At 42.9% G+C, this 72089-nt stretch overlaps 1 protein-coding gene across 3 annotated transcripts; it reads right to left on the bottom strand.

The window, feature by feature from the left end:
- Positions 1–17737: 17737 nt before the first annotated feature.
- Positions 17738–57603, bottom strand: LOC147461747 (uncharacterized). 3 transcript variants are annotated; one of them, XM_086509209.1, is made up of 11 exons: positions 57092–57603; positions 56152–56235; positions 55986–56062; positions 23556–23622; positions 23407–23475; positions 23078–23185; positions 22905–22967; positions 22627–22701; positions 21606–22548; positions 19321–21482; positions 17738–19231 (listed from the first exon to the last, which is right to left on the bottom strand). In XM_086509209.1, exons 1-11 carry the CDS (start codon positions 57206–57208, stop codon positions 19127–19129), a joined length of 3870 nt encoding a protein of 1289 aa, XP_086365335.1. In that variant the 5' UTR covers positions 57209–57603; the 3' UTR covers positions 17738–19126. The 3 variants fall into 3 exon arrangements, with proteins under 3 accessions (XP_086365335.1, XP_086365334.1, XP_086365333.1); XM_086509208.1 differs by lacking the exons at positions 23078–23185; positions 23407–23475; positions 23556–23622; ... (1 more) ...; positions 56152–56235; positions 57092–57603 and having other exon boundaries at positions 17738–18954; positions 19160–19231; positions 19321–22548; positions 22905–22959; XM_086509207.1 differs by lacking the exons at positions 23078–23185; positions 23407–23475; positions 23556–23622; ... (1 more) ...; positions 56152–56235; positions 57092–57603 and having other exon boundaries at positions 17738–18954; positions 19160–22548; positions 22905–22959.
- Positions 57604–72089: the final 14486 nt, after the last annotated feature.

Below are 72089 nucleotides of genomic sequence, written 5' to 3'. Positions count from 1 at the left end.
ATGTAGTTTTTAACGAACAAAATATGTACAAAGATTACTTGGAAAGAAAACAAACAAAAGAAACAGGTGATGAGTACATGGAGCTTGAGGACGGTGAAGACTCAAGGACTGCAAGCGGTGACAATGTACAACAATGTCAACCAAATGAGGAGCCTCAACCTATTCCCCAAAGATCTACAAGAGCAAGTAGACCTCCAGAAAGGTTTGTTCCTTCCTTCAACCATCTCTTGATCTCAGATTCTAGAGAGCCGGAATCATACGAAGAAGCTATGCAACATGAATCCAAAGAAGAATGGACGAAGAGCATGCAAGTGGAGATGGACTCACTACATCGCAACCAAACATGGGAATTGGTTGAGTTTCCTAAAGGTAAGCGGGCACTTCAAAACAAATGGGTGTACAAGCTGAAGGAAGAAGAAGGTGGGAAGAAAAGGTACAAGTCTAGGCTCGTGGTAAAAGGTTTTTCTCAAAAGAAAGGTATTGACTTCAATGAAATATTTTCTCTTGTTGTAAAAATGAACTCAATTAGGCTTGTCTTAAGCCTTGTGGCTGCTCATGATCTAAATCTCGAGCAAATGGATGTAAATACGGCATTCCCTCACGGTGACTTAGAGGAGGAAATCTACATGCTTCAACCAAAGGGGTATGAAGTAAAAGGTAAAGAGAAAATGGTTTGCAGATTAAAGAAGAGCTTGTATGGTTTAAAGCAAGCATCAAGACAATGGTACTTGAAGTTTGATCGATGGATGTTGGATCATGGATTCACAAGATGCAACTCGGATCACTGCGTCTACACGAAGAATTTGGGAGATGGGAAATTCATCATCCTAATGTTGTATGTTGATGACATGTTGATTGCAAGTGCTAACATGCAAGACATCAAAGATCTAAAAGAGGAGTTGTCTAAATCTTTTTCAATGAAATATTTAGGTGCTGCAAAGAGGATACTTGGTATGAAAATATCAAGGGGCAGGACAAAGAAGACAATAAAGCTATCTCAAGAAGATTACATCAAGAAGGTACTAGAAAGGTTTGCAATGCAAAATGCAAAACCAGTTTCTACACCTTTGGCTGGTCATTTTAAACTAACGAAGGATATGTGTCCAAAGACACAAGAGGAGATAGCCTATATGTCTAAAGTTCCATCTGCTGCAGTGGTAGGTTCTCTAATGTATGTTATGGTCTGGACAAGGCCAGACATTGCACATGCAGTGGGATTTGTGAGTAGGTTCATGGACAACCCATGTAAAGAGCATTGGAAAGCTGTGAAGTGGATACTTAGGTATCTAAAAGGGACAACAACAAATGCTTTGTATTTTAGAGGAACTGATATTTTTCTAGAAGGTTATGTTGATGCAGATATGGCAGGTGACAAAGATACTCCAAAGAGCACTACTGGCTATGTGTTCACGGTTGGAGGCACAGCAATAAGCTGGGCTTCAAAGCTGCAGAAAGTGGTTTCACTTTCTACCACGGAAGCAGAGTATGTAGCAATGACGGAGGCAAGCAAATAAATTCTGTGGCTTCACAAATTCTTAGAAGAGCTTGGATTCAAACAAGACAATTGTGTCTTGTACAGTGATAGCCAAAGCGCTATCCATCTTGCGAAGAACTCAGCCTTTCATTCAAGGACAAAGTACATTGAGGTGAGATATCACTTCATAAGCACTCTTTTGGAAGAGGGACAGCTAAAGCTAGGAAAGGTGCATACAAGTGAAAATCCTGCAGACATGTTTACAAAGGTGGTCAACAAGGAGAAGTTGAGCTTTTGCTCATCTTCAATCGGCATTCAAGGATAAGAAGCCAGAATGAAAAGCAGTCACAGGTTTGGTTTCGAGATCAGTCTCCAAGTGGGAGATTGTTAAGTATGGAGCCTGATTTACCCTTGTAATTTTTCTATGGTAAAAGCGCACATTTGTAAGGCCCCCATTATGAGGAGAAGCCATCATGCGTAAAGGAAAATCACTCACCGGAAACCAAAATTTTCAGTGTCAAGAATCAGGGGCAGGTTTAGGGGCCTCGGGGACGGAAGCCCCAGAGACTTTTTTTTTTCCCTCGCCGGAATATTCCTTTTCGTCGGAATATTATGGACGGACGGTGGCCGGAAAATGGTCAGAAAACAACCGTCGGTTGGCCGGTGGCCGGTGGTCGAAAGTCAATGGCCGGTGGCCGGTGGCCGAATTCAAAAGCGGACTTGTCTTCACAAGGGCGGCCACACATGGGCGGATTGGAGGGTCCGATTTGGACTTATTCGCACAAGGGCGGCTACACATGGCTGCCTCTCATAAGAGAGGGCAGCCCTTTTGGCCTATAAAAGGAGGCCATTTCTACACACATTTCATAGTGTGAAGTTGATGCAACAAGGTGAGTGTGAAGTGGTGAGAGTGAAGCAAGGCGGGTGCTCCATTAAGGGTATAATCCCTTTGTAAACTACTTCTTGTTTTGAAGTACTAAAGCCATTGAGTGGTTGCTTTCCCGTGGACGTAGCCCACATTGGGTGAACCACGTATATCGTGTGTACTCTCTCTCTCTCTCTCTCTCTCTCTCTCTCTCTCTCTCTCTCTCTCTCTCTCTCTCTCTCCTCTATAATCTCGTGTATGTAAATCTGTCTCTCTCCATTAAGTAATCTACTCAATTATCTATTTAGCTACGTCTTATTTCCTAACATAATACGTCCATGTAAAGTGTATTATACGTATACCGTATAACATACAATGCAACTTAGTTCAGTTACCCTTTTATATAGCATGCGTTCATGGGGTTTAAAAAACCCCCTCTTTTAACATTTCTGAATGAATAAAATGACCCCTTATTTTAGGAATTTTTTCAAAATTGAATATATAAACCACTTATTTTAATGTATCTCTCTTAAATTGCCTAAATTTTTTGCATTTTAAAACCCCTCCTTTTGAACTCATGTTACATATTAACATGATTACATAGTGCACCCCCTGAGGCCAGAACTTTCTTATCCACAACTCAAATGGCTAACAATAGAGAAAAAGAAAGAACTACTGCCGTCAATTCTGCCAGATGCCGAAGGTAGCTATAAAGATGCAGATCTTCCAGAATGGACCATTGAACAAATTAAAGAAGGAAGGCCCAAATGGAAGGAGAAGTTTATGGGGGAAAACAAGCAAGCAATTACAGTAAATTCATTTGCTCCCTTTCAAGGATTATGTTCCTGCCCATCCATTACATGCAGAACTTTGAAGAGACATTCTACGCGGGCTATTTCGAAATGGACTCCACAATATTCATGCCCATCCACAAGGACCTCAAATTACGGTTTGTGACTTACACCCTACATGAACGTGAAAACCCCTTGGCCAGAATCTACAAGCCACAAGAAGAAGACCAAGAGCAACAAATGATGTTGGAATTTCAATAGTATGTTGACGAGAAAATTGTTACCATATACATGTGGTAGTGATGTGTGTGAACACACTTAGGACCGTCAGGGTATTTTTTCCCTCCTTAGGAGGTTTTTTCCCCCTTGTATTGTATATAAGTCCATCACTCCTTATCTTTCCATTGCACACTATATAATACACTCTCTTCTTAATCTTCTCCAAGCTATGTGTGTTTTCTTGTAACCCTAATTCCAACAATTGTTATTAGAGGAGGTTGCGTCCTCTCGAGCTTAGTCGCCAGCAGCTCCAGCACATGCATGCTCACTTTCTCCAATTTATGTGAGATTTGGTGAGAGTTCCTAGGTCTGCTCAGATTTTTTATTCAAGCTCATTTCGGCCTTCGTTTCCACTACAAGCAGTGCTACGCAAGCTATTTCGTCATTCTGTGCAAAAATTTTGTTAGTGTTGTTTTTTGCATAACAGGTCCTTTACAGTTTTCTACGGTGTGTGCTATGTAGCACGTGTTGTTTTCACTTTCTTTCTCCTCTTTTTGAGCAGTTTTCACATCAGGTGTAGCATTTACCATGGCTGACAACAACACGAATGTGTTCAAGATGTTTGCTGCTGAGGACAAATTGGATGGGGACAATTACCCTATGTGGGCTTATATGATGCAACATGTTCTTGTGTCAAAGGGTGTTTGGAACATTGTGCAGGGCATTGATGTACGTCCTAGTTCTGAGGATACAGGCAATGTTGAGGATGTTGCAGGTCTTGCTGCAAGGATTGCTGTTGTTAGAGATGTTTTGTCTACGACTAAGCAAGCTCTCGTTGGGATATAAAAGATGTGCAAGCTCAAACATTGATTGTGTTGTCTGTAAAGTGTACTATTACTCTCCACATTTGTCCAGCAAAATCTATGAAATAAGCTTGGGATATTAGGGTTGGTCTTTATGCAAGTCGCAATAAGGCAAAAATTGCATTGTTGCATAAAGAGTTGGAGTCGAAGATTATGCATGAGGAAGACGACATGGACACTTTCCTTGCTAGTGTCAAGGATGTCAATGAGCAACTTATTTATGCAGGTGAAGTCATTTCTGACAATTTCCTTGTGTAGACTGTTCTTGATGCCTTCCCAGATTCTTACCAGACTTTTGTTAGTACTTGGAGACTTATGACCCAAGGAAATCCTGAAGTTGTCAAGTCTGATGCATTGTGCACATTGTTGTTGCAAGAGTCACTTTCAAGAAAAAATAGGACTAGATAGCGTGCAGTTGAAGAGGCTTTTATTGCTGCTCAAATAAAAGGTGGTAACATCAATGCAACCACTTCTCATGGTTTTTCTGCGAGTGGAAAATCACATGTTCCTAATGCTTCTGTTGGTAGCAAGTCGTCTGGAAATTCTGATGATAAGGACAAAAAGAAGATGCGTTGCCATTTACTATAAAGCTAATGATCACTTGATCAAGCAGTGTTCTAAGTTGAAGGCCAAAGAGGCTAAGAAGAAAGAGGCTAGTTCCACTACTAATGTTGGTTCAACTACAAATGCAACTGTTGTTGAGACTTCTGTGAAACAAGACTGTGATGCTAATGTTGATGCAAAATGGGCTTCTAGTGCAGAGTGCACTTATCATCCTTCTATCCATGATGCATGTTTGTCGATTGTTGCAGATGCTCAAGTGTGGTACTTTGATAGTGGTGCTACAAAGCACATCACCTCTCCTCGTGACTTGTTTACCTCTCTCGAGGATGTCTTTCATGGGAATTCAGTCACTTGTGTCAACAATGCCTCTTATCCGGTCAAGGGGTTGGAAAGATTGTGCTTACTGCTGCAGATGGTAGTTCTTTCCAACTTGTTGATGCATTGTATGTACATGGGATCAAGAAGAATCTTTTGTCTGTATCTGCACTTGCTAGACTTGGTCTTGTAGTCAAATTTATGCATGACAGATGTATAGTACATGATCTCAGTTTTCGTGATGAAATTATTGCATCTGGCATTTTATGATGTGGGTTGTATAAGCTCATTTTGTATGACAAGTGTGGGTAGAATTTTGCAAATTCAATTGTACATAATAAGGCTATTTGAGATGCGAAACTTTGGCATGCGCGTTTTGGACATTTGAATTTTGTCAGTTTGCTGCGTTCGCAGAAATTTGATATGGTTGCTTCTTTGTCGCCTCTTAAATCACTTGTCAAACATGTTTGTGAAGGCTATATTTTGGGTAAGATGCAACGTTTGAAATTTCCAAAGAATGGTTCAGTTAGGGCCACATGCAAGTTGCAGCTTGTGCATAGTGATGTTTTTGGACCCATGCAAACTCCGTCCTTGGGCAATTACCTTTACTTCATGACTTTTATTGATGATTTCTCCAGGTATACATGGGTGTATCTGCTTAAGGCAAAGTCCGAAGTATTTATGTGCTTCAAACAAATTTTGGCTATGACTGAAAGTGTCTCAAAATATACTATGGGCACTCTCCGTTTCATTCGAGGGGGAGAGTATATGTCTCATTAATTTAATGCATTTTTGGCTAGTCGTGGGATAAAACACCAATGTACAGTGCCTTATACGCCTCAGCAAAATGGTGTAGCTGAGAGGAAAAAGGGGTCGCTTATGGAAATGGCACGATATATGGTCAAAAATCAAGCTTTGCCGCATTCGTTTCTCTTGAGGCCATCACGTGTGCCACTTATGTATTGAACAAGTGTCCTACAGAATCTTTGCAGTCTATGACTCCATATGAAGCATGGCATGATAGAAAGCCTTCTATTGAGCACAGGCATGTTTTTGATTGTTTGGCATATTCTTTGGTGCCACGAACACAGCAAAAGAAATTGGATGATAAGGCTGTCAAATGCATTTTTGTTGATTATAGTGCTGAAAGAAAAGGTTACAGGTTGTATCATCCGGAAACAAAGTGTATCTTGGTCTCATGGAATGTTGTGTTTGTGGAAGATTGTGTTCAGCCCTTGTTGTCATGTACTAGAGACAGTAATGTAAGCTCGCAGGACATTTATGACACTTTGTTGCCTCTTTATATTGGTGGAAGTTCGAATGTAAATTCCAATGGCGCAAATGTACAGCCTATATGGGTTTTTGAAAATGTTACAAATCAGCCTATTAATGATGCAAATGTACATGATGTACTTGATGAGGAAAGGGCTGAGAATGAGAAGGCTATAGGTATGCCTAAATGGCTGGTGCATACTTTGCGTGACAGTAAATTGGATGCACCTTTATCTAGTCGTACTTATACAGCTTCTCGCCATGCATCTTATGCATCAAGTTGTTATGCTTTGGTTGTGTCTAGCTCACATGATGTTGAGGAACCTCTATCTTTTGATGAAGCACAGAATTCAAAAAATTGGATGGTTGCCATGCAATCAAATTATGATGCGCTTATAGAAAATGACACAAGGACTTTATGTGATTTGCCTCTGGCAAAAAGGCCATAAGTGGGTTTACAAGTTGAAACGCAAGCCGGATAGTTAGATTGATCACTATAAGGCTCGACTTGTTGCAAAAGGTTATGCATAACAAAAAGGCATAGATTATGAAGAGACTTTTGCTCCCACTTATTGTATGAATGCTGTACATTTTATATGTGCATTGGCATCTCATTTTGGTTGGGACATACATCAATCAGACATTGTTACTGCTTTCTTGGATGGTGGCATATTTGAGGAAGTTTATGTAACGCAGCCTCGCGATTATGTCAAGAAAGGACAAAAGAATAAAGTGTGCAGATGTAAGAAAGCTTTGTATGGGTTGAAGCAATCTCCTCGTGCTTGGTATAAGAAGGCTGACACTCATTTGGTCAAACGAGGCTTTCGTAACAGTCCAACAGAAATCACATTGTATGCAAAGCGTGAGGATGGTGTACTTCTCATTGTGGTTCACTATGTAGATGACTTGCTGATCTCTGGACCAAATGAGATACATATTGTTGAATTTAAGGTTGATTTGAATGCTACTTTCAAGATGAAATATTTGGAGTTGTTGCATCATTACTGGAGTATACAATTTAAGCACTGTGATGGTGGTATTGCCTTGTGTCAGAAAAGTTACATAGAGACAATGCTATGTAAGTTTGGACTTGAGGATTTCAAACCTATTGCCACTCCCATGGAAACAGGTTTAAAATTGAGTCTTCATGATGTTGGTGATCCTGCAAACGTCACTGTTTACCGAACTATTGTTGGATGCCTCATTTATGTTGCAACACGAGGCTAGATATTCAGTTTGCAGTCTCACAGGTCAGTAGATGCATGCATAGACCAAGGTCTAAGCATTGGCAGGCTGTCAAGAGTATTTTTCGCTAGTTGAGTGGCACTTTACATCTTGGTTTGTTTTATCCCAAGAGGGAATCATTGCCGCTAGATTTACATGCTTTTTCAGACTTAGATTGGGCTGGCTGTTTTAACCCGAGTTCTACCAAATATCGAGCAAACTTATCTGAGCAAGCTCAAAATCGAGCAAAGTTATTAAGTGATTTGAGAGAGAGAGAGAGAGAGAGAGAGAGAGAGAGAGAGAGAGAGATTTCTCTAAAACCAAACTGTAAATGTCAACACCATTGCTAGCAAAACATAGTTTTTGAAAACTTAGAAATACTTCATGTGGAAAGTTCCAGAAGTACATGGACCATGTTTTGAATTTAGGTCATCATTATACACATCTAGTGATCGACTTTACTATTAGTATGAGTACCAGCAAGTGCAAGGCGCCTTCACCAGTGTGCTATGTGTGAAAGAAGACACAAATTTACTAACGCATATATCATGTGACTAAGCATGAAGTCTCTCGGAGTTCTTTCACGTAAGGCACGTGAGGCTCTCCCCTTCCTTACCTTCCCTTTAGAGAAGTATCTCCCCTTCCCTTACCTTCTCTTTCGAGAAGCACTTCAAGACTCGTCGATAGAGATCTGAAGTATCTTGTGAAATGTTCTTATGATGTTAAAACGTCTCTTCCTCTTCATCTTCTGCCCCTCTCTCAGGCTTCTCTCTCTCTCTCTCTCTCTCTCTCTCTCTCTCTCTCTCTCTCTCTCTCTCTCTCTCTCTTTGAATCATTGCTTTTGAATAATCAATTGGTAGAAACACCAGTAGCAATATTTAAAGCCTACAAATCTTTACTATATATTACTTTCTTATTTCTTCATCAATAACAAAATAGTGTGGGCAACAATGCTATGGCTATTGACCTTTTCATGGGTTTTTGACCTTAACATTAACTACTAAAGGATCTATGCCAAGAAGCTTAGAGAGTTTTGACTTTATGGCCTCCTTATGGGGACTCCACTTTGGCCTTCGTAATATGAGGGTGACATCTAAATTGCCCATAGTATATCTCGCTTCATGCATCAAATATTGAATAGCTTCTTTCACAAAAATTGAAGATGCGGTTCATTTCCATTTTGAATCATTGTTTGGAAAAATATGGCAGATGTCAAAGGACATAACATCTACCACATAATGGACAAGCACATTACCGTTGGAATATGCTTCACATCCTTGGTCATGTTGAATATTCATGGCGTTGGCAATTATAAAAGGAAAATTTGGCCCCAATCTGTGAAGATCAAAACCAGGCCCCCTACTCTAAAAGGTAGTACAAGAGCCTTATTCACATCTGGAATGAAAGTTTCAACAAGATGGACTTTCCATACTTTTTCTTTTTTGCAGAAAAATTTAGTTTGTTTTGAGCTTGGGTCTGTGCAAGTTAAGGTGGTATGAAAATCTTGCTACCTGGACGATCATGTCTACCCACCAGGAAGAATGCTACTAAGTGGGAGAAGACTCTCTCTCTCTCTCTCTCTCTCTCTCTCTCTCTCTCTCTCTCTCTCTCTCTCTCTCTCTCTCTCTCTCTCTCTCTCTCTCTCTCTCTCTCTCTCTCTTCCTTCCCCCAAAAAAAATCGAGAAATAATATCACTATCATCGGGACAATAAGCGATCTGTTTTCAACAGATCAGTGTTTGGGAAAAATGTGCCTCAACTTGTCCTTGGGCCGGTTGAAAAATCAAAATAACCGGTTGATGGGTGAGGAAAGGAAAAAAATTCGCTTGAAAAATTTAATGAATTAAAGTAAAATACCAGTTATTTTAAAACAATCCTCTTTGAATCTATCCTGAAGGGAATTTTGTATGTTTGTGAATTTGTTTTTTCCCTAACACTACATTAGATACAAAAAATGTCTACAGCAAAATGTCGAGCATGGACAAAACATCGAGCCTTGAGAATCTCCATGAAAATTTGCAAGTATTCCAAAAAGTCTTTGCACTCCAAGAGACCACATCTAAATACTTCGATGTGTGCCCTCATATCTCTTTGCTTTCTAGTCTTCAGCCGCCATGTTTGCTTTTTCTTCCATTGAGCTCTCATGATAACGAAGCCAAAGCGTAAACACCAAGACACGTATTATGGAGGAACCTCTCTCTCTCTCTCTCTCTCTCTCTCTAAGATTTTATAGTCCTTCGTCCTCAATGCCGGCCTTGAACCACGATGGGTGGGAAGGCAATAATCCGAGAGCCACATGTCTAACCGTCAGGACGAGCTTGTTCACTTCATGACTACACCAAATCTAAAAATTTATCTGCCCTACTGGCCTTTTGAAATTGCACTACCACCTTGTCAGTGGAAACCACCATCGATGGAGCCTGGTTGCAAGCCCCTTTATGCCCACTATCCAACCAACACGCTTCTCTTGTATTGCCGTCGTCGTCGTGCAGTACCCCATGTCCTACTACCTCCTCTTTTCTTTCACATTACTTGCGTCTGTCCCACGTCAGTAGAGCACATGGTGGGCACTGAGAAGATCGCATAACGTTAGTGGCTCTCAGAGCACATAGAGAGAAGTATGCAGGACATCGTCAACATCTTTATATGTAATGTTATGTGAGAGATATTTTCATGTCATTGTCAACGAGCAAATAATAACGTGCAACCGACGAGAAAAGGAGGGCCATGGGCTTTCCATGGCATTTAGTTGTTTCTATTTCTCTCTCTCTCTCTATAAAACAAAGGGAAAATTACCAAAATACCCCTTCTAATTCGTGGAAATTCCCAAAATACCCTTCAAATTTCAAAAATTCCCAATATACCCCTCATATTTTGTCATAAATTCTCAAAATTCCCTTCAACTTTTCTAAAATTCCCAAGATACCCCTGGTTGTGAGAGTAAATTTATCCAAAGATATAAAAAATTGTAGCTTTTCATAAGAAGACTGATTGTCTATCAGGACAAGATACTAAAACTAGAATTTGAGTTGGTTATGTAGTTCATTATTATTAGACATAATTGTCTTTTTTTGGGAGGTAATTTGTGACAAATTACATGCTAAGCACTAAAAACGAATCTCCATTTTCAAAAAACAATAAAGATTAGGAAATTGTGAACAATCCAACTAAAATAGATACAAGGGTACTTTGGGAATTTGAGGGGTATTTTGGGAATTTCCACAAATTAGAGGGAGTCTTTTGGTAATTTTCCCTAAAACAGAACTCTCTGGAAGAGCGCGCGCCTCTTCCAGAGAGTTTTCTCAAGAGATAATTCTATTGTATGAGCTGGACTGTGTATACGAGCTGGGGAAATTGTGAATTATCCAACTAAAATAGGTAAAGGGTACTTTGGGAATTTGAGGGGTATTTTGGGAATTTCCACAAATTAGAGGGGTAATTTTCCCTAGAACAGAACTCTCTGGAAGAGCGCGCGCCTCTTCCAGAGAGTTTTTTAAAGAGATAATTCTATTGTATGAGCCGCGCGCTCTTCCAGAGAGTTTTTTCAAGAGATAATTCTATTGTATGAGCTGGACTATGTATAGGAGCTGGGGCTGGACTGTGTGTACGAGCTGGGGCGTAGGCTTGAAAGAGGGGATGGCCTTGGGAGTCTGTGCAGGGCTGCTAGTTGCATGGGAAAGAGGCCACCAAGGGGACTGGCCTGGAGCAGAACAGGATCAGGAAAGAAAGAAAGCGTTGTAGTTTGGAGGGCACCTGCCACCAACTGATCGGTAATGGGGTATCAATGCCGGGAGCTTTAGAAAGGGATTCTCTGATTTCGGAGACTCTGTCTTGAAGGCTCTGTGTCTCTGACGCACAAGGGGGCTGCTCTAGTGCGGCGGGCCCTGGATTGGCGGATTGAGTTGCAGAATTGGCAAAGTACTGGTTTCCCCCGGTTACCAATTGGCGACTAATTGGGTTTCCGCACTGCGGTGTTAAGGAACAGACGTTGTGGTTTATCTAAACGCCTACTTATCATCAGAACAATAGCTTTGCTCATGATATCGTGGTTTGCATGATGATGGAGCCGGTAACAGCCGTGATGGTTGATGATGTGGGCTTCACGATCACGATGATAAGAAGGCAGTGACGATGATGATAGAAGTGCTAATGAGAGAGAGGATGTCGATAAGTGTGACATTAGAATTTAGCACCGTGTTGTTGTGGGGTGATGATAAGTCAATCTTGACCCACTTTGGAATATATGCCACAATAGGATGAGCGCATTACAAGCTTACATTGTCCTGCAATGTCAACACGCTCGAAGAATTTCACAAACTAATGTCCAGATGTTACCTCTGATAAAGCAGGAACTTAAGTGCGTCTGAAACCTTAACTACCTTTACCCTCAAAGAACTATCTCTATGGTGGAGAAATGAGCCCTAATTGCAGTTTAGATTGATGACAATATAAAATCACACTAAATGCACCTGCTTTCCAGACTTTCCAAATCAAAATGTGAATAAGAGTAATGGATGATCCATGATACAAATGTAAAGCCTCATCTCTAGTCAACAGATTCTCGAGTACAACATTGTAGTCTGCAGCAATTACTTAGGGAGCAACCACCTTGCCTGACACCGAAGAGAAACCATGGAGGAAACCAAACAGCTAAAGAATCATGAATAGGAATAGAAGAAGCCAACCACCCTGCTGAAGATTGCATTGTTACAATAGGTCATCTCCCTCCCTGCATAATACTTCTTCCATGGGTATTTGCAACTGCTAATGGCGTAACAGGCATCATCATCATCCTCTCTCGATCTAAAGCATGATCCTCTGAGAAGATGGCATGTGAGTAGCTCAAATTACACCTTCTCATTGACGAGTGTCAGGCAAAAGAGGCATATGAGAGTCCGTGGCCATCATCTTCATCATTGCATCAAAGATGCGTGTGAGAATGATGGTCGTTGTCATCATCGATGACTGTCAGAGAAGGGCCATAGTAGGTCTCTCTTGCTAGGCTCCCACAAGTGGGAACGCCATTCACAAGACAATTGCCCCCTCCGACTCGCTAAGTCTCTCTCTCTCTCTCTCTCTCTCTCTCTCTCTCTCTCTCTCTCTCTATGGATAGTTTCCTACGACGCTAAAAAATCTCTTCTTCTTCTTGTTCTCGCTTCTCTAATACACACAGATAATCATGACCGGTTTTTGCGCATTGCGCAGGTTATTCTCTAGAGGGGTGGCCGCATGCTACAAAGAATTCGGGCTGCCAAGGTGAGCAATAGGTGGGGGTCTGCAGTCAGGAGGGATGGCTCGCTCGCACATCAAATTTGTTTTCAATACAGACCCGCGTAGCATGCACTTGGAAGGATGTGCACTCCCCAAAGAGAGAACTCCATAATTGATTACTAGAGTCTCAAGCTCGAGTGGCTGCTATTTGCTAGCCCTTAGAACTCACCTCGTGTCCGCGGAGGGCTTCTATCAGAAGAGAGAGAGAGAGAGAGAGAGAGAGAGAGAGAGAGAGAGAGAGGAGATGGACACTAAAGGCTGCAGTCGCTAGCTCAACGGATCATGCATGGAGGGGAGTCGCTAGCTCAACGGATCATGCATGGAGGGGAGTAGCAGCTAGCTCGTAGCTATCGGCAAGATGCATTGGGATGGTTTGTGCAAGATGCAATGGATAAAGGGACTCTCAAAGGAATTAAAATACCTGGGGCAGACAAGGACCTTTGTTTGCAGCAATTTGCAGATGATACAAATGGAATTATGGCCAGGGATGATCAGACTATCACCACATTCTGGAAGTGTCTAGAAGTCTTTTGTCAAGCCAGTGGCTCAGTCATAAACCACTCCAAGGCAGGGTATAAAATCTCCTTTGGCATTGCTCCTAACATCATTCTTAATGCAAGATGTAAGCACATTCCAGATGGACAAATTTTTAGACTTCTAGGAATCCCAATGGGATTCAAAATGACTCTTACTCAAAAATGGGATTGGGTACTCTCCAGATTCAGGGATAAAATCTCCAAATGAAATAATTACAATTCTTCTATTGCTTCAAGAGCATTTGGTCTAAACCACTTTATACTGCCGAACCTGATATACTTCCTATCATGTTGGACCCCTGCCAAGTACCAGCTTCAGAAAGCCTTCTCAATGGCAAGGAACTTTTTATGGGGAGGAAACCAACATCTCCACAAAATTCCTAAAGTAGCATGGTCTATCTGCTGCTTACCAAAATTACAGGGAGGACTGGGAATCCTCGACCTGGATTCGATCTCCATTAAAATGGTTGCAAAACGGTTGTTGAGTGCATCAGATTCCAATGATTACTGGGCTCTTCTCATCAAAAGAAATGGCACCAAATTTAAGTGTAAAGAGTACAAAGCATGGACTAACCTTTCTTTCAGGGACATACTGATCTCTCCCCTCGACATCATTCCCGTGAGCTCTGTACTATCATGCAGATTTTGGAAAGCATGGAGAACTATAAGAGCAAAATGGACACCAGACAGAAAAAACTCTCTCTAACTTTTATTTTTTTCTGGCTGACTCTCCATGGACAGGTATATATGCATCCAAAGCTAAACTGTCTTTGGGTAGAAGAGCACATAAGTGCTTCAAGCTTGGAGTTAAGAGCTGCGGAGGTCTATTTATTGGGTTCTCCCTCAAAACAAGGTTACACCTAGTCACAGAATTCAACCTTGGAAATACTCAAGCAGAATCGTGTCTTGACCGAGCAAGGGAAGTCCTCAAAAGGTGCAGGTTTGCAAATAAATCCAACCATAAGAAATTTGCTACCGCTCATCTTGCCTCTGTTATCTTTAAGCAGGCAACCAAGCAAGGTGGGCTCCAAGAAGACATGAAGAAAAGACTTAACTCCAAATGGAAGAATCAATGGCGATGGGAGTATAGATTCAAGTCTCTATGGGCTTTTCCGAAGCCATCAAGTATTCTTACCTTATGTGGCTGATAACACATCAGGAGGTTTGAACAACAAAAAGGGCTCTAAAGGCACTGATTGGAATTGGCCACTACAGACGTGCAAAATACAAATAGAGGATTGTTCACACTTGTTTTTCAGTTGCAAAAACAACTCAAGATGCATCAATCTTTTGAACAAATTTGCCTTGCAGCTCAGATCCTCTCCCATGAGTGTTCAAGACCTGCTAGGTCAATGCAAAGGTATGGATGTAACCCTGTGGAATATTTGGAGGTCAATGATCATATGGTTCATCTGGATTCAGAGAAACTCTGCAGTATATGGTATGTCAAATTCAGCAAACATTGAATTACTCCAGCAAGAGCTACATAAAGCAGCATCAAGCCTATGTGATGAGGCCAAGGAAGTTCTAGATGAAAACTTGTCTATCTTTGACATTCATAGGAATGTAAATTGGAATAAGTGGAGACAGATGCTCCCTAGATTTTATTCAGCTTCTAGACTGAGAATGAAGGACTTAATGGTACGATTTTCTCTTGTAAGGGGATTACCCACCCCCTTCTCTCTCTCTCTCTCTCTCTCTCTCTCTCTCTCTCTCTCTCTCTCTCTCTCTCTCTCTCTCTCTCTCAAGAAACTACCATGGCTTGACTACCTATGACCACCAATCATGCTTCGGGGAAGGGATAATAACCTTGGATAATCAACGAGTTAATATAACGGTGGATGATTGAAGTTTCCATGAATGCTAGAGGAGGAACAATGATAGATAGATATTATGTAATTTGATGCTAAATGTTTCCTTTTATGATTTAAGTTCTATATGTATGTTGTTGGGTTTTGCTCGCTTTTATGATTGCTCGGAAAGGTTTGCTCGGAGTTTGAAATTCCCCTTTTAACACACGAGTGTCCACAAGTGGTTTTTGTTTCATGCTTGGCAGTTCATGCATATCATGGTTGAGCAAGAAGCAACCTACTGTGGCCACTTTCAGTTGTGAGGTTGAGTATAGGATGGTCTTCACAGCTACGGTTGAGTATGTATGGGTGTCTTATGACTGATTTGGATGTTGGACAAGACACTGCCAACACTATTTACACTGACAGTCAGAGTCATTGACAGTTACAAGGAACTCGGTTTTTCATGCTCGCACAAAGCACATGAGGTGCATTACCACTATGGCATGGAGAGGCTCTCATCAGGAGAGACCATCTTGGCTTATGTGCCAACACAATACAACCTTGCAGATCTTTTCACAAAGGCATTGTCTTGTGAGAAATTCAATGCTTTCCGCAAAGCTTTGGGCCTACTCTCCTTTGTGGATTGATCATGTCCTCAGGGCATGGCACTTCCCTTTACTCTATGTGTCAGCTCTTGTTCATTGCATCAGTTCAGGGGAGATTTGTTACCATATACATGTGGTAGTGATGTTTGTGAGCACACTTAGGACCGTCAGGGGATTTTTTCCCTCACTAGGAGGTTTTTCTCCCCATGCATTGTATATACGCCCGTCACACTAGGGCTAACTTATCTTTCCATTCCACACTAAATAATACACTCTCTGTTGTGTGCCTTGAGCTTCCTTCACCTTCTCCAAGCTATATGGGTTTTCCTATAACCCTAATTCCAACACAAAAGCAAAGAAAGCTTCTTATAAAGAGACTGAAGTCTTGTCGGGGACGACAAGAAGCCGAGAGGGGGGAGTGTTGAAGCAAAAGAGCCCAATTACACCTATTCAGATAGGCCAACAAAACCACTTTTTTCTTACTCATTTATTTTCCGCCTAAGCCGATGTTGTCAATCCTGAACTCTAAAGAGATTAATTATTTTCGAGCCATTCTTGTACTTAATGAAGAGGCTAAATGCCAAAGCTTACCACATTTTTAAATTACTTATCCCTTTCTAGCCAAAAACCCAAATTTTTCACCTTAGGTATATAATTCAAAATTTGTAATTATCAGAGAGCTGTTTTACTTTGGAGCTCACATAGTGAAGAGTACACCTACGCTTACGCGCTCACTACTCTTTGTACGGATAAGCAATGCTAATGAAACTTCCTGTGTTGCTTCCTCATGCTCTTGGCATCATGTACATGTTTAATGTGTTATGTTTGAGTGTGTGCGCGACACAATGAGCAGTTTTAGCTCTAGGTTGCCTAGTGTGTTTAAATGCTCGTTTTGTGTTGTTAATGATGATTTAAGTGAAACTAAGCATGGATAGAGGTGAGTAGGCTTTAGGAGGAGCCAAACAACCCCTCATTCGTCATTTTTGGGTGAAGTTGAAAGGTGGCACAAATTGCGGTTGTCATCTACCCGATTGTGTTGGGAACATGTTGCCTATAACCTAAAGACCCCTAATCTCAAGTTTTATATCATTTAGAGTTCATTTAACCCCTAAACAACCATTTGAGTGTTAGTTAGATCGCACGGGAGACATAGATATTTTCTACTTAGTTATTTCTTTGCTTAAGAGTGACACCTCTCTCCTCAATGTTTTGTTGTTAGGACATTGCATTCGACGCGTCTATGACTAGTTGGGTCGGCTACGTCCTCGGATTGACAGATTTATGTTGGTTTGAGTTCTCTTTAGGCTACATCGTCCGATTGCAACGATCCGCCAACAACATATTTGACAAATATTGCCAATTTTCTCCTTGTGGCACCTCCCCTAGTATTTGGAGGAAAAAGCTAAGAAATTTTTTGTCTAATGCAAAGCAAAACACACACACATGTATGCACATGGGATCTTTCAAAAAGGTTACCTAAACTCAAATGGGCCAAGATGAAGCCTGTTTTGAACCCTTGTTTCCCATTTTTTTAGAAAGACCCTCTTTTCCAAATGCGAAGGGATTTGTCAAGAAACTCCTATTTAATTGTTTATATGCACTACTTGTCACTGCCATGTTTACATAGCCAAGAGCAACATTAGTGCACTTTTCGTCACTACACAATTTGTGAATTACAATGATCATGAAGGTTGTAAAGCCAAAGACAAGCCCCTAGACATTATATAAAGCATTTGGAATTGTAAATGCCCTTATTGTCACTAGAATTCAAGGGCATGTACCCTTGTTGACCTCATATCCTTAGCAATACTGGAACCGAAGGACCCAAAAACAACTCACAAAGCCCATGTGTGATTGACGATTTCATGTAGCCTCTAGGCCAAATGTGCAACTTCAATGCTTGGTTGCCCTGTAGAAAACCCTACCTTCATCCTTCATCAGCTCAATCAATTAATGTAGCCATTGTGTCAAAATTTCGATGGCTCTAATAGGGAAGTGTATTTAGGTTAAGTCAACTGAGAACATCGAACTTCTGATGGCAGATATAACTTTGAAAATAGACTTTGGGTGTGTAGGTTAACTTAGATTAAACCCAAAATATTATCTTTGTTTAGATGGCTAACTTATTGATTGGATTTCAATTGCTAATGCTAGAAGAAGCTCCCTTTACTGAGATGGTCCCTGCCAGATTCATATATTTGGATTCATATATGTGGATTTGGCACGTTTGCATGTGGAATAAACGAGCACATGCAAGAAAGATTTGCTTTTGATCCTGCAAGAAAGAATTGCAAAATGTTTTATTGCGCTCTGCCTGCCTTCCTGATTGCACATCTTTCAAGTCAATCTCTCCAAAAAACTCAGTCACAACTTACTCCTAATCTTGTGATTATCTCAAGTATTTGTCAGTTCCCTACTAATCACTGCTGATGCTTTTTTTCTTTTGGCCTGCACCAACGCATTTCTCACCCATAAAAAGAAAGCCAAGGTCTCTTGCTATGCACCCTCTTTTTAACGTGTTCATAGAAGATTAGTGCACCCTCTTGAAGGTCTCTTGCTATGCACCCTCTTTTTAGTGTGTTCATAAAAGAATATATGCTGACCAAATGCCTCATCAATGCATAAGAAGCTCATAGTGCCAAATCTGTCATCTTTTCCCCCTTTCAACATCAGAACTTTCCCGTGCATGTGAGAGAAACTTGGCACAGATGTGCAAATAGAAAGGAGACTCCCCAAACTATTAAGCTAGCAGGCACCATGAATATTACAATACTGCAGCAACTCTCAAGGGGGTGAGAATGTGTAATCTTCCTCTGGATCAGGTTGAAATAACTTATACTCTATCGCCCCAAAACGATACCGCATGCCTTTCTCTTTGCTCGGCAGTCTTTCATTATTTACAAGCCAGTCTTCTCCTCTACCAAGTTTTGTGCACATCATATCTTCATTGCTGCAACATTGAAAACTTTCTGTAAGTTACTCTGCATGGTAGTTCATGTGTGTGCACCCATGCAAGTGTGCTTCCTCTGGATCAGGTTGAAATAACTTATACTCTATCGCCCCAAAACGATACTGCATGCCTTTCTCTTTGCTCGGCAGTCTTTCATTATTTACAAGCCAGTCTTCTCCTCTACCAAGTTTTGTGCACATCATATCTTCATTGCTGCAACATTGAAAACTTTCTGTAAGTTACTCTGCATGGTAGTTCATGTGTGTGCACCCATGCAAGTGGGCATGCGCAGAAACTCGAATTTGTAGCTTCACTTTTTTCGCTGCTTGATGCAAGCATGATGCCACCATTCGAACATCTGTGGATGCATGCAGGTGTGTTACTTTTAATGGTAGTGTAAAGGAGCGTTTGAACTTGCCGTCTCAAACTTGAAGATTTGAGCTGGAGTTCCTGGTTTTAGAATTGCAAGCGACCATGCATCACCTTCACCCTGCTACACAACAGAAGCCTTAAGCGAAGTAGGCCAAAATAGGCAAAGCTCCAGTGAATATCAGCATCCAGGAGCTTAGACATGCTTACATTTGATGATGATCCCATATCCCCTGCAAGACTAGATCTTCTGCTTGGCTGTCGTAGATCCTGAAGACGCTCTTCTTGGGCCACAACTCCGATGTTGGTTTGTACCTGCTCAGCACCTTGAGGTGGAACAAGTCCTGATGTAGAAGATCGCCTCTCTTTCCCTATTATGATCACTTCACCATCTGCACTCTTCAATGTGATGGGTCCACTTATAGAGGCACCATTCCCACCCAGAAGACTAAAGGCTTGCATTTGAAGAGCAGGATTAAGATCTTGTTCAGAGATTGATAGCATCACATGTGGTGCTTGGGTGATTTGCACAGGCAACCTGTCACTATTAGGCTCAAACGAGTACCTCTGGGCGGGTGCATGGTATGCAGGTGTTGCATCTCCAGATACCCTCGACATGTTGACGGGCCTTTCCCACGTTCTACTCAGAGAATCTTGTGCTAGGCTACTAGAGGGAGGCAAATTGTTGACAGACAAAGACCCCGTGTCAAGATTTTGCACACCTGGCAAGGTAGCCTTATCTCCTACTGGTTCATCTCCAGCAGTTATCCTAACAAGCCTGTTAACAAGCTCTGCAACATCACTCAAGTGAGCAGAAGCAGTTGCCTGTTCTGAGCGTCTCGATGCATCTATGTTGTAAGAAGAGGCCATGGAAACCTCTGGATTTACGCCAACACAAAATTCATTTGGCTTTGCATATATGCTAAGACCCGTAGGTGGCCTTGCGTAGCCCTCGGTTCCTGTTTGATCTCGCATTACTCCACTATTTATAATGTGAGTTGAACCATGACCACTATGAGTAAGTGCTTCTCTTTCTGAAGCGTAATGACCAGTTGGCAATGGCATGCTTACTCTCTCCTTGGAACTTTCAATGGAGAGCTGCCCTGCTGAATATGCCAGTTGCTGAGAAAATCTTTGGCCTCCATCAGGAATTGCTTGTATATATGATTGCTGTCTAGTCAAAGCATCATGATGTTGTCTCTTATTTAGCGACTCTGGCCCAGGAATGAAACTCTGAGCAATGTCAGAGTTTCTTGGATCACTCAACACCCCACTGTTTTTCAACAATGTAGTGTCAGGCACATACCCACTTGCTTCCAATGTTGATGCCCCAGTTGACTGTACAGAAAACTGATTTGTTGTAGAATGATCAAACTGAACCTTTGCAACGGATACAGAAGATGCGGAAGAGTTTCTTCTCGAGGAATCCCCATTCAAAGAGTTAGACTCTTGGGTCAAGTCTTGATATACAGAAGTCTGGCTAGGCTGCCTGCTTGGTGGTGGAATTACACCTTTGTTTACAGTCTCTGCTGATTGGACGGCTCCTTGAGAGTAAATAGTTTCACTAAGTGGCCTTGTGGGTGTGGACACACAAGGGATCTCTGCAGACAATATGCGACTTCCCCACAAAGTAGGAGGCTCCACTGCACTTGCATGGCTAGTTTCTACTTCTTGTGTGGGCATCCTTGAGATTTGTGTGTATTGCCCCAGCAATTCCTCCTTCATGTTTGAGGTTGGCACAACCATGGTTGAGCTCCGACTGACCCCAAATGGGTCTCTTGAGTGGAAGGATCCATTGCTGCTGAGAGTCGCTTGGCGTTGCCGTGTACTTGCTGCTGTCCCTTGTGAGTCTTCTGGAACCATGCTCTTCCTCTCTGAAGAAAACACATTCCCAGGAAAGTAATCGGATGCCACTGATTGGTAAATACTGGGTGGTTGTTGAGATGTATTTTTCTCGGAATCATAATGCGGCAGAAAAACACTCTCTGTACCTGAGGAAGAAGTCCTACCTGGCAATCCAGTCTCACTTCTGCTAGCAGGATCAGGATAAACTTGTGCATTTGAAATCATTCTCACATCTCTCTCTGGCATTCTTCCTGGATTTGTCAATAATGCAAACTGCGTGCTGTTTGGATTTGACATTCTGGTCTCTCCATTCCTTAAATTTGGAACAGACATAATTGAGCCCCCTTCAGAAATATTTATCACATCATCCTGAGGGCAAAATGACACTTTAGAGGTCCGTGAAGGCCTAAAATCAAGAGGTTTCACCATACTCTTTTTGTTCGGCGTGGGATCTGAAGTCGAATCAACAGTAGGGCCAAAGGATGCAAACTGCTGCTGAGGCAAGTTTGCAAGCTGGCATAGCATATCTGAATGAGGCGGAAAGGCATTGTCAGAGACAGCATAATTGGGTGGCAAACTTGTATTCTTTGAAAAGAAAGTGGCAGATTCTGGAACCAAACCATTCAAATTCGCAGCTACTTTCATATTACCTGTGGGAACTCTTGTTGAAGAGATTCCCAAGGCTGCCGCTGTTGATTGACTGCCACAATTTTCCTCGTCGTCAGACGATGTGATTCCATGCAGCTCTGGATTGAAGTGAGCTGTTTTTCGTTGCTGTCCAGTTCTTAGCGTAGACATTGCTGAATTGGTGCTCTCTTGGGGTGTCGGGTAGCTGCCATTTCTCCACTTCAAGATTTCCTCCTCCCTGCTCATAGGTAGTGAGCTATTCAGATCCTCCATCGTTTGACTTCGCCAAACTGCCCTTGGAAAGCCAGCTGCTGTATCCACCGTTGATGTCGAATCCCATGACCTTCTGAGGTGTTGAGAAGATCCCACGGTCTCTCTTGTTCTTGGAGATATTAAAGCCTCCACGTAGTTATGCCCAACACTCGGTTGCCAATGCCTTCCCTCCCTGTCCTGCCTATTTTGCAAATGCTCTTCATATCCCCTGTAAAATCTTGAAGGTGAGACGTTTGCTTTGTACCATAAAGCAGGCCCCGGTAACTGCACATTTCGTATGCTACTTACAGCTAACTTCATTTCATTTAGTGCAGACTCCAGAGACATCATTGCCTTGGACGGCTTCCTTGTATCTCTATTATCCCTGCTTTCCTGTTTTGTACCTCCGGATACATTTCTGGAGCAATATGCTTCTTGAAACGCGTCACCATAATTGCGAGACACCATTCCTTCAGCTTCAGACTGCAGGTTCAGTTGTGCAGCTTCCACGTTACTTCTTGTGTCATTTCTACTTTCCAGAGGGTGAGAATCTTTGACGGGGGTGTAATCATCCCATTGTTTTCTGTAAGATTTGCTAGAGCGGCTTTTGCGCTTTTTCTTGGGCAGAATGGTCGCCATGCCCGCTGCTCTTGCTGCCTTCTTTGTATACTCTATAGAAGCTTGCATTGCTTCAATCCAAGAGTCAAAGTCCTCCTGTGAGGAATTTAAGCTCTGCAAAGTTAGCATCATCCAAAAACAAGTTTGCTATCCTGATCAGCTAATGGTGCATACCAGATCAGGGGAAATGAGAGACAATGTCTTAGATCCGGGTGCAGAAACTTGAAACTCCTGCTCCTCAAGAGATGTCTGTCAGAAAATCATGTAAGCTTTTGTTACCACTGTGGATATTCTGTCTTTCTTCACACAAAGTGTTATAATTCAGTCAGTATCTGAGAAACTGCTTGCTGAATGTGCACTTAACCAGATCAACATCATAAAGAGAGTATCAGATCACGATTCACGCATCAATAGCCTTAAGCAAGGCAGGCAGAACATAGTCAAAAACTTACTCTCAGAGTGGCCCCAAGAAGAGAGGTAGCATAACGAGCATGTTTCCCGTTTATATCAAAGTTCTGCAGTTGTAAGCATACTCAACATAAAAAAATTCTTGATCTTTTTAGCTTGTAAGTAACAATCAATCGTACAGACCCAAGAAAAGACATGTTGCAAAGATCTGATTGACCTTAAAAAGGAGTATCTTTCCAGGTACAAGGACCAGAAAGCGTTCCTCCAATTTATTGTGATTGATAGCCCTGCGTAAAATTTGTCCATGCTTTTGAATGCTCCTATCCTATCAAAGAATGGGAATCTCTAATCAAGTTTCTGTGAGAAGTCCAGATGAACCAACTGTTAGTTGCAACAAAGCCACAATACATGGAAAAAAGTGATGCTGATTTGAATGCTTAAATAAAGGTTCTCATCCAGTCCAAATGTCAACAACTTCCAATCAGAACACATTCAACGAAAACTACCACAGGCATTTTACCAAGACATTTCATAACACATGCTTACGAGTCCAATTATACCCTTCTCTTTTCCAATCTGGAGAGATTCTTCTATCGAAGAGCCATTGACTATACACTGCACACAGCTGCTGCTCTCTCAATATTTTGTAAGGGAATAGGAAGTAATCTTGCTATAGTCACCAACAGAAAGTATACCTCTAATAGGTGTTGGATGCAATACTTCTCTGCAATGTTTTGTGAAGTAATGTCCCATTGTTCAGAGCTGCCAGAATCAAGAACTGTGTATCATTACAAAGATTTATCGCCCTACTCTCCATTATATGAATGCATGCACGCACGCACACACACACACACACACACATCAGGCTGGCTTCATGTGAGTTTTCTCTACGATCAACCACAAATTTACTCCGAGATGATCGGCCAAGAGCAGGAAAGGAGGTCATATTGCTGCTTTGTGGATTCCCACGAAGCATCTGATACAATGTCACAGGAGAATAGTCTGAACTTGAGGTGTCGCATCGGGCAGGAGTGGCTGCAAGCTCTCAAGGTCTGGGAAGAGCCCATTAGGCCTTGATGAAGAGAGTAAAAGAGGAAGCAAGGCTCTCTAGACTGGAGCACAGGCCCATAACAGGCGAGTCCACGTTATTCAAGGCGTCTATTGGAGAACTGCTACAGGAGCAGCTCAAATAGGAGAGCAAAAGAGCGAACCATGGAATCCTGCCGAGGGAGAAGGCATTGCAAAGGACCCGGTAGAGAGTCTACCACACCCCCGCATCTCACTGTTCAGTGTGAACTAAGTGTTGATTTGTGAAATGCATGCTATGTGAATGTATTGTCTGCTTGAAATGTAAGAAAGGATATGAATCTGATAGTCACAAGAATTAGTGGATCAAGACATCCGTAAAAACATTGTCACAGTCTCAATGTGATTGCTGAATAAGTTACAATGATCATGATTTGTATTTGAAATCTTGACGGAAATGTGACGAATGTTCAGTAACTGTTTTCTTTGCATGGATACATAAGAGTCAATGCGTGGCAGGCTGTACCGACAGCCACGGCAAAGCAGAGCCCTTCTTGGGAAACTGGTGGTCAGAGGACTTCTTCCAGGAGAGGATCCCTGGAAGGAGTTGTTGCTCCATCGGATTTGTGCTCGAGTTCCTCGTACGGGCGGCCCTTGGAGCAGCTGAGGAGTGGCCTGGAGTAGCACCAGCCCACTTGCACGGAGAAGCGCTTGAGACAGCCACTTGTTTAGTATCCCATGGTTAGCACACAGAGAGGCCACTTGGTGGGCAGTAGGCCTCATGTTTCTTGGGGTCCCATGGCAGAGGGTCCAGCTTGCACATTTGATGACTGGCTACAGTTTTTAGACCTTCCTGAGGAGGTTTAGAGCATCCAGCTACGAGGCATGAGGGGGGTGCAGAGCATGTGTCGGGATATTACAGAGGCTATCCCAGCTGAGTGGCACACCCCTTTAAAGGCAGCAGCTCCCAGATGGATGGGGGCCTTCACGCACTTGAGGTCCTCATTGCCATTAGGGCTTGCTCAGAGACAGTGGCCCCCGTGTTTTTCGAGATCAGGGGGAGGACCGGCTTCACAGAGTCTCAATGGAGCCACAAGTTGCAGAGTGCTTGTTTCAGAGGAGTAGAGTTGTGGGCATCTGTGGGAGAACTTGTGTCATCGATCCTGACCCAGAAGATCTTGAGTCAGGACACTTACGGCTTTGGGCTTGGGAGAACCGCCCTCTGGCACGAGTGCAGTGGGACCCAAGAGAGTGTTCTTGCGGGATCCTTTCTCTTCAGCCGACCACCTAGGACTCCCTTTTTCTAGTACACAGCTCGTTTGGAGCGACATATACTAACAGCACACAGAGAGGCTCGCCCAACTGATACACTTCACTCGCAGGAGGAGGGTCTCATGACTGAGTTCTTGTCAGTTTTTTGGGAGAGGTTGTGGGACAGCAGGCAGCCGAGGAGAGTTACTACGTTTCAGTGGCTGGTAGCACACAGGGCTTTAGCAGTTGGGAGTTGGTTGGTACACAGCGGCTTCTCTGCAGCATGTACGGTCTGTGGCCATCCTGTGGTGAGTCAGCAACATTGTTTGTGGGACTGCCCCATGGCACAGCAGGGATGGCTTCGGCGGCTGATGCCAGCCCTCTCTACAGCTCGACAGTACACTTGGGGTGCTGCAACTTGGTCCACTCTCGACTTTGAGCTGGCTTCCACCTACAGGATGATAGTGATCCAGGAGGGTTGACCTACACTACAACATGCCACAGAGCTCATCCCTCAAGAGTGGTGCAGTGACAGAGAGTGGTGTTGGGAGCTCATTTGTGGCCTGACACTCGTTCATTTGGCGGGTCTGCTGCTTCTGCATCTTCAAGGCTAGTTTGAGAGACTTCAAGGCAGCTCCGACCCCATGCAGGAGCGTCGAGAGGCTTTCTTGCGACTATGGCGCCCAGAGCCTTTCTTCACCATGGTTCAAGGTGCACATAGATGGCACTACTGGCCACCAATGTGGCTTTTTCCTCCTCCCATCTCTTGATTTAGCCCTCATTGTACATATTTTTTCTCAGTCGAAGAGTCTCCCCATGTTTCTGTTGTAGCCCTCTCTCACTAGAAGTGGTTTGTAGCCTTCGGGCAGTTATCATTAACTAATGGAAGGATCTCTTTTCTTGCAAAAAAAAAAACATCATAATCTTTTTGAAGAAGACCTATGGCAAATAAGCTGATCGCGCTTGTGTAACAGACTTGGACACTCCCAAGTCAAGAATCGACCGCGACAGCACCAAATAACCACTTCAAAATAGTTCACAGTTCACAATAGATTTACACTGGCCCGGCGAAGTTCCATGCCTAGAGATATTGGCCTCAAAGACTGGCGCCCCTTTCGGTATTTCTTTTTGTATTAATCTGACTTCAAAGTACAAGAGTGGTTGGGTCTCACTCTCAGACTCTACGTCCAGATGCTCTGTAGAGTGGGAGCCCAATCCAATTATTTATTTACAAGGGATGCCAAAAGCAGAGCCCCAAAAGCTTAAAATCCAAAAGCCTAAAAATAAAGCAAAGGCTCTTTCTCTCACAAGCTCTCTTGAGCTTCCCAAAAATAAAGCAAAGGAGCTCTCTCTCTCTCTATATATGAAATTGCGTAGCCAATAAAGCGGCCAAAAACTGTCGTAAAAAGCAAAATCTGCCATTGGTCAACCTCCTCAATTTCCGTCGCGTTTTGCGGGTTGTCACGTCAACAAGTGTACGAAAATCTGCCACGTCAGCAATCAACTGTTTTCCCTGTTGCCTTTTAGGGTTAGGATTACGATTAGGTTAGGGTTAGGGTTAGGATTTTCAACAGATTACAATTAGGGTTTTCAACAGGTTAGGGTTAGCCACGTCATCACTTTGTGACATACCCCCCTCTTGAAAGCATTGTAATCGCCCTCGATTACGCCTGCAAAACAGACAGAGGCCATAAACCGTCTTAGCAGACACTGACTGTTAGCACCTATGTACTAGGAACTCACATCTAGCACATGTACCAATAGACAGTCACATCACAGGACATCACTCGACATCACAAGACATCACATGACATTCAACATTCATTCGGATCTTAGACCATGATTTATCGGCAATGTAACTAGCAATCACATCTAGATCCAGTCAAGACCTCATCGATGTCCAATTGACTAACCCCGATTGCAACCATGCCTATTCAAGATCAAGTAGACCAAAATGCTGTAGTCATTTCATCTATCAATTCCTGCACTTCAAAAGAAGTCAAGAACAAATCAGTACCATATTCAAGAATTCCATTTCATAAAGTCATACAGCAGAATACTGTCAACTCCCAGTATCCCTGAAGCTCAAAGAGACATCGGTAGCTCTAGTATCAAAATCGAGGCATCTGTTGACAAAGGAGCGGAGTAACTCCCCTCTTGTGCATCCCACTGCACCAGATCTCCGGCCAAGCTGAATTCTGGGTTCTATTTGGAGTAGACTATGCTAAACCAAAAGCCTCGAGGTAAAGTTTCACAATCTGAGGAGTATCTGCTAGGTCCTCCTCCTCCATCCACTTCGCATCCAATGCAGGATAGTTCTTGAACTTAACCAAGAACCGCCTTCGGACTTTACCTTTATTCTTCGTATCCTTATGTGCCAAAATCTGTTCAGAAACAAGGATCTCCTCGTTTTCTTCCACTTCGGGTTGCTCATCAAGCTCCCCATCATTAGGCACATCGCCTTTGAAAGGTTTCAAGAGACTCACATGAAATGCATTGTGAATCCTCCAAGTGTCAAGCAGTTCCAGTTGGAAGGAGACATCATTGATCTTTTCAGAGATTTGGAAAGGTCCGTAGTATCGCATACTAAGCTTTGGAAAAAGCCTCTCCTTTCCCTTTTTCTTTCTCAGGCGTGCCTTCTCAAAACGTAAGAGCACCCAATCATCCTCCTTCAATTTCAAATCGCGACGATGGCGATCCGCTGCCTTTTTCTATCGTTCTTGAGATTTCTGCAAAGCCTTGCGGACCTTGGCAAAAGCAGTCTCTAAGTCGCGCGTATACTCATCCGCTTCAAAAATCTTATCTTTCGTGCTTAGGAAGGGTGGAACCTTCGCAGCACCTTCAACAATCTCAAATGACGCCTTCCCCGTCGAAGAGTGTATCGTGTTATTGTAGGCAAATTCCACCAAAGGTAAGTACTTTTTCCATTGAATCTTCTGATCTGAGATATAAGACTTCAATAAATCTAAAACCACTGGATTGGCAGTCTCAGATTGCCCGTCAGTGGGCGGGTGGAATGATGACGAGAACTACAACCGCGTGCCAATGTTCTCCCAAATTGCCTTCCAAAACAAACTACTAAATCTGGGGTCCCTGTCGGAGACAATCGTCTCAAGCATGCCATGGAATCTGAAGATCTGGGCCACAAACAGTCTGCTAAGTGATCCGGCTTTACTGTTTTCTTTACTGGAATGAAATGAGCCTGTTTGCTAAATCTGTCAATAACAGTCCAGATACCATCGTGACCACTCTGTGTTCTCGGGAGATCAAAAATGAAATCCATTGCAATACTTTCCCAGGGGCGGGTGGGTATGGGTAAAGGCTGTAACAATCCATGTGCTTTATGTCTGTCAAACTTGACCTTCTGGCATACCAAGCAACTACGCACAAACTCTTCCACATCCTTCTTGAGTCTCGGCCAAAAGAAGTATCTCTCTACCCCTTTCATGGTGGTAGCAATGCCGTGGTGACCCTTAAAAGGTGGACAGTGGCATTTGGTCATAACCTTTTCCCTCAACGGTTGTGTAACGCACAACATGGTTTTTCTCATCAAGTAGCCATCCCGAATGGAATATCCCTCTACTGTCTCCCCATCCCATATCCGTGTGAAAACGTCTGCAAAATCTGTATCTGTGGCATACTGGTCGACCATATCCTCGAAGCTCCTATGATGTATCGCGGAAATAGCCAGAGTTAAAGCATCTTCCACCACATTCTTCTGTCCCTGCACATGGACAATCTGGAAGTGAAATTGTGACAAAATGTTCGCCTACTGCATCTGCTTTTGCTTTTCCGATAGCTGCTTCTGTGACAAGAAGTAGCGCAAACTCTGATGGTCTGTAAAGACAATAAAATCCGCTCCGAGTACGTAATGTCGCCATTGAGTAAGAGCATGGATAACCGCCAAAAGCTCCTTCTCATAAATCTATGTTGTCATTTCAGGCCTTGAGAACAGTCGGCTCTCGTAAGCAATGACATGGCCTTCTTGCATTAAGACTGCACCCAGACTACGACCACAAGTATCACAATATACTTCAAATGACTTCTGCAAGTCCGGCAAAGTCAAAACTGGTCTCGTAGTCAGTTTCTCTTTCAATGTCTGAAAGGCAGTCACCTCTGTGGGTCCCCACAAGAAAGGGACTCCTTTCTGTGTCAAGATATGCAAAGGGGAAGCAACCTCTGCAAACTTTCGAATGAACCGCCTGTAGTACGAACACGGTCCCAAGAAGCTTCTAACTTCATGGACATTCTTCAAATCGGGCCAATCACGGATAGTCTCTATCTTGGCCGGATCCATTTGCACTCACGCTGCTGAGACAATGTGTCCCAAAAAGTGTATCTCTGGTAGGAAAAATTCACTTTTCTTTGCATTAATCACTAGCTTGTGATCTCGTAATGCCTGAGAGACCTGAAGCATATGATCTCTATGTTCTGCCTCATTCTTGGAGAAAACAATGATACCGTCAAAGAAAGTGCCAACAAATAGCCTGTACTCTCAAAAAATCATGTCCATCATCCGTTAAATGTCGCAGGAGCATTGGTTAAGACAAAAGGCATCACCAAAAACTCAAATAACCCAAAAGTTGTCCGAAAAGCTTTCTTGTAGAGGCGCGATTTTGATCTGATGATATCCACTCTTCAAATCAATCCTGCTAAAGTACGAGGATCCCTGTAATCTGTCGAGTATATCATCGATCCTAGGAATCGGAAATTTGTTCTTGATAGTGATTTTATCGAGAGCTCTATAATCGATGCACATTCTCGAAGATCTGTCTTTCTTCAAAACCAACAACACTGGAGAGCAATACGGTGAAGTACTAGGCTAGACAAGACCCTTTTCCAAGAGGTCTTTCACTTGGTTCATAATCTCTTCATTTTGTGCTCGGCTCACACGATAAGGTGGCCGGTTCAGTGGTGTGCTTCCAAGTATCGGATCAATGTTATGATCTTCGGGACGAGCAGGTGGTAACTCGCCTGGTAGGCCCTCTGAGAAGCAATCAACGTGAGAGTGGAGAAAATCTTGGCGCTCTTTATCAAGTTTAGACATATTTGTCCTGTCCTTATCACTCAATTCTTTCATAAAGATCGAGTAAACAAACAGACTGGATTTCATTAATTTAGAAATGGCCGAAGCCGATACAATAGGGGCAGACTCGCCCTTCAGTTTAATGTCAAGTACAATGGTTCTGCCCTTCTCTGTAGTCAATGTCGCTTTCCTCGCCCGATAATCAACCACGGTATTGTTCTTGTGGTACCAGGGAATTCCCAAGAGAACATCACAACCTTCCAAAGGCATTATATAAAAGTCCTCATGCCCCAAATACCCCTGACAATGCAACCAAAGTTTGCCAATGACAAGTGTAATGGCTACGTCCCTGCCGGGTGCCGCTAGAACAGCCTCCGCAAGTGGTCCCATCCGATTGGGAGTGATCTCGAGCCGCGCCGCCAATTCCGGTGAGATGAAGTTTGCCTTGGCTCCTCCATCAAAGAAGATCAGGGCCTCTTGGTCTTTCACTTTGCCCCATGCTCGGCAAAGTTCTGTACTCTCGTCCATGGTGTTGGGATCGGTATCCACACAATCTGGAACCAGTCCTGTTTTCATATTGCCTTTTCTTCCACGTTCCTCAGCTGCTCTCGAACTCTCAGGCCTTTCATCGTCCTTGTCATTCTGTTCTTTCTGTGCCTTTTTAGGGCACTTCGCGGAGATATATCCATGTTCCCCGCATCCAAAGCACTTCCCCTCCCTGATGAAGCGAGCTCTTTCCTGAGGAGTAAGCTTGGGTCGTGCATCCTTCTTTTCTGGGTTGCTCTTTCTCTTTCTACTTTCATTCGTTGAAGTCTGTTCGGCTCGTTGTGTCATGACCTCATCGGTGGGGTAGGTCAAACTGCCAGAGTGAATGGCAAAACCCCGTTTCACATGACTCATCAACTCCTGAATAGAGCTGACTTCTGTTCCAAGCAGTGATCTCGGATCTCTGTAGGTAGACCCAAGGTAAACCGCTCAATCTGTTCTCTGAACGAAATCTTCTTGAGTGAAGAGGCGGATAGAAAAGAGCTCCAGAATCTCACGCAATAAGCGTCCATTGTATCTATCTTGGTCATCCGAAGATGGTTCCAAGCAGCTCATATATATCGCGTTCATACTCTTGAGTCAGCCAAGAAGAAATGAAAAGCTTCTTAAATTTCAACCATTTAACTGGCGCAATCTTGTTTAAAAGAAGCGTGGACCACCAAGTTCGAGCATTCCCCTTAAAATAAGAGGCAGCTCTCCGAATCTTAGAGTGCTCCGAGTAGCGTCCTCCCACGAAAGCGATGTCAAACTGCTGTATAAAAGACAAAGCCTTCGAAGCATCTTTATATCCCGAAAACGTGTCAAATTTAATTGATTGTCCACCTTCCTTAAATTCTCGGACTTTCTTGCTTTTGTCTTCCAAAAAGTCATACTGGTTGGCTTTATAAAATCTTAAGAAAGCCTAAGCGGCTAACTATACACTAAGCGAGCGAATAAAAACTTTTACCAAGAAAAAACGAGAGAGGTGAGAGAGAGGGAGAGCCAAAATGTGGTATGGAGGAGGGAAAGGGGTAATATTGCAAAGGGGGTTAACACCAAACGCGTTTCGCAATTAGCTCTTCAGTGGTGTAACCCATACAAGAGGTGCAGGTGGGTTTAAATAGGTATCCATCCAAAGGGTGGAGGGGATTCCAAGGAGGCAGGTACAAAGTTTAAAGGGGAGGAGGCCTCTTCAATAAAGGAAGAATAATCCCTATCAAGGGGTAGGAAAAAGAGGGAAGGGGGGATTTAAAGAGGGAAAAGGGATGGTTAAAGAGCGCAAATAACAAGAGGGTAGCAAGAGGTGAAGATTATGACATAATTAATGGAGGAAAGGGAGAGGGGGGGGGAGCAAAAAAGGTTGTTCCCTTAGAAAAGGGGTAAGTGACCAAAGTTAAGTTAGGGGAGAAGAAGGAGGGGGAAAGTAGAAAGGGGAAGAAGGGCTCTTACTAGAGAGAAGGTTGCCAAGGTTGGGCGCATTGAGCCAACAAATGATTGGTTTGGTAAAGGGAGGAAGTTTGGAGTGGATTTCTAGATGCTTAGAGAGAGGTTGGTTAATGGACTGGGCCAAATTAAGTCGGCGGGTAAAGGGTGTAAAGGGGATTTTGACAATGGAAGGTGTTGCATTCTTAAGGTTACTTTTTAAAAGGGCCTGGAAGCATAGGTAACATAGAGAAAGCAAGCCTTTAGGAACGGTGTAGGGTAGCCCTTAGCTCTAAGCCGGGAGAAGAAGAGGTTGTGAATAGAGATAAAACCCTCGAGCATGTTTTCTCTAACGATATACCTCTTGAGCTCTGATAAAATAAATGCAATTTTCTGGTGCCGTCATCAGAGTCTGAACTGTCTGTAGACCAGAGCATTCTGTAGAACTGTCACTCACTGGGCGAGATTTAGACTTCTTTGCCTTTTTCTTGCCCTTTCCAAAGCGTTGTTTCTTGCTTCGCTTTTTGCCTTTTTTGTCTTCTTCGCTCGAGTCAGAAGAGCTAGAAGGACTGTCAGAAGAAGAAGAAGAAGAAGAAGAAGAACTGGGTACTCCTTCAAATCGAACACGCTTCTTCTGTTTCATTGCCTTATCAAATGTCGATTGACGACCCAAATATCCCGGGAAGTCAGTGCCTTTCTTCTGCTTTTTGCCGTGCTTTTTTGCTTTGCTTTGCACGTCAAAAAGCTGAGCAATCCGTGCATCAACCACCTCTTATAATTCCTTCTCTGAATATTTCTTGTGAGCAGAAGGTTTCTTGAGAGCGGGTTTCGAGGGTGGTGTTGTGGTTTTCTGCCACTGCTCGTGCACTTCCTGAAAAGAAGTCTCGCTCATATATTTGCAAATTTTTGGTCCATCTTTGTTGCATCGCCGATCAATTGACGACGCTCCATCTCTCGTCGCTCCGCCTGAGTAGGCCGAGGCGGGCCATACTCTCTGCCGGAATCTTCGTTGTGATCCGTTGCCGCATCTCTGGATGCAGAGGGAGTAGACTGATCCTTGCGTGAAGCCATAGGTGCCGCGAAAAAGAAAATTGGGATCGGATTTCCGGTAGAAGAGAAATCGATCGTGCTTTGATACCACTATAACAGACTTGGACACTCCAAGTCAAGAATCGACCGCGACAGCACCAAATAACCACTTCGAAACAATTCACAGTTCACAATGGATTTACACTGGCCGGGCAGAGTTCTGTCCCAAAGACTGGCGCCCGCTCTGATACCACTTAGTCAAGAATCGACCGCGACAGCACCAAATAACCACTTCAAAACAGTTCACAGTTCACAATAGATTTACACTGGCCCCTCGGCCGAGTTCCGTGCCTAGAGATATTGGCCCCAAAGACTGGCACCCCTTTCGGTATTTCTTTTTGTATTAATCTGAGGTCAAAGTACAAGAGTGGTTGGGTCTCACTCTCAAACTCTACATCCAGATGCTCTGGAGAGTGGGGGCCCAATCCAATTATTTATTTACAAGGGATGCCAAAAGCAGAGCCCTAAAAGCTTAAAATCCAAAAGCCTAAAAATAAAGCAAAGGCTCTTTCTCTCACAAGCCCTCTTGAGCTTCCCAAAAATAAAGCAAAGGAGCTCTCTCTCTCTATATATGAAATTGTGTAGCCAATAAAGCAACCAAAAACTACCGTAAAAAGCAAAATCTGCCACTAGCCAGCCTCCGCAATTTCCGCCGCGTTTTGTAAGCTGCCACATCAGCAAGCGTACAGAAATCTGCCACGTCAACAATCAACTGTTTTCCCTGCTGCCTTTTAGGGTTAGGGTTAGGGTTAGGGTTAGGGTTAGGGCTTTCAGCAGGTTAGGGTTAGCCACATCATCACTTTGTGACAGCTTGGCACATGGGAATATAGCCTTAAGAGGCCTACTGTCTTGAGTTCGAGGACAAAAGTTGTGGAAATTTCCCCTCGTGAAGCTGATAATTGTGGCTTATTAGATAGTGAATATCTTATTATGGGACCAATGCCGATAGCAAGTAACAAATAAATGTCGTGTAATGCACTGCAACCTAAATTTGCACTCGTGGGAATCTTAACAGCAAGGCCGGCAGAGTTGGGAAGCAATGACGCTACAAATCGAACCCAATGCACGGACGCTTGGACCATGGTGACATGGATGCAGTTAGTCAGAGCAAACGAGTTCACCATGGATGCAGTTAGTCAGAGCAAACGAGTCATCCGAGATGGAAGTGGCAGCTGATCGATGTAGGCAGACCTGTAGAGCGCGTTGTTGATGATAGAGACTCGCGAGCAGTTGATGATGTGGGGCCAGTAGTGAGCCTACTGATGCATGTTTGTGATGGACTGGATAGACGTGATGGCCTTTTATTCCCAAAAATAGTTGTGTAAGTTCGAATAAGATCTACCTTAAAGTGACCTTATACTTCAATATATGAGCTGCAAACGCAGAGGTTTATACACAAAGAACTCAATAATCCTCCCTTTATTTGAATATGTTGTGGGGCTCCAAACCCAAAGCTTAAGGTGTTTTCGGGGCCTTGTTGTAGTCTTCCTCCAGCATGAGAGTTAATGCAAGATGAAATGGGATGGCTTAACTATAATGCACCTAATTTGGCTCAAAAGACAAGCTTTAGTAGCATGAAATGCACTAAATCTCTTCCAGTCACCTAACCACCAAAGGGTAGTGAGCATCCTCTTGCCTAAGTGGTCATTAGGAAGTGAACTTATTGATAATCTAAGATGCTAATGCAATGGGGATTAAATGCAACCTTTTAAGCCATTATTAAATGATGATCAAATAAAGGAATTTGAATAGGCCTAAGTGTGAACCATTGGCTCTGATACCACATGAATTTGATTATGGTGGAAATAAGTGAACCATTCATGGTGAGGTTAGTGAGTTAATGACAAGAAATTAGGGAGAGAGATTAATAACATGCCTTTTGCTCTTCCTCTTCTCGCTCAATACTTTCGAGCTCCTTGATCATTGAGGGTTGATTTTCTGCCTCCTTTGCGGGGGTATTTTTGCAAGTTGCAAGGTCTCCCTTAAGTGCTTCGATCAATGCATCCTTTTCATTCATGCGTTCTTCCATTTTTTATTTCCAGAATTCAAACATAGCGAGTGCATCCTCTAATCCTTTCTACGTCATACATTCCATTACATTCACTTCTGCCCTCACACTCGTCTGCATTTCGGCCTTCAATGATGAGTACATCTCATCACGCTTTTTAAGCATCTCTTTGTCCAATTCTTTCCTCATATCTGTATATGTAGCTTTTTTGTAAGTTTCCGCATTTGCATACATCTCTTTTTCAATGTCACCCCTCAAGAGGCTCAGCTCCGCCGTAATTATCACCTGTACCTTCTCATACATTAAGTCATCTTTGACTCTAGAAAGTTTCTCTGCTCTCACAGAACCTGGTGATAGTGTGCTCTCTCGAAACCTCCGCCTAAATGTCGCTTTCGATTTAGGCGGGGTTTCATAAATACTGTCATCCCCGACATCGACTGGTTGGTCCATCCCCGACATTGACTTGTTGGTCCATCCCCAAGCACCCGAACAATTCCTTGCAATGGAATCGCCTAGGCCTGTGAAGAGAGAGAGTGGTGACCTGTTGTTGTGTGCCGCCTTTGACAGCGGTCAAAAATCTCTTTTTGGGAAAAAGAGATTTAACAAGATGCGGGCTTCACCTGGGCCCACTTGCTTGCATATACGCACGCTTGTGTGATCTGTGTGAGTTCGTGTGAACCATCCCTTAGAGGGGGGGGGGGGGGGAGAGAGAGAGAGAGAGAGAGAGAGAGAGAGAGAGAGAGAGGAGACCTTATTGCGATAGAAAACTTATTGCAATAGAGATCTTTATTGCGAGAGAGAGAGAGAGAGAGAGAGATTCATGTCGAGAGGATAAGCCTGCAAGAAGAAGCTTTGGCCAACTATTTGCGTGCTCCTGTGACCTTGCGGCAAGCTGACCTAGTAATCTACTCGTCTCTTGGTTCGAACCATCCCTTCCTCACGCACACTAGCCCCAGCTTCAGCCAGCTTGCGACCCTCCCAAACTATCCTGCACGTCAGTTCCTTGCTCCTGTGCAGGTGCCCCTTACCCTTGTCAGAGCTATCCCTACCCTCTTCACCGCAGGTCTGCATCATAGGGCTTATGTCTGCTCACGCCCGCAGCATTCCATCCATCAACGGCTCAAAGAGAGAGAGAGAGAGAGAGGAGTGTAACAGACTTGGACACTCCAAGTCAAGAATCTACCGCGACAGCACCAAATAACCACTTCAAAACAGTTCACAGTTCATAATTTATTCAACACCGGCCCGACGGAGTTTCGTGCCTAGAGATATTGGCCCCAAAGACTGGCGCCCCTTTCGGTATTTCTTCTTGTGTTAATCTGAGTTCAAAGTACAAGAGTACGGACAGGCGCTCACACTCAGACTCTGCGTCCAGATGCTTTGAGTTGTGAGAGGCCCTGCCTGCTTGTTTAAAGAGTACAAGGGATGCCGAAAGCAAAGCCCCAAAAGCTCTCCATAGAAAGCTGCCCCAAAAAAAAAGGCTTGCAATTTAAAACATCTTAAAATTTAAAGCTCTTTCTCTCTCAAGCTTGCGTAGAATAAAGCAACTTAAAACTTTGCGTAGACTTTCAACCAACATTTGCGTAGCAAAAAGCAGCCAGCACTCGCGTAGAAAGAACATGTCGTACAACTCTCCACGTACCAGCCTGCCCGTACGCTGCCTTCCGGGATTTACGCCACAAACTACGGGCCTGACCGTACTGTGCACCCACGTCATCACCTCAGCCAGCCAGCCAGCCACGTCACCATTTCTTGCGTGTGGTATGGGCAGCCACGTCAGCCTGCAACAGAGAGTGTATGTATGTGTGTGTTGTGGGCACGCCACGTCACAGGTTTGTGACATACCCCCCTCTTGAAAGCATTGTAATCGCCCTTGATTACGCCTGCAAAACAGACAGAAACCATAAATTGCCTTAGTAGACACTGACTGTTAGTACCTACACAGGAGGAACACACATCTAGCACATGTACCAATCGACAGTCACATCACACGACATCACAGGACATCAATTGACATCACATGACAAATCACATTCAACATTCATTCGGACCTTAGACCATGATTTATCGGCAATGTAGCTAGCAATCACATCTAGATTTCACTCGGGAATCTCCTAGATGCCCGATTGAATAACCCCTATTGCAACCATGTCTATTCGAGATCAATTAGACCAAAATGCTGCAGTCATTTCGTCTATCAGTTCCTGCACTTAAAAACAAGTCAAGAACAAATTAGTTTCATATTCCGGAATTCCATTTCATAAAGTCATACAGCAAAATACTGTCAGCTCTCAGTATCCCTGAAGCTCAAAGAGACATCAGTGACTCTAGTATTCTAAAAATCAAGACATCTGTTGACAAAGGAGCGGAGTAACCCCTCTTGTGCATCCCACTGCACCAAATCTGCGGCCAAGCTGAATTCTAGGTTCCATTTGGAGTAGACTACGCTAAACCAAAAGCTTCAAGGTAAAGGTTCACAATCTGAGGAGTCTCTGCTAGGTCCTCCTCCTCCATCCACTTCGCATCCAATGGAGGATAGTTCTTGAACTTAACCAAGAACCGCCTTCTTACTTTACCCTTATTCTTTGTGTCCTGATGTGCCAAAATCTGTTCAGGAACAAGGATCTCCTCGTTTTCTTCCACTTCGGGTTGCTGATCAGGCTCCTCATCATCAGGTACATCACCTTTAAAAGGTTTCAAGAGACTCGCATGAAATGCATTGTAAATCCTCCAAGTGTCAGGCAATTTCAGTCGGAAGGAGACATCATTGATCTTTTCAGAGATCAGGAAAGGTCCGTAGTATCACATACTAAGCTTTGGAAAAAGCCTCTCCTTTCCCTTTTTCTTTCTCAAGCGTGCCTTCTCAAAACGTAAGAGCACCCGATCATCCTCCTTCAATTTCAAATCGCGACGATGGCGATCCGCTGCCTTTTTCTGTCTTTCCTGAGATTTTTGCAAAGCCTCGCGGACCTTGGCAAAAGTTGTGTCTAAGTCGCACGTATACTCATCAGCTTCAAAAATCTTATCTTTCGTGCTTAGGAAGGGTGGAACCTTCGCAGCACTTCAACAATCTCAAATTGCGCCTTCCCCGTCGAAGAGTGTATCGTGTTGTTGTAGGCAAGTTCCACCAAAGGTATATACTTTTCCCATTGAGTCTTCTAACCCGAGATATAAGACTTCAATAAATCTAAAACCACTGAATTTGCAATCTCAGATTGCCCGTCAATCTGCGGGTGGAACGATGACGAGAACTGCAACCGCGTGCCAATGTTCTCCCAAATTGCCTTCCAAAACAAAAGCGTAAATCTGGGGTCCTTGTCGGAAACAATCGTCTCAGGCATGCCATGTAATCTGAAAATCTGGGCCACAAACACTCTCGCTAAGTGATCCAGCTACGTTCTCGGGAGATCAAAAATGAAATCCATTGCAATACTTTCCCAGGGGCGAGTGGGTATGGGCAAAGGCTGTAACAATCCTTGTGCTTTATGCCTGTCAAACTTGACCTTCTGGCATACCAAGCACCTGTGCACAAACTCGTCCACATCCTTCTTGAGTCTCGATCAAAAGAAGTATCTCTCTACCCCCTTCATTGTGGTAGCAATGCCGCGGTGACCCATAAAAAGACAGACAGTGGCATTCAGACATAACCTTTTCCCTCAACGGCTGTGTAACACACAACATGGTTTTCCTCATCAAGTAGCCATCCCGAATGGAATATCCCGCTATTGTCTCCCTGTCACGTGACACATCCAACCCTATGTGTCTATGGACAAGCTACAGCATGACCAGGTTTCAATTCAGTCAAGTCAGTCTAGGATAGGAAGTGATCTGGCATTTTTGTGAGTCTGTTCGCAGACCGTGCATGTCCAGACACTTAGATTAGATGCATATCCTCGGTTGCACACAGCATGATCATTAGCATTCCCATCAGATTCCATCACGATCATTTTACAAACAAAACCCTATTTTCCCTATTTTTGAAATTTTTCACTTATTATTTTTAAGTGACTTTTGTTGGAAACTCGGTAGGGCAATTTGCATAAGATAATATATAAGGAAACCAGAGCTAGCACTTTCTGGCAGAAGAGGCAGCAGGAGCATTGCTCAACAGACAACTTCTCAAGCAAGAACCATCAAGCCTGCCGTTTTCTGGCAAGAAGCCCAGCGGTTGAGGGCCCCCCACTTCAGTGATTTCAGCCCATCAACTTGGCGATTTCAGCCTTTCCATGCTAGTGTTTTGGACACCAGCAGCCAACGTTTTTCATGACCATGACCAGCATTTTTTAAGCCTGCAGATCAGCGTTTGAAAGCCAGCATGACCAGTGTTTGTAACCAGCCCATCAGCGTTTTCAAAGGCCTCTCAAACCAGCGTTTTACACGCAGCAGAAGCAGCGTTTCCAGCCAGTGAAGACCAACGTTTAGATAGCAGCAAAACAGCGTTTTTCAGCAGTAAGACAGCATTTTTATTCAGCATTAAGACATCAGCAAAGCCAGTTTTCAGCAGACACGTCGCCATCGCCATACTTGTCGTCACCGTCGTCCCCAAGTTTAGATCTCCCTTGCATCATAGTCTCACGACATGCATCGGCAACTTGTACCAGATTATGCAATCAATAGCATAGACCACTTTCGCCATCGAGAGTGGGGCCCTTGGAGGAGGGTTTGACAACACCTTCACGCACAGTGTCTATTCACTTTGTTTGTGATCACTTGCACTCTCTCATTAAGGAAACGGAAGGCTCTCCCTTCCGTAAGTAAAAGGAACCTTGAGCACAGTTCGGAGCACTCATCTTGAGCAAAGTTCAACATTCACTTCTGCTTCACATTACATTGGTATCAGAGCTTTGAGAGTGTTCTGTACCACTCAAGGAAAGAACCACAAGAACCACATATTTTTTTTGCTTGTTGCGGTCGCACGTAATCGATTCCTAATCCTGTTTTTGAAGAGTGACAAGAAACCCAAGAAAGAAGGGCTTGTCCAGCCTCCCCTTGTGCCTCTTTTCACTCATTGAGAGCGCACCGTGCACTTCGCGGCCGGCCAATCAACTTGAGGTGGGAAAAGCAACCTTGGTGTGAGCGAAAGGCCGCCAAGGGGTGCACCCGCGGAAAAGAGCAGAACTCGGGTGAAGAGAAGATCCTTCTCTAACACAGATTGCAAGCGAAAGAAGAACCCAAGAACCTCAAGACCCTCAAGAACACAGGACCGACAAGAGCCCAAGTTCCTCGTGAACTTAAGAACCAAAGATCACAGTGTATGGTCATCACGCGAAGCGGAATGGATACTTCGCATGGAGGTGATGAGCATGAAAGTAGTGAAGAAGAATTTCCTCACCATGGAGGTTTTCCTGACCTTCCCCCTTCGCATCTACGCCAAGAATTGCACCAAATCCTATGGAGGCTTTGGTCAAGACGATGATGGACATGATGGCACAACAACAAGAAGCAAATCGCGTTGCGATGGCTCAACAACAAGAAGCGAATCGCGTTGCAATGGCACAACAAGAAGCAGATCGCCGTGCCTTGGATCGCAAAGCACGCTTGGCGGCCGAGGAACGAGAAGAAAGAAAAGCAGAAAAGAAGGCCAACCTGGAACAAGCGCGCTTGGCGGCCGAAAAGATAAAGGAAGACTTGGATCGTGAACACAAAGACAGAATGGCAGCCTTGGAGCGCAAGCGAGACGCACGCGAAGAAAGAAAAGCGGCCTTGGAGTTAGAGCGTGAGACCCAAAGAGAACAACGCATGAACGACTTGGTTCTACATATCCTCACCTCGAAACCCGAGCCGGTCAAAGATGTTGGTGGTTCTTCAAGTGGCGCAAGCCGCGATTCGGACTCCAACAAAGAGAAGATTACGTTCAGTAAGTATGATGGTAAGATGGATGCTACGATTATTCATTCTTGGTTGCATCAATTTAATGTTTATTTTGCAACAACTAAGAAGACAGGAAATAGCAAGGTTTTGACGGCAGCCATGTACTTTGCCGGTGATGCCATAAATTGGTACCACGCATGGCAAGAGGCACAGTTGGCCACGCACCTAGAGGAAGCCGACGAAGACGCGCCCCTTTCCTTCAATTGGGCCGACTCAAGTTGCGGTTCATGCCCCCACAGTACCTAGCACATTTGAAGGATGATTGGCGCGCTCTCAAGCAAAATGGTATGCCAGTTATGTCTTTCTCTAATCGTGTTTTGCAGCTCGCCATCCAATTACGCAAATCCGATGATGAGCGCAAGGAGGCTTTCATTTTCGAGTTGGACGACTATAACAGGTTTGATGTCAAAGTCCTCCACCCAATCGATCTCGACAAGGCGGTAGCGATTGCTCTCGCACAAGAGATGAAGCACAACAAGGGAAAGCCTAAGGAAACCAAGACTTCCACAAGTACCTCTCAGACATCGCAGAACCCTCATAAAGGTAAGAATGGTAACTCTTCTAACCAATCTTCCAATAGTCGCAGAACAGCAAATCCAAGACAGTAGAATTAGCCTCTTCTGACTGCCCATCAGTTGTGGATGAAATGAAGACGAGAACTTGAGCGTAGTGCCCATGTTCTCAAACAATCCTCTCCAAAACAAACTTGTCATACGAGGATCACAATCATTGAAAATCGATTGTGGCATACCATGGTACTTGAACACATTGTACATGAATAACCGTGCCATCTGGACAGATTTTATCTTCTTTCTGACAAGAATAAAATGGGTCTGCTTGCTGAACTTGCAAATAATGATCCATATACTATCATTCCCTATTGGAGTTCTTGGAAGATCAAAGATAAAGTACATAGAAATGCTTTCCCATGGCTTATCCGGAATCCGTAGTGGCTGTAACAACCCTGGTGCCTTTTGCCTGTCAAACTTGACCTTTTAACAATCACAAATGCTCGCACAAAGGCATCCATATCTCTCCTGAAAGTAGGCCAATAAAAGAATGTCTCTACCGCTTTTACTGTCACATCAATACCACGATCCCCTACATACGGTGGGACATGACTTTCTACCATGACCTTATGTCGCAATGGCTTAGTAACACAAAGTCTGCCATGCATCATCATAAAACCGTCTCTGAGGAGGTAGTGCTCATGATGTTGCCCCTCTTGGAACTGTTCAAAAATCCTTGCAAAATCTTCATCAGTACCATACAGTTCCTTCATGTCATCCAGCTCATGATGATAAGGAATTGACAAAGCTGAAATTTGTGGCTTCCTTGATAACGCATCATCCACAACATTCTTCTTGCCTTCCACATGCATAATCTGGAAGTGGAACATAGAAAGAATGTTTGCCCATCCCATATGCTTTTCGGATAGCTTTGACTGTGTCAAGAAGTATTGCAAGGTCTGATGATCTGTCTGGACAACAAAATCAGCACCTAACAGGTAGTGCTTCCAGCTAGAGAGCGCATGAATGACGGCCAATAACTCTTTCTCATAGATTTGCATAGTCTTTTCTGGCCCTTGCAAGATTCTGCTCTCATAAGCTACTACTCGACCATCTTGCATTAGCACTGCTCCGATGCTATTGCCACATGCGTCGCACTGGACCACAAATGACTCTTGAAATCTGGTAAAACAATCACGAGATCTGAAGTCAACTTTTCCTTTATGAGACTAAAAGCTGAAATCTCTTTTTGGGTCTATCTGGAAGTGACCTCTTTCTTTTGCAAAGCGTGAAGGGGTGAAGCTATCTCTGCGAAATTCCTGATAAACCTTTTGTAGTATGAACACAATCCCAAGAAGCTTCGAACATCATGGACAGTCTTAAGTCTGGCCATGTTTTAATAGCTTTAATCTTTGCGAGATCCATTCGGACACCATCCTTTGACACTATGCCAAGAAAGTGGATCTCTTCCAGCAAGAATTCACTTTTCTTAGGATTGACAAGTAACCTGTGATTGTGCAACTCTTCGAACACAAAGGTCAAGTGACGCCTATGCTCCTCTTCGTTCTTCAAGTAGACTATCATGTTGTCAAAGAATGTGCCAACAAACTTCTGATGCGAGCGGAAAATCCGGTCCATCATTCTATTGAACGTGGCAGGAGCATTTATAAGACCAAACGGCATCACTAAGAACTCATAAAGACCAAATGTCATTCTAAATACAGTGTTGTGCACATCCAGTCTTGTGCACATCCTCTGTTAAGGTCTATATTGCATGATCCTCAGGCCTCTCCGGGGCAATTGCGACGGTAATGAATCAAAAAAACAGTCATTAAACTCTAGCAAAAATGCTTACCTTTCTTTATGTAACTCAGATAAATTTGACTGACAATTATAGATCGAGTACACAAAAAGATGATTTTTGATTATAGAAGTGATAGCTGAAGCAGATACAATAGGGACAGACTCCCCTTTAAGCTTTACATCCAAAACATGAGTTTTGCCCCTATGTTGAAGGGTGATCGTCTTGTCGCACACATCCAGCACGCCATGTGTTTGGAACATCCATGGAATTCCCAGTAGCGCATTGCATTCTTCCATAGGAAAAATAGTCTTCTTGGTTCTCCCACATTTGGTTTGGAGTTCCACGGGTATATTTTCCTTTCGATTCGTCTACTTTGGCTGACTCCAATTACACAGGTAGAGACTAAGTTAAGACAGTTATCCATGGTTCGGGTGTTCTCCCTACAGAGGGGGGCATGGAGCTCAACATAGACAGCCATTCCCAAATCTCAATCTCTCTCTCTCTCTCTCTCTCTCTCTCTCTCTCTCTCTCTCTCTCTCTCTCTCTCTCTCTCTCTCTCTCTCTCTCTCTCTCTCAATCGAGGACACAGATGACACGATAGGCACACGGAGGAAATCTATTAAGCTTGTCAGGCTGAGACCATCCTACACATACAACACTCTGGAAGGCCAACTAAACCACAATCAAGAACCTCACTGCTCTCAACTACACCACCTAGCCACATACACACATGCGGAAGGTAACTCACCTAATCATGCCAGATTCGTACGAAACTTAAGGAACACCATCCCCTCACTAGGATACACCTGTCCCTAAGCTTCTACACTCAAAACCTTCACTCTAAACCCATATGCGCAAAACGCGTAGGATGACAGAGCTGAATTTTGAAAGTGCCCGAAACTGAAATTTATGAGTACCTATGCGTAGCTTATGTCGCCACGATTCTATAGACTACAAGCACGCAGAAAACAGACATCGTTTGATACACTTACGGCCACAAATAGCTCGTAGATCGTCGGCGTGTGCGCTTCGTCTCGCGTGGAATGCTTGGCGTCGTCGCGTAGCTCACCTCGAGCCTACAGCAATGGTGCAGTCGGATCTCCAATGCGTTGAGCGAGCCGGGCGTAGCGAGAGGATGAAGCTCACGCTCACTCTCTTTCTCTCTCACACACAGTAGACGGCAGCGCTAAAGTTTGATTATGATTAAAAGTTTGACTATACTGACACAAACATTACATGAGGCAGCAGCTGAAGCATACCCACACACCCAGCCTGAGCAGAGCCGCCGATTTGGAAGCATGCCTCAGAACAGCTGGTATGATGAGGAGTGCCGCCAGACTAGAGCCAGACTTCAAAGGGAAGTGCTATTGGGGGATGTCACTCACAGACAATCACACATGGACTTCCGACGCCTGGTGCGGCGGAAGAAGAGGGCTTTTTTGGCTAGACTCGAGCGGGATCTATATCAGCTATTCTTGAGTCAAGACTCGCGTGAGGCGTGGCGGCTCTTTCATGAGCAGGCCCCCCCCTCCCCTGCTATTTCCTCCACAGAGACCTGGGGTCAGTACGCATCATCTTTGTACACGGTACTTGGACAGCCGCCCCTCCCCAACCCCCCCAACCCATGCCCACATACATGTGTCTTTTTCATTGCTGAGATGGTGAAGAAAGCCATTGACAGGATGAAGACTGGGAGAGCATATGATCATGAGGGCCTAGTAGCTGAGCATTTCATGCATGCCAAAGACATACTAGCAGAGCTTCTAGTAGTTATGTTTAACCGTGCCATGTGTGAGGGCCTACCGGACACTTGGAGCCTATCTACAATCGTACCTATCTTCAAATCAGGAGACCCCATGGAGCCTGGAAATTATCGCACTATTATGATTGGGCACACACTGGCACGGTTGTATGCATCCATTCTTGAGCAACAGCTGAGTAGATGGGCAGAGAGGGAAGGAATACGTGCAACTAGGCAAGCAAGATTCAAGAGAGGCTTCTCTACTCTTGACCATATCCTAACACTCAGGGCCATCATCGAGGAAGGCAGATCTCATGGGAGACGGATCTATTGTAGCTTTGTGGACTTCCGCAAAGCTTTCGACACGGTACCCAGAGCTAGATTGATGCGCAGATTACAGGAAATGGGAGTACCCACAGAACTCATTTGGGGGATCATGGCATTGTACAGATCAATAGTAGGGCATGTACGCACCCCGGAGGGACTTTCTACACCGGTTCACTCCACTATTGGGGTGAAGCAAGGCTGCCCGCTCTCTCCCACTCTTTTCGGTACGTATGTGGATGAGATTTCTAACTACATTGACAACGATGGGGATAAAGGTGCTCAGTTAGCAGGGACATGGATTCCACTTTTGTTATATGCTGATGACATAGTGTTGATCTCCGAATCCCCAGAGGGAATGCAACGTCAATTGGATGCTCTGCATACATTTGCCCACGAAAGTGGTTTGTCTGTCAACCTGGGTAAAACCAAGGTTCTGGTGTTTAATACCACCCCACAGTGGATCAGGAGGTCAGCACCTACACTCACATACGACCAGGAGACTGTGGAGTACACAGACGCTTACACTTACCTTGGAGTGGTTTTTAGCGGACCTACATTCTCACTCAGAAGAACAGCAGAAACCAGACTTACTAGAGCCCACGCTGCATTGGGGATATTGGAGAGGATGTGTTCGCAGGTTCAGTTTCAAGAGCCCCGGACGAAGCTCGAGCTCTTTGACACCTTGGTGGCTTCAGCATTGCTCTATGGAACCGAGATATGGGGACCTTCACTGGATCACCACGGGAGGACAGGTCGCTCAGACGCATGGGGGAAAATGGAGAAACCTCTCGTCTCTATGATCTCGCGGCTCATTAGAGCCAAGGCATCAGTACCACGGGCCATTATCCGAGCAGAGCTAGCGGCCCCCCCACTGGTGGTGGAGGCGCTCACCAGATCGGTCTCCTTCATAAACCGCACATGGGAACTTCCTAGAGACAGACATGCTCGCATAGCACTTGAATCCTCTCGACAATTAGCCATACAAGGAGATACAACATGCTGGTATGGGGAGATGACATCATGGTTTCAGGCACATGGGTTCAGCATAGACCGGATGCCACCATTCCATTACTCGTTGGATGCACCATCTCTCACCCTTACACAGTCAGAGATCACCAAGCTCATACGCCAAGACCTGACCCAGCTAGACACCAGAAGGACATGGATACAACCAGCACAGGAATTGGGCACGAAGATGGATTTTTACAAAGACCACCTTCTCCAGCTTACGAAAGATGGTTTTGTGGCGAGACCCAGTGTCACCAGCGTGTGACTACTATCTATCCTTTTTGTTGATTTCTTTCTTATTATCTATTTACTTTCACTTTTTGGAAACACCCCTCGGGAAATCTAACTGTCCTGCATTGCATAGCTAGTGCGGAACTGTCCAAAGGGAGTCCAGGCCTGAGGGCAAGAGAGCACTAAGGTTGGACAAGGACTATGGTTAGCCAAGTGGGGTCATTGACTAGCCAAAGTGGAATCCTTTGCTACAGAGGCTACATTTCAGTTCTGGATGTGGCCGCAGTGTACAAAGAGGGTCGGATGACCTAGAAAGATACAATGGCAGCATCTCCTAAAATTTAGGGAACTGCTATTTTGGGACCTAAAAATGTGTTGACGTCATTACCGCCGGAATGACAAGGGGAACATTTTCTTACTCTGCCGTGAAGTCAACTGGGCAGCCGGTTGGGATATTTTTAGACGGCAACCCCGAAACGGGAAAATGCTTATAAATGTGCCAAGTGGCACCTTCTGGTGCACTTGCCTCATGCATCAAGAAGTGGCGCTGAATTTAGGAGGGGGAGAGCCTCATTTTCAGATTTGTCACAGGTTAAGAGCTATGGAGTGCTTGCTTTCCCTCTTATGCACAGTGCGGTGCCAGGAGTGATGCCCTGCACGCTACGCACTGCCCTCTCTCTCCCCTTTGGCAGTATGTTATGCCCCTCTAGTGGGCTCTTCATTTGACCAATGTACAGTTGTGTGGGTTCATGCGCGATTGCCGAGGCAAGAGCCTCTTGCACAGGTACTGGATTAGCTAGCGGCTAATCCCCCCGCAGGTACAGGTGAATTCGGAGAGGTTTCACGCCAGAAATCTCGTCCGATTCAAAGGGCAAGTAGCCCTACACGTGCGGGAGCTCGAGGACTTGCTACGGATGTGACCGGCACGCGAAACGGAGCCCGAAACAATGAATTACAGCCTGCTGTGTATTTTTGCAGGTTTAGGGTTTTGGCCCTAAACAGACCCTAATACCCCCAGGAGGTTCGGGGACGCAAGGGGACCGCTGTACAGGTGATCTGGCACATTTTCGGGGCTGAAAACAGAGAATTCAGCCTGCTGCAGATTCTCGCCAGGTTTTGCAAAGTGCGCGTATGCGTTGGGAAAGTCGGCCAATGCGTGGGAATACTGACTGTGAAGGGTTCTAGTACAGTTATGCTGCCGAAATCGGGTTGGAACAGTGGAAATTCAGCCGAGTTTGTGCGGGGCAGCTTGTAGGAAACCACAGCGTTTATTTCCCTCTTTTGAACAATAAAGAAATACCGAAAGGGGCGCCTAAGTTAGGGGCCAATCTGGTGTCCGTCTACTCATACAGGTGCAATCTAGCAGCCTGTATCCCTCTCCCCTTTGTTGTGTCTTGAAAGTACAGGTAAAATAGACGACTAATAATGGGTGAAAGCTACATCAAGGTTTGAAGTAAAGTCTACCGCCCTTTTTGGATTGAACAGGCCGGTTACATGGTTCCATCGACGGGATTAAATCACTTTTTCCCATAGAAGTGAGCCTTGGTCAGTTTTGGGCTTGAAGACACAGGGGATCATAGACCAGACACAGGGAATTGCAATTATGGCTGACAGACCAGATGATGTGACTGAAGAGGTTTCCTCTTCACAGGGTCAACAGACACATGAAGTGGGTGAGTCCTCAAGACCACCACAGACAGATGACGATATATTCAGGACCCAGTTGGCTACTGCTGTGGCTATGTTCACACAAGTAATGCAGAACCCGAGGTTTTTAGCCTTTCTGCAACCTCCTATTCCGTCTCAGCAAGTTGGGTCACTGGATCATATTCAAAAGCCTGTTAAGGCTCGAGCACAGGTGATTCATACCGCACAGTCAATGGAAACACCTGTACACTTGACGGAGAACATGCAGTCTCCACAACCTATGCCTAAGGTGCAAGAACAGGTGGCTGAGATGCCAGTATTTCAAGCTGTACCAGTTCAGCCCGCCACCTTTCAGCAGCCTATAGCTGGTTCTAATGGACAGGGAAGCAACCTACAGGCTATGCAACAGGTCTTCCCACCACCTTCAGTACACCCTGGCTATTTTGGAGGTGGATCCGTATTCCAGAGCATGGCTGGTCATGCACCTGGAAATCAGTTTTACACGCCAGGAACAGTGTTCGGGGGTGCTCAAACGATGATGCCTAACCCCATGTACAGTGTCATGGGTATGCAACCAGGGTTTCAGAGCACTCAGGGCCAATTTGGGATGCCACAGGCAAATTTTGGTATGGCTGGAATTACAAATCAGCAGCCAAATATGGCGTTTCCATGTCAAGTTAATAGTGGCCAAGGAACACAGATGAACCCTAATAGTGTTCCCATGTTTCAGTCACTTCCATATGACAATTTAACGCCGTTGGAGAGGCCAACTCCGTACATAGAAGGTGGCAAAGGTGTGACATTCACGACCTTTACAGGGTTTGATGACAGGAAGAAGGCTCTCTCATTCCTCCAGCAGTTTGACAAGGCCTATGCAGGGGGAAACTTTACAGAGGCCTCAAAGGTCCGCAAGGCAGCCACTTTCTTGACATGGAATGCAGGACAATGGTGGACAACTTTATTGCTTCAAGGGCAAGCTCCGTCCACATGGATTTACTTTAAGCAGATTTTTGCAGCAGCATGGTTATCTGATGATTTCGAAGCAGATGTCATGACAGAATGGCACTAGCTCAATGCTGCCACTTGCAGAAATCTGGATGATTACAATCGGAAGTTTTGGAAAGCTCTACTTCCAGTAACTTCCTATAGGTTTGTGCCATTGACAGAACAGATTGAAAAATACTGTTGTGGCCTACCCAAAGGATTGAGAAAATACTGCACGAAGACAAAAGTCACTACTTTGACGCAGCTCATCGAGGTAGCAAACACTGGCAATGGTTTGCTCAAGGGAGAAGATTGTGAATTTAACACTGGCGTCAAGGCAAGATCAAGCAAGAAAAATTCAGCCAAGAAGCACGTTCCCAATGAGGCTCCTATAGGGACTCAGGAGTCAGCCAACGCAGGAAAAGACAAAGCTACGGCTGAATCAGAAAAAGAATCAGCAAAGAAATGGAAAAGACGTTTTCCTTGCAAGTCAGAAGAGCAAAAGAAGGTCCTGAGGACAGAGAATAAATGCTTTATATGTGAGCAGCCTGGCCACATTGCTTACAACTGTCCTACAAAGAAAAGGCCAGCTGATTCTGATGACAAGGAAGACAAGAAAGGAAAGAAGCCCATGGCTGGTCTAGTGTCAGATATGGTGGGCGACAAGCCAAATTCAGATGCAAGTGAGCTTTGTAGAGCATGGGGAAAGGTCAGGGATCAAACAGTGCTTATCTTCTTTGATCCAGGTGCCAAAGCCAACTTCATTTCCCCAGAATTGGCTTCAAAGTTGGGAATCAGACCTGAAGAGATGGGGTATACAGCAGAGGCAGGTTTGGCATGTCCTGGCAATACAGAGGCTGACACCCATCATTGGAAAGTTGCGTCTACATATCCAGTCCTATGTAGATGCTGAAGAATTTTACATCATGCCACTGGACGGATGTGATGTGTTGTTAGGTATTCCTTGGTTGTTTCGTGTACAAGGAATCCTAGATGCCTACAACAAAAAGATCACTGTACAGAGCAGGGGAAAGACTCACATTCTGGATGTAAAGCTTAAAGGGGAGTCTATTCCTACTGTATCAGCTTCTACTATTACTTCTGTAATGAAAAAGCATCTTTCTGCGTACTTGGTTTTTGCACGTGAAGTGTCAGATTGTGATGAATCAAATTTATATGTGCTAGATAAAGAAAGGTCAATGTTTTTACAACAGTATAGTGACTGCTTTTCCGATTCATTACCGTCTCAATTACCGCCAGAGAGACCCGAGGACCATGCGATAGATTTGGTGCCAGGCAGTAGCCCACCAAATAAGCCTTCGTACAGGGTTAGTGCGGCTCAGCAGAAAGAGATAATGGGCCAAGTACAGGAGTTGTTAGAAAAGGGGCTGATTCAGCCCAGTTCATCTTCATTCTGTTCTCCAGTGTTGTTGGTGCAGAAAAAGGATGGCTCATGGCGTATGTGCATCGACTACCGTGCACTGAACAAGAATACCATCAAGAATAGGTTCCCTATACCTAGAATTGATGATATTATGGACAAATTAGAAGGAGCAGCTATGTTTAGCAGGATAGATCTAAAGAGTGGGTACCATCAGATCCGCATTAGATCAGAGGATGTGCACAAGACTGCTTTTAGAACAACGTTTGGCCTTTACGAATTTTTAGTGATGCCCTTTGGTCTCACAAATGCTCCTGCTACGTTCAATAGGATGATGGACTGAATTTTCCGTCCACACCAGCAGTTTGTTGGTACATTATTTGATGACACGATAGTCTACTCAAAGAATGAAGAGGAGCATAGGCATCACTTGGCCATTGTGTTCAAAGAGCTACGCAGTCATAGGTTGCTCATCAATGCAAAGAAAAGTGAGTTTTTTCTGGAAGAGATTCACTTTCTGGGACACATTGTCTCAAAGGATGGTGTCAGAATGGATCCTGCAAAAGTTGAAGCGATCAAGTCATGGCCAAATTTGAAGACGGTGCATGATGTCCGAAGCTTTTTGGGACTATGCTCCTATTACAGAAGGTTTATCCGAAATTTCGCTGAGATTGCTTCACCTTTACATGCTCTTCAAAAGAAGGCAGTCACCTTTAGATGGACACAAAAAGAGATTTCAGCTTTTAATCTCTTAAAGGAAAAGATGACTTCAGATCCAGTCATTGTGTTGCCAGATCTTAGGAAGTCATTTGTGGTCCAGTGTGACGCCTGTGGTAGTAGCATTGGTGCAGTGCTAATGCAAGATGGCAGGGTAGTAGCCTATGAGAGCAGAATTTTGCAAGGGCCAGAGATGACCATGCAGGTCTATGAGAAAGAGTTACTGGCTGTGATTCATGCGCTCTTAAGTTGGAAACACTACCTGCTAGGTGCAGACTTTGTTGTCCAAACAGACCATCAGACCTTGCGATACTTCTTGACACAGACAAAGTTATCTGAGAAGCATATGCGATGGGCAAATATCTTATCCATGTTCCATTTTCAGATTGTGCATTTGGAAGGCAAGAAGAATGTTGTGGCTGATGCCTTGTCTAGGAAGCCACAAATTTCAGCTATGTCAATTCCTTATCATCATGAACTTGATGATATGAGAGAATAGTATGAAAATGATGAAGATTTTGCAAGGGTCTTTGAGCAGCTAATGCAAGGACAACGTCATGAACACTATCTTCTTAAAGACGGGTTCATGATGATGCATGGCAGATTGTGTGTCACAAAGCCATTGCGACGCAAAGTTATGGAAGAGAGTCATGTCCCACCGTATGCAGGGCATCGTGGTATCGATGCTACAGTTAAAGCGGTTGAGACATTCTTCTATTGGCCTACATTGAGAAGGGATGTGGATGCCTTTGTGCGAGAATGCCTAATATGCCAAAAGGTCAAGTTTGACAGGCAAAAGGCACCAGGGTTATTGCAACCACTACCTATTCCAGATAAACCATGGGAAAGTATTGCTATGGATTTTATCTTTGATCTTCCGAGAACGCAGACAGGAAATGATGGTATTTGGACCATTATTTGCAGATTCAGCAAACAGGCTCATTTTATTCCTGTCAGGAAGAAGATAAAGCCAGATCAGATGGCACGCTTGTTTATGAGCAATATTTTCAAGTATCATGGCATGCCACAGTCGATTGTTAGCGACCGTGATCCACGCATGACAAGTTTGTTCTGGAGAGGCTTGTTTGAGAATATGGGCACCACGCTCAAATTCTCTTCGTCATTTCATCCTCAAACAGATGGGCAGTCAGAAGAGGCAAATTCTACTGTCCTAAATCTGCTGAAGTGCTATGTGTCAGAGCATAAAGGAAAGTGGGAGCAGTATTTGCCATTGGTGGAGTATGCATACAATAATACAGTGCATTCATCAACTGGCAAGGCATCTTTTGAGATAGTTGAAGGTGGCAAGAAAGTTCCTCCCATACTGCATACAAAGGACAAGATATTTGAAGCAGATAAGTATGTTCAGGACATGGATGAAATGTACAAGAAGGTCAAAGTGGCCTTAGAAAGGACTCAGGCAAAGCAAAAGAAAGCAGCTGATCGTCACCGTCGTGAAGTGGTATATTCACTTGGTGATTGGGTGCTTTTACGCTTTGAAAAGGCAAGGTTAAAGAAGATGAAGGGCAAGGAAAGACTGTTTCCAAAGCTCAGCATGCGTTACTATGGGCCTTTTCAAGTGTGCGACATAATCAGTGATGTTGCATATAGGCTGAAATTGCCTGACAGTTGGAAGATTCACAATGCGTTTCATGTGAGTCTTCTCAGACCCTATGTGGGTGATGTGCCAGAAGATATGCCAGCTGAAGATCAGCCGGAAGTCGAGGAACTTGACGAGATCTTGGTCCCTGAACAGATTTTGGCACACAAAGAAAGGAAAGTGAAAGGCAAGGTTGCTAGGCGTTACTTGGTAAAGTTCAGAAACTATCCACCAATGGATGCTAAGTGGATGGAAGAAGGTGAACTTGCAGAGTCACCAACTGTGTTATCACTTTACCTGGAAGCCTTCGATTTGCAACCTACCTTGACCCCTTGAGTTTCAAAGCTACATGGATTGTCAGTGTGACAATGGCTTCTGAAACAAATGATGTACATGGTATTTAAAGTGAGCTCAAATGAAATACCTGTTACATGAATGTTAGAGCTGTACAGATTGTCAGTTTGGCAATTGCTCTTATGGAATGTCCAAAAGTTTGGTTAGTGCTATAGAAGTGAGTATTTCTTGTCAGTTTGTCAAGGATACAGCGATTCCTTCTATTGAAGAGTACATGTGTAACTGCATTCTTAAACTGTCGGTTTGGGTATGCTCGAAAGTGTTACGGGATCCAACGTGTACTATAAGACAGTGGCAAAATGTGCAGCTACCATTTTGTCATTGGAAAGTTAGTGACTCAAAGCAATGGCAAAGTGCGAAGCTACCACTATGTCATTGGGACAGGGTTCACACGCAGGCAATACATGAGTCGACGAGGTGTTGAATACACCAGGGTTGACAATGAGCATGTATGTGTCGTAAATGTGTCGACAGGTGTTGAATACATCAGTGTTGACAGTAAGCATGTACGACATAGATGCAAACGAGGACGTTTGAGATTTCAAGAGGGGGGTATGTCACCAGCGTGTGACTACTATCTATCCTTTTTGTTGATTTCTTTCTTATTATCTATTTACTTTCACTTTTTGGAAACACCCCTCGGGAAATCTAACTGCCCTGCATTGCATATCTAGTGTGGAACTGTCCAGAGGGAGTCCAGGCCTGAGGGCAAGAGAGCACTAAGGTTGGACAAGGACTATGGTTAGCCAAGTGGAGTCATTGACTAGCCAAAGTGGAATCCTTTGCTACAGAGGCTACATTTCAGTTCTGGATGTGGCCGCAGTGTACAAAGAGGGTCGGATGACCTAGAAAGATACAATGGCAGCATCTCCTAAAATTTAGGGAACTGCTATTTTGGGACCTGAAAATGTGTTGACGTCATTACCACCGGAATGACAAGGGGAACATTTTCTTACTCTGCCGTGAAGTCAACTGGGCAACCAGTTGGGATATTTTTAGACAGCAACCCCGAAACGAGAAAATGCTTGTAAATGTGCCAAGTGGCACCTTCTGGTGCACTTGCCTCATGCATCAAGAAGTGGCGCTGAATTTAGGAGGGGGAGAGTCTCATTTTCAGATTTGTCACAGGTTAAGAGCTATGGAGTGCTTGCTTTTCCTCTTATGCACAGTGCGGTGCCAGGAGTGATGCCCTGCACGCTACGCACTGCCCTCTCTCTCCCCTTTGGCAGTATGTTATGCCCCTCTAGTGGGCTCTTCATTTGACCAATGTACAGTTGTGTGGGTTCATGCGCGATTGCCGAGGCAAGAGCCTCTTGCACAGGTACTGGATTAGCTAGCGGCTAATCCCCCCGCAGGTACAGGTGAATTCGGAGAGGTTTCACGCCAGAAATCTCGTCCGATTCAAAGGGCAAGTAGCCCTACACGTGCGGGAGCTCGAGGACTTGCTACGGATGTGACCGGCACGCGAAACGGAGCCCGAAACAATGAATTACAGCCTGCTGTGTATTTTTGCAGGTTTAGGGTTTTGGCCCTAAACAGACCCTAATACCCCCAGGAGGTTCGGGGACGCAAGGGGACCGCTGTACAGGTGATCTGGCACATTTTCGGGGCTGAAAACAGAGAATTCAGCCTGCTGCAGATTCTCGCCAGGTTTTGCAAAGTGCGCGTATGCGTTGGGAAAGTCGGCCAATGCGTGGGAATACTGACTGTGAAGGGTTCTAGTACAGTTATGCTGCCGAAATCGGGTTGGAACAGTGGAAATTCAGCCGAGTTTGTGCGGGGCAGCTTGTAGGAAACCACAGCGTTTATTTCCCTCTTTTGAACAATAAAGAAATACCGAAAGGGGCGCCTAAGTTAGGGGCCAATCTGGTGTCCGTCTACTCATACAGGTGCAACCTAGCAGCCTGTATCCCTCTCCCCTTTGTTGTGTCTTGAAAGTACAGGTAAAATAGACGACTAATAATGGGTGAAAGCTACATCAAGGTTTGAAGTAAAGTCTACCGCCCTTTTTGGATTGAACAGGCCGGTTACAAAAGCTCCCCCTCGTCTCACACCAGAGGCACACTGATTGACCGAGCGATTGAACTGGGGAAATCCAAGCGCCCGCGACTGCGAAGAACTACACAGCATCGACGGAGGCTACGACAGAAAATTCGGAGCACGCTGGCCAGGCATGCACGACGCCCGGTCAGACTACTAACCATGGAGGAAATTGATGAGATTCGCCAACAACCGATGCTAGATCTCTTGTGATTCAGCTATCCCAACAAGCCGCCCATTTTTTGCTTAGTCTTTTGCTTGGTTCACATCGATCAACTTAAGACCCCATAGTATATATCTTTGTTTTGTACTGTTGTTAGGTTATTTTGTTACTCTGACTTTGTATCAGATCCACCACTTTGTAACTTTCGGGTCTCATAGGTCATTATGGCCTTTTGAAGACGTTAATATAACATTTCATTTCATTTCTCTCTCTCTCTCTCTCTCTCTCTCTCTCTCTCTCTCTCTCTCTCTCTCTCTCTCTCTCTCTCTCACACACACACACACACACACACACGAACACACAAACAAGACCATAAGATACACATATAGCAAGAGCTTTACTCAAATTTTATCGATAAGCTGCAACCATCGAGGTAATCTGCATCAACATGGTTCCTCAATGTGGAGAAAGATTGAGACTGTCAAATAATTCACATTATCAAGAACATCCCACAGTAAGGTTTCCATATTCTTGGATGATGTAATTAATTAAGACCATGATACACACCATCAAAACCCGGTCTCTATCTTGAATAAAGAGTGTTTCCACGTAAAAGTCAACTTCCAAAATTCCTTGCCTATAATCTCCTTTCTGAACAATAAAATTATTATTGCAAAAGCTAATTAGCTACAAATTTGACTCCCAAGACAACCTCAATATTGTTTAACTTAAATCATCTATGTTTATGTGGGTCCTTTTCAGTCTGGGAGGGACTGAACAGTACTACGCTTTTATATGCATGAACTGCTACGCAAGCATGTCTAGTGTGCGCAACCATCCAAAGGTACACTGATGAAATGCGATGTTGGCAGTCAGCCTGTGGCCACAAATTCAAGTGGAAAAACAAGGCTCGTGCATGAATACACCATAGACATACCTTCTGACACAATGCTTTTCCATAATTTTCAATGTGTGGTGAACATTAAAAAAACAAAAGTATGGTGTCGCCTTCTTAACAGGATACTGCTTTGAAGTGTGTAATTTAAATGTAGTGGAGCTACTTTTTTTTCAGGTTCCCCAATCAATTGCATGACATAAATGAACCGCTTTGTTTCCTTCTAATATTAAAGCTAGGATAAACTTATGTGTCAAAACATAGACACTCCCAAAAGTTTTCCGAACAGATTCACACATAATCAAAAAGTAGTATAACCGTAAAATGAGTATTTATTTCTAGGAGAAAAAAGCACAAAATTCAGAGTTGACGAGCAATTGATAAAGTTTGTATCTTTGATCAAATGCTTGTGTAACAACGCAGAGTTCTGGCGTAATGTGTTTACTCCTGAGTGTGCAAACACTTTAATGAATAGATATGGCTGGCGGGACGTGTCCAACCGTCTTTGGTGGCATGCGTACGCACAATCTCTGATAAAATGCTTTAGCATAATTGCAAATGTGCAATGTATGTGATGATGTGCTCATGTAGATTGTAAGCAAGGTTGCTTACCTTGTCATCTGCAGATGTGAAGGAGTTGCTGCGCACAAATGCACTGGCATAGCTGACTTGGAAGGAGAAAAGCTGGGCATAACTGATGGAAACATCTGAAGATGTACCCATGGACATCCTGGTACTCCCCTGATCCTCTGTCAGCCACAATTAACATCTTGATATCGGAGACGACCCAAAAATGTACAAGCCATGTGAAGAAACCCTCTGATGGGTGTAGGACATAAACTGGCGGCCATAGCAGGACCTCCTTTAGGCAGAGGAGTATCACAAATGGAGACTGAAACTGTAGCATTCAAACACTGCATGTCCTGTGTGTGTGTGTGTGTGTGTGTGTGTGTGTGTGTGTGTGTGTGTGTGTGTGTGTGTGTGTGTGTGTGTGTGTGTGTGTGTGTGTGTGAGAGAGAGAGAGAGAGAGAGAGATGCCTAACACACTGCGATGCTAGCTTGTTAAACTCGATTTTGTTGTTGAGGAGAATTTTTGTTTCGAAAAAATGGCGAGCAAAGCAGGTGATGGTGCTGAAGCGGGAAAAAATTTGCAAGGCATCGCTTCGTATCTTCAAACCAAAAATGAAAAATGTACAAGACTCATAAATATAAATTATAGGGAAAATTACCAAAATAGCCCTCTAATTTGTGGAAATTCCCAAAATACCCCTCAGATTTCAAAAATTCCTAAAATACCTCCAATACTTTGTCATAAATTCCCAAAATACCCTTCAACTTTTCCAAAATTCATGAGATACCCTTAGTTGTGAGATTAAATTTCTCCAAAGATAAAAAAATTTGTAGCTTTTCATAACTAAATCTAGACTTTGAGTTGGTTATGTAGGCTTTGGAGATGAATTGCTTCATTATCTTTAAACATAATTGCCTTTTTTTGCAAGGTAATTTGTGATAAATTACATGCTAAGCACGTAAAAACAAATGTCAATTGTCAAAAACAGAAAAAGATTAGAAATCTTGAATGATCCAACCAAAATAGATACAACTAGCTCGCACGTCCTGCCTACTGGCGGGCCTCGCTCCCTCTTACCACCTCACTCTGTATGTGTTTGTGTGTGTGTGCATCTTTATACATTTCTCCATGACACACACACGATCGACACTTTCTGTCTTTGGCCCCTTTAAACTACTCCTGGTACATTTAACCCCTCTTGCACAGAGAGAGAGAGAGAGAGAGAGAGAGAGAGAGAGAGAGATATTACATAAAAGCACATGACTAAAGAGACATATTTATAAAATAAAAAAAACAGTTCACATTATTGCCAAAAGGCTCATGAACATATTTGCATAGCACTCTAAGTCGTGCTATTTCAACAGGATCAAGATATTGCGCTGGAGCTCCACAAACTTCTCTTAAATCTATTTTTTGAACCCAGCTCAAGTAAATCTTGTAATGACGAATCAACCCAAGCTCTTGCTTTAAGAGCATGAGCCTAATGTTAGGAAAGAAATAGGGATCAAGCAACTTGATGTAAATCGTGTCCAACTCTTCATCTACATATGACCCCCCCAAACAATGTAGTTTTTCTCAATCACTTCCCATACCCATTGCCATCCCCGTTCAACAGGTAACAAATTTTCTTCAAAGGCATCAACAATAAAAAAAATTACACTTGGAAAAATATTCACAATTTTGTGGGCCATTTAATTGGCTGCAAGAAAAGAAGACAACATTAGTACTCAAAGCTTAAAATGAAAGAGAGAGAGAGAGAGAGAGAGAGAGAGAGAGAGACATGATCAACATGGCCACTTAAACACTTTAAAAAAGTATAAGCGCAATACGAACACTTCAATTACTAATTGTCATGCCAAAAAGTGTCAAGAGATTCATTAGGTCAAAGTCTTTATAACAACCTCAAATATTTTGTTTACAACGACTTATATTCTACTCTATAATTGGACGGATGAGGATCACTCCAATATACCGCATTGATAAACTTCACAATTAATTTCAAAATTTCAAACTCTTCATATAACATTTAATGGCCTAAAAACTTGTGTGTAGCGGAAATTAACATGAACATAGTGGGCATTTCATTAGAATAGATTCCTAATGAGAATTACAAGAGTGCTTGGGTGGAGAGAGCAACAAAAAGCATAACACCTAGTTAGATAGCATGAACAATACTTTCAAAAGAGAGAGAAATTAAGCTATTGACAACAGTTGAGGACCGGATTTGCATGGAGCCGGTCCCCCCTCCAAAAGGCTTTGTATTATGGTTTCTCCTATCAAGAGAGACATTGTACAATACAATTCTTTGTGTTCCTTCAAGACTAGCTAGTGCAATGAAGATGAAAGCTTCATGCACTAAGCAAAACACTTAGCAAACACAACTTAAATTATCCCCGGTCTCACACCCAAGACCTCACACACCTTCGAAGATGGTGAGAGCTACCAGGGTATGAGAGTAGATTGAGAGGAAGAAGGAGTATCTTATGAGAAAGATGTACATCTCCTCACATAATCACTCATATTAGCATAGCTTAGCTTAGTAATTAGCTTGGTAGAGGAGATGAGCATGCATTGAAGCTTGGCTCTTGGTTGGATTTGCATCCACATGCCAAGAGTGTGTCGATGTAGGCTTCTATCTCACAAGCTTGGAGTAGGTGATGAGCTCTCCATTAAAGCTTGGGAAGAGATAGTTTTCTTTACTTCACACATAGACTGTGTGTAAGTGTGTGTGTGTGTGTGATAATGCCTTGCAAAAATCAGCCCCCTCTCTCTCTTGGGCGAGCCCTCTTGCTATTTGCTCTTGCTCTACCCTCATTGGACCTCCCCAAGTCAAGCCAATGACAATTAAGCAGCATAAGTGATAGCCTTCTGACATGTGTCCCCCTTTCCCCTTTTGTGAGAGCTTTAGGTAATTTAATAATTCAACCAAACTCTCATTGGACCCCTTTGCCTCCTGGCCAATAGGAATCAGGCAAGCCATTGGGCTGCTGAATGCTTATTGGACCCCTTGGGAGACTGTCCAATAGTCATCTAGGAGACTTAATTCTCATTGGTTCTTTTATTAAGTGTTTTTTAAATTAATTAAACTAGATTTACTCTAGCCTGATTCTCATTGGTCCACCTCCAAGACCATCCAATAGGAATTGGGTACACCTTGTGGGCATCAGGGCTAGGGAGCTGACATGTGTCCCTCATTCCCTTTGTGTAAAAGGAGCTGACATGTGTCCCTCATTCCCTTTGTATAAAGGGAGCCTGTGTGTGTGTGTGTGTGTGTGTGTGTGTGTGTGTGTGTGTGACTTTCTCTCTCATCCCCTACTCCCAAGGCTCGCCCCCTCCTATGTAGGGATTTGTAAAGACTTTTTGGGTCACACACAAAGCATCCAATTCCCTTAGGGTTGACCTTTGGACACAACCTTTGAATTTTGGAACCTTAGCATTTTGGAAGTCTTAATGGGCTGAACCTTAGGGTCTTTTTAGCCCATTGTTGCACATGGCTCTTTTGCAGATGGCCCCCCTTTTGGATCCCTACAGTGGCCGGTCTGCTAGCTTAACCAATATTCTAGCTTTTTCTCCCCTAGCACTTCCCCACATTAAATGATCAGTTTAATATGAGAAAATCATTTAGGAGAATTAGATATTGATTATTATGACACTTCATCCGAAATGTAAGATTTGTGATTGTGATATATCTTTCGCAACTGAATATCACAACCACAAACATTGACATAATAAATATCAACCATATGTAGTTCTTGTAGAACTCTCATCAATTTTATTTCGCTCAATATTTGTGACACTTTGCATAGTGTAATGCTTAACCGTCCACAATTTCCATACCACCCATCAGCATATGAATACACCTAATGATGCCACCAACACCATGTACCATATCCTTGACAAATGTACTCATTCTTAACTTTCAAATATATAATCATCCTTATATGTATTGGGAGAATAGCCAATACATCATGACCCATGTTAACCTACACTAGCAATTCGCAAATCTCTCTCTCTCTCTCTCTCTCTCTCACACACACACACACACACACACACACATTAACCTATGTAGTAGATAAAAACCCACATCAATAAGCCAACAGTAACTAAAAAAAAAAGGTACTTAGAATGCATAAACAATGGATCAAAGTGTTCGATCATCTAGAGAAGTTGAGCCTATGACACACTCTACTTGAAACTCTCAAGATCCAAGGTTTGACACGTCGAACACTGCAACCGAGGCGTCGAGGTGATTCACCCAAAGAATAGATTCTAAACATCCATTCATTCACTCCATAGGGACTGTATGAAAAGTTGCAATTGAGAGGGCGTTGCATACCTAACTCTCGTACAACGATTCACATATAATCTATATCAAACTCTATATGATAATAACCTACAATACTTCTAAAATATCGTGCTTCATATAATGCCAAGACAGAATGTCTGCAATAATATTGAAGCCTACAGTGAAAATAACAACCAAACATTCAGACATAAAAAGTAACAACACATTTAACGTCATATGGATTCAAGTTCAAGCTACACGTATCGAAGGATCTCAAAATCCTCGACAATACGAACAATATCCTCAACATGTGCAGGACCCCTCCACAATGGAGGATCTAGAAAAAATGTTACACGTGTTAACATACAAAAGAAAGGCCAAAAAGTTCTCATTCATGGTAAAAGTAAGTAACAAAGATAAGATTTTACATTTACATACCTCTAATATAAGTAGGTACATCATTGAGGGTGTACGAAACCATGATGTATCGTGCCATTCTTTATCTGCTCTAACAGCACAGGTTTGGAAGTTTAAGAGGAACAAATATGAAATAGAATAAAGAAGACTTTGACGATCATGCCGTAGAGAATCGTGTCCTTCTTTCTTTTGTTTTAGTGAAGGATTTAAGAGAGAGAGAGAGAGAGAGAGAGAGAGAGAGAGGAATGAAAGCAATTCAAAAGACTTTGAAATTTCACAACTTCACAAAGAGACAATACAAAACAGTTATTCAAAGTGTAGCCTTCGAGAGACCACATTAGGAATTCTATAAGTCCAAGGACCTATGTTGTATACATTTTGCAAGATACGGGGTGGTGTTTCAACTTGAGTAAATATCCTCAATCGATATGGTGTAGTGTGGTCTCCAACAACCCCCACCTGTTGTGCATTGATTGGCCTCTCGACACTCACAAACCAAATATTAACTTGAATTTGACGATGCTCGTGGTTCGAAGAAAAGGCAACATGGTAGTATCCAAGAACTTCCATGGACATATCTCTACCTAAATATAGCATTTCATAAACACCTATGATGATAAAACCTCCATGGGAGTGATCTCTGCAAAGGCATCCATGAATTATGTAGAGCAATAAAAGCTTAAAACTACAAATATACCATATATAAAAACTCTTACAATATAATATGAGTTTGGTCAAATAAGGTCACCAAAAACATAGCAGGAACTCTTCCCCTCCATTGCGGTGGATCTTCAATAGAGTAAGTCAATGTATAAGCCAATCTTCTCAAGAAAATAATAGGTCAAGTTAATAAACTAATTTAAAAAAGAAGATAAATATCTCGAATGAATTCAATGATCTGACCCACTACATAGGAGGCACTAAGTCGAGGATCCATCTGTGGGCAATACTTTGATCTAAGATATATGAATAAAATTTAACATCAAGTGTGTCTGACTTGTGAGAGCCACAATGTCAATTTGAACTTATTGTTATGAGCTCGCTAGTTGTAATACTTCCTTGAATACAATGTTTGGAGTGTAAATAACACTCCGCTTGAGTGTTTTCAGTATTGACAACAATCCTCATAGAAGTTTCACTTTGTACACGTGACATTGCAACATACAACTGTCCATGAGAGAAGATCGATGATGCAAGATATAGACCAAGAATTCCAAGTGTTTGCCCTTGTGCTTTGTTGATAGAATTTGAACCGCAATCAACTATACGCATATTTTTGGTAAGCCTCAGTATCTTTGTGTATTTCCATACGTGAGAATGACACAACGAAGCATTTACAATGTCTATACGGCTACCTTTTGGTACAACAGGTAGTATTGTCGAAAGTCACCTCCAAACAAAATGACTTTTCCACCAAACAAAGTATCTCGCTGCATAATATCTCTTAAAGTTCTGTCCACTGCTTCAAACACATAGTGATGTGTCATGGGAGCTTCATCCCATATAAGTAAAGCTGCATTCCTTAGAAGTTCTGCAAGTTGACTATTTACCTTTATATTGCAAGTTGCTTCAGAGTGAAGCTCCAAAGGTATCTTAAACCTAGAATGAGCAGTTCTTCCATTACTCAAAAGCAAAGCTGCAATACCCGAGGATGCACATGCAAGAGCAACTCTACAACTTCCTCACACTCATGAAAGAAGTGCATTATATAAGTAAGTTTTTCTTGAGCCACCAGGACCATCTAGGAAAAATACCTTCCCTGAATGTGTGTCAACAGCTTGTAGCACTTGGTGATAAGCATCTCGTTGATCCTCATTTAAGGAAGTCTCCATACAATCTGCTATACTACGATGTTCATCAACATTGAACATTGTTTCTTCATCCATAGCACCATTTTCACTTAAGCATACCAATGTTGAGTCTATTGCAGGCAACATATAATCGCAAAGCCTCTTGCCATGTTGTTGCAAAAATCATTCTATATGAAGCAAAGCTTGATTTTTTGCCACATCAAATTGCACACTTGCATCTGAAATACGCATCCTTAGGGCATAAACATAGTCCTCAAAAAATTCAGTACAAAATATGTCCCAAAGAGCAGCCGGATGAAGTGGCTCACAAAAGACTAATATGATTGCAAACAGTTGTCTCAACTGCATTCCATTTTGAAAAAAAGATGCCTCTTGGAAGCAAATTGACCATTGTTCATCATCTTGCAATAATTCTCTAGCTATACATGCCTCCTTGTATGTATCATAGATGTGACCATCATACATACGCAAGTCTTCAAAACACTTACATCCCTTGCAAATATTGAGAAGCATTCGTAGGTAATAAACCTCACCAGCAGTAGGGACAATATTATACATTCTTCCAATAGAAATACCCTATTGTCGTGGAGACCGTGCCTTTTGACTTTTATTCCATACCCAACCATTTGGAAAGTCAGTATATGTGAAGCTATTTGCTTCAGGATAGTTTTGATTTGCAACAAACCATTCTGTCAAGGTAGTTTTTCTATTTTGCTCATTATCTAGCAAATGTGATACATCATCACCATCTTGAAATGTAACCATATTCTGCAATGGAAGGTGTACTTGCAATTGTTGAATAGCTGGCCTTTCACTACGCATGTCGAAGCCAATCATTCTCCACATAACCTCAGATGCAGAAACATAACGTGCATTGAGATAACTCTTGATCTCATCAGTAGCTCCTTCACCATCTTGAAGGACAACAGTGGCTCGATCATGTCCCTTGTCGACATACTTATAAAGATATTTCACGGCAATGACAGTTGAGCAAATCTCCACATTAATATGGGCTTGGTATTGATAGCCGTTTTTCGGCTCTTTGTAATTGCCACAGTGAGTTACCTCACCCTACCAAAATCACCCAAACACTGTGGCTATCCCTACCATTTCACTGTACATAGACGTGCGTGAGTCACGGGACTTTTCCCATATCTTCTTAAAAAACCCTCAATTAACTAGTCATTGGGCTAGTTGAGCCAAAAAAATAAAAATAAAATAAAAAATAAAAGTATATTATGGCCCATGCGTATGTAAATATTTCTTTGTATATAGGACCTAAATAAAAGATTTTTTCATAATTATTTTGGTATTTATTTAAATATTTCTACCTAGGTGTGTGTTATTTATGCTCTGTACATTGCCTCACCATTACCACAATTTTTTCTTACCATTTTTCATACTCTTTATTCCATATAGAAATATTTTCATGTAAGCTTCTCTTATATTTGGTGTAACTCCACCCCAACAAAAATCCAAAAAAACTAGTTTTATTTATGTGTATATTTTTTCACTATTGTGATTTTTCCCTTCCTACATCTATTTTGTTTTTTTTTCTAAAAAATTAGAACACCAAAAATATTTATCTTTTTATGGTAGCCTCATAATGAGAGAGATTTCTTTTGACCCCTTTATATTTTTTCCACTTATATTATTTATATTTGACATGTACATATTTTTTAGACCCCTCAATATTTGATTTTCTTAGTTGTACTATTCACTTATATCATAATCTCAACAATATCTTCAATTATAGACCTACCAAATAAGGTCAAGGGTAGGTGGCATGCATTCATGCACTATGGAGGGCTCACTCTTGGAGGTATTCAAAAGAATCATCCAAAGAAGGACCCCACAAGGACCTTGTGCAGTGGAAAAAAATGATCGGTTTTGCTGAATTTTTAAAGTTCACTTGCTCTCCTAATTTGAAAAGGTGATACAAACAAAAGTTGTAGCTCGTGGGCTGAACTTTTGCCTCATATTTTTTCATATTTTTTTGAGCTACGAGCTGTGAGCTATGATTTTTTTAGTGGACCCCAGTTTTCCCATGCTATGCAGCCACACTCTCTCTTCCACTTTATCATTTTCCTCTTTCACACACACTTCTCCACTCATCATCCCCACCTCTCTCACCACTCCTCTCTGCACCCTACTCACCTTCTCCTCAACCTTGAAGAATAAGAGAAACCATGGTGAACTCATACCTCCCACAACAATTCCATCAAAATTTGACCACCTAGTCTCATTTCCTCCTCAAATTTACCCATATCTATCAAAAAACCACAAAAATTCAGCCTCTTCTCTTAAAAGACAGCATCATGGTGGTTGATTACTCAGCTTCAATTACCTTGTCTCTCAAGGAAGGTCAAGAGTGGAGAAAAAATGTACCGTCAAAGCTAGTGGACCGTCAACAAGCGTCAAAAATTGGCCCTATCAAGACACTTGGAGCATCAACCTTGTAAGAAATCCACCCTTTTCTTACCCTTTAGAGTTTTTCTTCCTTATTTGTATCCTACATGGATACTCCCATTGTAAATATCCAATTCCATTTGTAAATTAATACTAACTCTACTAACACTAACCCACTATGAAAAGTCCTACCACCTCCATTTCTCTCTCTCTCTTTCCCCACCAACTTCTTGATAATTCCAAGCAAAAGAAATTAGATAAATTGCTAAAAATCTAACCCAACCATGGTTAGAGGAGTAACCCTAGCCTTCAAAATTGCTATAAAAGGAGGGTGTAGCTAGCACAAAAAGGGGGAGCCATAAGCAAGAGCACTATGCTATAGCTTGAGAAGCCAGCTCAACCTCTCTAGAAGGAGCTCTTGAGTGGAAGCTCGTTGTCTTATGCATGTGCATGTGTTGTAATAGGGGATTAGCAAGGGAACTCTATGCCATTGTAAGAGAAGATGTGATCTTCTTAGAGTTTAGAATTATATCATTTCTCCTACTAGTGTAAGCCCAACATTCCTGAATCAAGGAGGATTTGGACTAAGCTTGGATACTTTGTCTCCCTTCCAACGTGAAGTAATGGACAAAAATGATGCGTAAGTGTCTTGGTGTTTTTTGTTAAGTTCTTGATAGCTTGTCTCTGGTGTTGTCATCAATCTAGCCATAAATCCCACATATTGTAAGAGGGCGACAGGGTGGAGAGGACTCCCCTGGCCTTAAGACAGTGATTGGGGTGGCTTTTCTTGTGATGTGTTGTGGTGAAATTTACGCAAGCTATGTTGAACAAATACTAATCTCACTTTGATTTGTCATGACAGATTTGTAAGAAGGTATTAATGCAACAAGCACCCCCTCCCCCTTTCTCTCTCTTTCTTAAATATATAGTTGTGTTTGCTTGATCATTGCCGATACGTTTCAAAGCAGCCCGAGCACTATCTCTCTCTCTCTCTCTCTCTTTCTCTCTCTCTCTCTACGCGTCCTAGTTCGCATCCAAAACTAGGTGGTGCCCCAAATTTGTGTAGGGTTAGGTTGCGGGTTTGTGTGTGTGTTTGTTGTTTTTTCCAACCCCAACCCAATTGAGCAGCACGGGAGCCGTGAAGGGTGTCTAGAGGTTGCTCTTCTTGTTGCCCGCCCCGGACCGCTTCAAATTGGTGCCCCCACTGAGGAACAGGCTTAATGTGTATGTTTTGTGAAGGCTCAACCACTGAGGAACAGGCTTGTGTATGTTTTGTGCATCATCTATTTCCTTCCATCGTGGATTACATGTGAATGTGATGAAGAGATCCGGTTTTCCCCTCCTACGAACAATTGCCATTGCATCTTGAAATAGTTGGCACATATATCTTGGACCTCCAACAAAAGACGAAGGCAAAACAATTCTACGGCCAACATTTTGACCTTCAGCCCTCTCTAAGCCATCTCTAGTCTCAACCATGTCAACCAATCCTTGGTACACTTCACCACAAAGTGTTTTTTTATTATTTCGCATCCACAAAAGCCGTGACCCCCCAGGGGAACTATAAGCATTCACGACATACTGTTGTAATAGCCTACCTCCTCGAAGAAGACACTCCACAGTATCATCTCTTATTTGTAAGCGAAAGACCTAATATTGCTTTTGACTCTATTTTTTTCCATCGGTAGTCTGTAAATAAAGATGCCACCCATTCTCTCCACTTGGAAATAATAAAACATACAATAAGGACATGTAAGATCGATGCATGCTAGAGATTCTTTTCAAACCCCCGTGTCGAAAATTCAGTACAATGTCGTGATAGCCAATATTTCTATCATCCCCTTGTCCTGGCATAATTGCAGCAACTTCAGAACCCCTTGGAGCAAGATATTGCCAACCATCACAACGATGCTCTGCAATAATCATTCTCATATTGGGTACAATAGCATCTCCAAACAGAGAAGCAACAGATCATAGAGCATTTGCATAAGGATTTACTCTATGCATCATCACTTGTAAACACTCTAGAATACTATGATCTAAATTTGAAACATGATGCAATCTGTTGCTTAACTCATGTTCGGTATCAAAAAATAATAATTGTGCAAAGCGTGGGACTTCAGTTTGTCCTTCGACTGGCGCTAAAGAACCAATGCTATGATAGACAGAGCCGTGAACCTTAAAAGTGTATACACCTCTCCCACCATAATTAATAGTCTCATCGATATGGGCACCAAGAGACACAAATGCCAATGCATTATTACATCTTCGAATGTTTTGTAAGAACTGTCTACTTCTTGTTGTGGTTGAGCTCATCAAATCTTTCAATTCATTTGGTGGATCATTCAAAGGAAGTAATTGGACTTTTCCATCACAGCAGCAATATTTACCCACAAATGTTTGCATAGTCTTTCCTTCGTCCTTCCAAGCCTTTGCTCCACATTTGGAGCAAACATAATCTAAGCTTCCTAAGTTGTGCAACACACACTTTTTGGATAGAACTGGTGCCATAGACTTGTGATGTAAAAGAAGAGACGTTGGATATTCAAAGTGGATGGACAAACAATGTTTTTATACTTTAGAATAGTTTCCCTCTATTATGTTCATTGTTGTCCTAACATTCATGGCTTCAAAGTTTCCTTCATGTACATCATGCATGCTCTGCCTTTCATTGCACTCCAATAAAGTTCCAATAGTACTTTGTAGTGAATGCCTTGTTCTCTCTCGTGCTATTTGGCGCCTCGCCTTTTGCGAATCATCACACAGTCGACTACGTCGTGCTTGACCAGGTGATAATATACGTGGTCCAGATACCATCTATGAAATCAGGTGCAAATAGATCTCATGTAAATACAATATACCTGATATAATTTGGATTTGTCACTAAAAGAACATTCTTATGCATAATAAAAATCAATATAAACTAGGACATCTAATTATATCCTCTAACCTAAATACATTTGACACATTGATAGTGACTCAATTAAAAAGTACAGTTTGATGAAGATACAACATAACATTACATATTTCTACCATAAGTAGGACTAAATACATTTGACACAATGGCTTGACTCAATTAAAAAGAACAGTTTGATGAAGATACAGCAAAACATTACATATTTCTATCATTAGTAGGATTAGGTCATTGAGAAACTTGACGCTGCTTTGGTCGAACTAATCCAGCCAAAGCACTTAATTTATTTGAGGTAGCTCGGATATCTGAAAGTCTTGAACCTTGAACCTTTGTCAAAGCACCGAGCTTGTTGACGATACTTATCAATCCTGGCAGGATTTGTCATAGATTATTGTCTTGCATTCGTCCTTTTGATTCACGTTGACTCCGTGAAGCCTCTTTTCGAAGATTCTCAATAGATGCCAATATCATCTTTTGAGAATCCTCAACTTTGGAAAGTTTCTCTCTCATGTATGCCTCACTCTCTAGTCTCTGCAAGTTTGATGCTTTTGTCTCTTCTCGCAATTTCCATAGTATCCTACTTTCAATCTCCAATGTAGAGCTTAAAGTTTCAACCACATCCGAGACATTGGTTTGCATTGTCTCCATCCTATTGCAGGAGGCTTTGATCTCTAGAAAGGTTTCAATAATTTGCTTCTTTGAATTCCACTCGACATTTTGAGCTGCTCTCTTTGCCACACGCACATTTCGAATACGAAGAGATGAAAGTATCTCCCATTCATTAGCAGATGTACTATTCCTCCCGACATTTCGAGCTGCTCTCTTTGTTGCATGAACATTGCAAATAGTAGGAAGAGATGACAGTATCTCCTCTTCACCCGCTGATGCACTTACAGCTATCCCAGAAGATATCAAGCCATTGGTTGCAATAGCCAATGGGGGCACAACTAATCTCCATTTTACTGTACACAAAAAACTACAGTGGTTGCAAAGAGAAATGTGACAACCAGAGAGAAGGTTTGAATGCTTGTAAATTAAAAAGTAACCCTCGTAGAATATTCACTTTCTAAGTGCTTGCTATTTTAGAATCAAAAAAATACATCATCTCTATCTAGATGTGAAAAACAACAAAGGATTGCATGAGAAGTGGAAAACTAACCAAAATGCTCATGAATCACTTTTGTTCAGTAGATAAAAGTTTTGCTCAATACATGATCAACCCCATCTACATTTGAAAATGGGAAAAGAGCGTTTAGCACTGGGACGCTTGAAAATAGGCTCCTTATGATTCTCTATCTTATCAGGTCCTACAATGCTCTTTAGCGCATTAATTTTTCTATAAACTTCAGATAAAGAACAACAACCTAACTCAGAATCAAGGTAGAGGGCATCTAAGTATCCCATCTTTACTCGAATCTGCAAAAGGTGTAGGTTGCGAAACCATTGACTGGGATCATTCTGGATTCTGACAAACACCTAGTGAAAGGGTGTCCCATCTTGAGTCATGGAAGTGCGGTCGTAGGTTCTCCAAGCTTCTTTTATAGTAACACCCGGAAAAAAACCTCAAGCAATGCTTTGAAAGAAGTCAGCTTTGTTTTCCGGAGAGTAGTGAATCATTATATGATCCATTACTATCTCCATCGCTTCCAATCCATGACCAAAACATTCAGCAGATACCCTAGGTGCCATAAAGTTCCTAAGAAAAAAAAAAGAGACATTGTAAGTGTAGTTGCTCTAGGAATTCATCCACAAAACTTGACTTTACAATATGTCTCTTTAAATAAGTCTGTTTCTAGGTCTGTTTCCCATCCCTCTCCATCTCTCCCTCTCTCTCTCTCTCTCTCTCTCTCTCTCTCTCTCTCTCACTCACTCACTTTCACTCTATATCTAAAATTTATAGGGTTCGGAAGCAGTACTGGATCTTTCAATCACACATGTTATTCTCTCTATCCAACCCTTTTTGAAATCTATAATGGTTTCATGTGATCTTCTGTCCATGTGGTCACCTTTTGGTGATCAAACTATGGATTATTTTGAACTGTAATGCATATGTAAATGCATTAGGAGAGAAGCCCTCAGTTCGCATCATATGGAAAATAGATCAGTCCTTGCCTCTTTGGGACATCATCTCCTCCCACAATTATCAAACTCGACATGATGTATAGAACAATCGGGTGTTTTACCTTATTGTTAAGAATAAGATGTTGATTGTCCAAATTCCCTCTTGAATTTCTTACAACATGGCACTTATAATATCCTTGGGATCTTTTGAAACTATTCGTATGAGAGTGACAAACTGGTTATGTTAACTATCATTGGAATAGCATAGCTAGATTTGGAGGGCCTATCATTAGATAGATCCTTTAATACTTACATAGATAGGACCCTAAAAAACTCTTCCTTATTAGGGTGAAGACAAAGATACCATCTTGGTTCAGTATGAAGGCTCTCTTGGGATTGCCTTTTGAGTATCATGCCTTGATTTTCAAGACTACGCAAGAATCTCTAAGGTCTATTGGAATTGCTCTAGGCATTTACATCAAGCCTGAGATCTTTGGAAACCCTCTCTAACTTTATCTTTGGATGGAATTGTTACTCACATTTAACTCTCCCTATGTCTCTCCCTCCCTCTCTCTCTCTTATCTTTAATTTTATTCACTTTGGTCTTTTTCTTTTCTCTCTCTCTCTCTCTCTCTCTCTCTCTCTCTCTGTTTGTGTGTGGTTGTGTAGCATGCACGCGTGTATGTGTGTAAGTACCCTTCAAACTCAGTTCATTTTCAACTCTTTGTCTTTCTATGTGTGTTTGTGTGTGTTTTCTCCCTCCCTCTCTCTCTCTCTCTCTCTCTCTCTCTCTCTCTCTCTCTCGGCTTAGTTCCGCCTACCAATTTAGGATCCCATAGTACTTTTATCTTATCATTTTGTCATTTCATTTTGTTACTCTGACTTTGTATCAGATTCAACACATTGTAACCCTCTGGTCCCATAGGCCATTTTGGCCTTTTGAAGACATTAATATAACATTTCATTTCATTTTATTTCTCTCTTGATCAAGCACGGGAGCTATGGAGATCCAGACGGCTATGTAGCTATGGGGCTACATAGCAGAGAGTACAATAGAGGATTTGAGCCATACTCTCTCGATATCTAGAGTGCAAATGAGGATGGATTCTAGTAGTAGTAGTAGTATTTTTGTTCTAGTCTTT

This window comes from Adiantum capillus-veneris, chromosome 3 (assembly GCF_014529385.1).
Source record: "Adiantum capillus-veneris isolate H3 chromosome 3, ASM1452938v2, whole genome shotgun sequence".
NCBI lineage: Eukaryota > Viridiplantae > Streptophyta > Polypodiopsida > Polypodiales > Pteridaceae > Adiantum > Adiantum capillus-veneris.
This window is presented reverse-complemented; position numbering and strand designations above follow the sequence as displayed.

Excerpts from the sequence above, each read along its gene's own strand:
- LOC147461747 (XM_086509209.1), bottom strand. The coding sequence starts at position 57,208 with ATGTCCATGGGTACATCTTCAGATGTTTCCATCAGTTATGCCCAGCTT. Across the intron at positions 23,623-55,985 it reads AGCTTATCGATAAAATTTGA|CTCTGAACAATGGGACATTA; the intron begins GTAAAGCTCTTG and ends TGATTCTGGCAG. Across the intron at positions 23,476-23,555 it reads GCATCCAACACCTATTAGAG|TGTATAGTCAATGGCTCTTC; the intron begins GTATACTTTCTG and ends AGCTGTGTGCAG.